This window comes from Heterodontus francisci, unplaced genomic scaffold, assembly GCF_036365525.1.
Source record: "Heterodontus francisci isolate sHetFra1 unplaced genomic scaffold, sHetFra1.hap1 HAP1_SCAFFOLD_237, whole genome shotgun sequence".
Taxonomy (NCBI): domain Eukaryota; kingdom Metazoa; phylum Chordata; class Chondrichthyes; order Heterodontiformes; family Heterodontidae; genus Heterodontus; species Heterodontus francisci.
This window is the reverse complement of record NW_027141318.1, coordinates 1,085,291-1,157,379: the sequence shown is the minus strand read 5'-3', so window position 1 is coordinate 1,157,379 and position 72,089 is coordinate 1,085,291.

Below are 72,089 nucleotides of genomic sequence, written 5' to 3'. Positions count from 1 at the left end.
TATTGTCCCAGAGACTGTTCATCCACGTCAACACCAGGGCTATTTTCCCTGAGACTGTTGATCCGCATGAACACCTGTGCTATTGTTCCTGAGACTGTTCATCTACATGAAACCCCCAGGCTATTGTCACTGAGACTGTTCATCCTCATCAACACCAGGGCTATTGTTTCTGAGACTGTTCATCCACATGAACACCTCTGCTGTTGTTCCTGAGACTTTTCATTCACATCAACACCAGGACTATTGTTCCAGAGACTGTTCATCTGCATCTATACCAGGGCTATTGTTCCTGAGACTGTTCATCCACATCAACACCAGGGCTATTGTTCCTGAAACTGTTCATCCACATCAACACCAGTGCTTTTGTTCCTGAGACTGTGCATCTGCATCAATACCAGGGCTATTTTTCCTGAGACTGTTCATTTAAATCAACACCAGTGCTATTTTTACTGAGAATGTTCATCCACATCGACACCCGGGCTAATGTTCCTGAGACAGTTCATCTACATCAATACCAGTGCTATTGTTGCTGAGACTGTTCATCCACATCAACACCAGTGCTATTGTTCCTGTGACTGTTCATCTGCATCAATACCAGTGCTATTGTTCCTGAGAGCTCATCCACATCAACACCAGGGCTATTGTTCCTGCGACTGTTCATCCGCATCAACACTCGGACTATTGATCCTGAGACTGTTCATCCACATCAACATCTGTGCTATTGTTTCTGAGACTGTTCATCCACATCAACACCAGTGCTATTGTTCCTGAGCCTGTTCATCCGCATCAACACTCGGACTATTGATCCTGAGACTGTTCATCCACATCAACATCTGTGCTATTGTTTCTGAGACTGTTCATCCACATCAACACCAGTGCTATTGTTCCTGAGCCTGTTCATCCACGTCAACCCCAGGACTATTGTTCCTGAGACTGTTCCTCCACATCAACACCAGGGCAATGCTCCCTGAGACTGTTAATCCACATCAACACCAGGACTAATGTTCCTGAGACTGTTCATCCACATCAACACCCGGGCTATTGTTCCTGAGACTGTTCATCCTCAACAACACCAGGGAGACTGTACCTAAGACTGTTCATCGACATCAATACCTGTGCTATTGTTCCTGATAATGTTCTTTCTCATCAACACCAGGGCTGTTGTTCCACAGACTGTTCATCCTCATTAAAACCAGGGCTATTTTTCCTGTGACTGTTCATCCACACCAACACCAGGACTATTGTTCCACAGACTGTGCACCCTCATCAACATTCGGGCTATTGTTCATGTGACTGTTCATCCACAGCAACACCAGGGCTATTGTTCCTGTGAGATCATCTACTTCAACACCAGGGCTATTGTTCCTGAGACTTTTCATCCGCATCCACAACAGGGCTATTGTTCCTGAGACTTTTCATCCACATCAACACCAGGGCTATTGTTCCTGAGACTTTTCATCCGCATCCTCAACAGGGCTTTTGTTCCTGAGACTTTTCATGCGCATCAACACCAGCGCTATTGTTCCTGAGACTGTTCATCCGCATCAACACCAGGGCTATTGTTCCTGAGACTGTTCATAAACATCAACACTGGTGCTATTTTCCCTGAGACTGTTCATCCACATCAACGCCAAGGCTATTGTTCCTGAGACTTTTCATCCGAATCAAGACTAGGGCTATTGTTCCTGTGACCTTTCATCCGTATCAACACCATGACTATTGTTCCTGAGACTGTTCATCCACATCAACACCCGGGCTCTTGTCCCTGAGACTGTTCATCCTCATCAACACCCGTGCTATTGTTCCTGAGACTGTTCAACTACATTGATACCAGGACTCTTGTTCCAGAGACTTTTCATCCGCATCAACACCAGGACTATTGTTCCTGAGACTGTTCATCCACATCAACACAAGGGCTTTTTTTCCTGCGACTGATCATCCGCATCAACACCAGGGCTATTGTTCCTGAGACTGTTCATCCACATCAACACTAGGGCTTTTTTTCCTGCGACTGATCATCCGCATCAACACCAGGGCTATTGTTCCTGAGACTTTTCATCCGCATTCACAACAGGGCAATTGTTACTGAGACTTTTCATCCACATCAACACCAGGGCTCTTGTTCCTGAGACGGTTCATCCACATCAACACCAGGGCTATTGTCCCTGTGACTGTTCATCCACATCAACACCAGGGCTATTTTTCCTGAGACTTTTCATCCGCATCAACACCAGGGCTATTGTTCCTGAGACTGTTCATCCACATCAACACCGGGGCTATTGACCCTGAGACAGTTCAACCGTATCAACCCCAGGACTATTTTTCCTGAGACTGTTCATCCACATCAACACCAGTGCTATTGTTCCTGAGACTGTTCATCCACATCAACACCAGTGCTATTGTTCCTTAGACTGTTCATCCTCATCAACACCAGGACTGTTATTCCTCAGACTGATCATTCACATCAACATCAGGCTTTTTGTTCCTGAGACTGTTCATCCACAGCAACATCAGGGAATTGTTCCTGAGAGAGATCATCCACATCAACACCAGAACTGTTGTTCCTGCGACTGTTCATCCGCATCAACACCAGGGCTATTGTTCCTGAGACTTTTCATCCGCATCCTCAACAGGGATTTTGTTCCTGAGACTTTTCATGCGCATCAACACCAGGGCTATTGTTCCTGAGACTGTTCATCCGCATCAACACCAGGGCTATTGTCCCTGAGACTGTTCATCCTCATCAACACCCTTGCTATTGTTCCTGAGCTTGTTCATAAACCTCAACACTGGTGCTATTTTCCCTGAGACTGTTCATCCACATCAACAGCAAGGCTATTGTTCCTGAGACTTTTCATCCGAATCAAGACCAGGGCTATTGTTCCTGTGACCTTTCATCCGCATCAACACCAGGGCTATTGTTCCTGAGACTGTTCATCCACATCAACACCAGGGCTATTGACCCTGAGACTGTTCGTCCGCATCAACACCATGACTATTGTTCCTGAGACTGTTCATCCACATCAACACCCGGGCTATTGTCCCTGAGACTGTTCATCCTCATCAACACCCTTGCTATTGTTCCTGAGACTGTTCAACTATATCAATACCAGGACTCTTGTTCCTGAGACTGTTCATCCGCATCAACACCAGGACTATTGTTCCTGAGATTGTTCATCCACATCAGCACCCGGGCTATTGTCCCTGAGACTGTTCATCCTCATCAACACCAGGGCGATTTTTCCTCAGACTGTTCATCTACATCAATACCAGTGCTATTGTTATTGAGAGTGTTCATCCACATCAACACAAGTGCTATTGTTCCTGAGACTGTTCATCCACATCAACACCAGTGCTATTTTTCCTGAGACCGTTCATTCACATCAGCACCAGCGTTATTGTTATTGAGAGTGTTCATCCACATCAACACAAGTGCTATTGTTCCTGAGATTGTTCTTCCACATCAACACCAGTGCTATTTTTCCTGAGACTGTTCATCCACATCAACACCAGTGCTATTTTTCCTGAGACTGTTCATTCACATCGAAACCAGGATTATTTTTCCTGACACTGTTCATCTACATCAATACCAGGGCTTTTGTTGCTGAGACTGTTCACCCACGTCAACACCTGTGCTATTGTTCCTGAGACTGTTCATCCTCATCAACAACAGGGCTATTGTTCCTAAGAATGTTCATCAACATCAATACCAGGGCTATTGATCCTGAGACTGTTCATCCATATGAACACCTGTGCTATTGTTCCTGAGACTGTTCATTCACATCAACACCAAGCTTTTTGTTCCTGAGACTGTTCATCTGCATCTATCCCAGGGCTGTTGTTCCTGAGACTGTTCATCCACATCAACACCAGGGCTATTGTTCCTGAAACTGTTCATCCACATCAACACCAGTGCTTTTGTTCCTGAGACTGTTCATCTGCATCAATACCAGGGCTATTTTTCCTGAGACTGTTCATTTAAATCAACACCACTGCTAGTTTTACTGAGAATGTTCATCCACATCGACACCCGGCCTATTGTTCCTGAGACTGTTCATCTACATCAATACCAGTGCTATTGTTGCTGAGACTGTTCATCCACATCAACACCAGTGTTATTGTTCCTGTGACTGTTCATCTGCATCAATACCAGGGCTATTGTTCCTGAGGGAGCTCATCCACGTCAACACCAGGGCTATTGTTCCTGCGACTGTTCATCCGCATCAGCACTCGGACTATTGTTCCTGAGACTGTTCATCCACATCAACATCTGTGCTATTGTTTCTGAGACTGTTCATCCACATCAACACCAGTGCTATTGTTCCTGAGCCTGTTCATCCACATCAACACCAGGACTATTGTTCCTGAGACTGTTAATACACATCAACACCCGGGCTATTGTTCCTGAGACTGTTAATCCACATCAACACCAGGGCTATTGACCCTGAGACTGTTCGTCCGTATCAACACCATGACTATTGTTCCTGAGACTGTTCATCCACATCAACACCCGGGCTATTGTCCCTGAGACTGTTCATCCTCATCAACACCCTTGCTATTGTTCCTGAGACTGTTCAACTATAACAATACCAGGACTCTTGTTCCTGAGACAGTTCATCCGCATCAACACCAGGACTATTGTTCCTGAGATTGTTCATCCACATCAGCACCCGGGCTATTGTCCCTGAGACTGTTCATCCTCATCAACACCAGGGCGATTTTTCCTCAGACTGTTCATCTACATCAATACCAGTGCTATTGTTATTGAGAGTGTTCATCCACATCAACACAAGTGCTATTGTTCCTGAGACTGTTCATCCACATCAACACCAGTGCTATTTTTCCTGAGACCGTTCATTCACATCAGCACCAGCGTTATTGTTATTGAGAGTGTTCATCCACATCAACACAAGTGCTATTGTTCCTGAGATTGTTCATCCACATCAACACCAGTGCTATTTTTCCTGAGACTGTTCATCCACATCAACACCAGTGCTATTTTTCCTGAGACTGTTCATTCACATCGAAACCAGGATTATTTTTCCTGACACTGTTCATCTACATCAATACCAGGGCTTTTGTTGCTGAGACTGTTCACCCACGTCAACACCAGGGCTATTTTCCCTGAGACTGTTGATCCGCATGAACACCTGTGCCATTGTTCCTGAGACTGTTCATCCACATCAACACCAGGGCTAGTGTTCCTGAAACTGTTCATCCACATCAACACCAGTGCTTTTGTTCCTGAGACTGTTCATCTGCATCAATACCAGGGCTATTTTTCCTGAGACTGTTCATTTAAATCAACACCACTGCTAGTTTTACTGAGAATGTTCATCCACATCGACACCCGGGCTATTGTTCCTGAGACTGTTCATCTACATCAATACCAGTGCTATTGTTGCTGAGACTGTTCATCCACATCAACACCAGTGCTATTGTTCCTGTGACTGTTCATCTGCATCAATACCAGGGCTATTGTTCCTGAGGGAGCTCATCCACGTCAACACCAGGGCTATTGTTCCTGCGACTGTTCATCCGCATCAGCACTCGGACTATTGTTCCTGAGACTGTTCATCCACATCAACATCTGTGCTATTGTTCCTGAGACTGTTCATCCACATCAACACCAGGACTATTGTTCCTGAGCCTGTTAATCCACATCAACACCAGGACTATTGTTCCTGAGACTGTTAATACACATCAACACCAGGACTATAGTTCCTGAGACTGTTCATCCACATCAACACCCGGGCTATTGTTCCTGAGACTGTTCATCCTCAACAACACCAGGGCGACTGTACCTAAGACTGTTCATCGACATCAATACCTGTGCCATTGTTCCTGATACTGTTCATTCTCATCAACACCAGGGCTGTTGTTCCACAGACTGTTCATCCTCATCAAAACCAGGGCTATTGTTCCTGAGACTGTTCATCCACACCAACACCAGGACTATTGTTCCTGAGAGATCATCTGCTTCAACACCAGGACTATTGTTCCTGAGACTGATCATTCACATCAACATCAGGCTTTTTGTTCCTGAGACTGTTCATCCACAGCAACATCAGGGAATTGTTCCTGAGAGAGATCATCCACATCAACACCAGAACTGTTGTTCCTGCGACTGTTCATCCGCATCAACACCAGGGCTATTGTTCCTGAGACTTTTCATCCGCATCCTCAACAGGGCTTTTGTTCCTGAGACTTTTCATGCGCCTCAACACCAGGGCTATTGTTCCTGAGACTGTCCATCCGCATCAACACCAGGGCTATTGTTCCTGAGACTGTTCATAAACATCAACACTGGTGCTATTTTCCCTGAGACTGTTCATCCACATAAACACCAAGGCTATTATTCCTGAGTATTTTCATCCGAATCAAGACCAGGGCTATTGTTCCTGTGACCTTTCATCCGCATCAACACCAGGGCTATTGTTCCTGAGACTGTTCATCCACATCAACACCAGGGCTATTGACCCTGAGACTGTTCATCCGTATCAACACCATGACTATTGTTCCTGAGACTGTTCATCCACATCAACACCCGGGCTATTGTCCCTGAGACTGTTCAACTACATCAATACCAGGACTCTTGTTCCTGAGACTGTTCATCCGCATCAACACCAGGACTATTGTTCCTGAGACTGTTCATCCACATCAACACCCGGGCTATTTTCCCTGAGACTGTTCATCCTCATCAACACCAGGGCGATTTTTCCTCAGACTGTTCATCTACATCAATACCAGTGCTGTTGTTCCTGAGACCGTTCATTCACATCAGCACCAGCGTTATTGTTACTGAGAGTGTTCATCCACATCAACACCAGTGCTATTTTTCCTGAGACTGTTTATCCACATCAACACCAGTGCTATTGTTCCTGAGACTGTTCATTCACTTAAAAAACGAGGATTATTTTTCTTGACACTGTTCATCTACATCAACACCAGGACTATTGTTCCTGAGACTGTTAATACACATCAACACCAGGACTATAGTTCCTGAGACTGTTCATCCACATCAACACCCGGGCTATTGTTCCTGAGACTGTTCATCCTCAACAACACCAGGGCGACTGTACCTAAGACTGTTCATCGACATCAATACCTGTGCCATTGTTCCTGATACTGTTCATTCTCATCAACACCAGGGCTGTTGTTCCACAGACTGTTCATCCTCATCAAAACCAGTGCTATTGTTCCTGAGACTGTTCATCCACACCAACACCAGGACTATTGTTCCTGAGAGATCATCTGCTTCAACACCAGGGCTACTGTTCCTGCGACTGTTCTTCCGCATCAACACCAGGACTATTGTTCCTGAGATTGTTCATCCACATCAACACCAGGGCTATTGTTCCTGAGACTTTTCATCCACATCAACACCAGGGCTATTGTTCCTGAGACTGTTCATCCACATCAACACCAGGGCTATTGTTCCTGAGACTGCTCATCGACATCAACAGCAGGGCTATTGTCCCTGTGACTGTTCATCCACATCAACACCAGGGCTATTGTTCCTGAGACTTTTCATCCGCATCAACACCAGGGCTATTGACACTGAGACAGTTCAACCGTATCAACCCGAGGACTATTTTTCCTGATACTGTTCATCCACATCAACACCCGGGCTATTGTCCCTGAGACAGTTCATCCACATCAACACAAGGGCTATTGTCCGTGAGACTGTTCATCTGCATCAACACCAGGACTATTGTTCCTGAGATTGTTCATCCACATCAACACAAGGGCTATTGTTCCTGAGACTGCTCATTCACATCAACACCAGGGTTATTGATCCTTAGACTGTTCATCCTCATCAACACCAGGACTATTGTTCCTGAGACTGATCATTCAAATCAACATCAGGCTTTTTGTTCCTGAGACTGTTCATCCACAGCAACATCAGGGAATTGTTCCTGAGAGAGATCATCCACATCAACACCAGAACTGTTGTTCCTGCGACTGTTCATCCGCATCAACACCAGGGCTATTGTTCCTGAGACTTTTCATCCGCATCCTCAACAGGGCTTTTGTTCCTGAGACTTTTCATGCGCATCAACACCAGCGCTATTGTTCCTGAGATTGTTCATCCGCATCAACACCAGGGCTATTGTTCCTGAGACTGTTCATAAACATCAACACTGGTGCTATTTTCCCTGAGACTGTTCATCCACATAAACACCATAACTATTGTTCCTGAGACTGTTCATCCACATCAACACCCGGGCTATTGTCCCTGAGACTGTTCATCCTCATCAACACCCGTGCTATTGTTCCTGAGACTGTTCAACTACATCAATACCAGGACTCTTGTTCCTGAGACTGTTCATCCGCATCAACACCAGGACTATTGTTCCTGAGACTGTTCATCCACATCAACACCCGGGCTATTGTCCCTGAGACTGTTCATCCTCATCAACACCAGGGCGATTTTTCCTCAGACTGTTCATCTACATCAATACCAGTGCTATTGTTCCTGAGACCGTTCATTCACATCAGCACCAGCGTTATTGTTACTGAGAGTGAACATCCACATCAACACCAGTGCTATTTTTCCTGAGACTGTTTATCCACATCAACACCAGTGCTATTGTTCCTGAGACTGTTCATTCACTTCAAAACCAGGATTATTTTTCTTGACACTGTTCATCTACATCAATACCAGGGCTTTTGTTCCTGAGACTGTTCATCCACATCACCACCAGGGCTGTTGTCCCTGAGACTGTTAATAGAACATAGAACATGACAGCGCAGTGCAGGCCCTTCAGCCCTCGATGTTGCGCCGACCTGTGAAACCATCTGACCTACACTATTCCATTTTCATCCATATGTCTATCCAATGACCATTTTAATGCCCTTAAAGTTGACGAGTCTACTACTGTTGCAGGCAGGGCATTCCACGCCCCTACTACTCTCTGTGTCAAGAAACTACCTCTTGCATCTGTCCTATATCTATCACCCCTCAACTTAAAGCTATGTCCCCTCGTGTTTGCCATCACCATCCGAGGAAAAAGGCTCTCACTATCCACCCTGTCCAGCCCTCTGATTACCTTATATGTCTCTATTAAGTCACCTCTTCTCCTCCTTCTCTCTAACGAAAACAACATCAAGTCCCTCAGACTTTCCTCGTGAGACCTTCCCTCCATACCAGGCACCATCCTAGCAAATCTCCTCTGCACCTTTTCCAAAGCTTCCACATCCTTCCTCTTATGCGGTGACCAGAACTGCACGCAATACTCCAGGTGCGTCCGCACCAGAGTTCTGTGCAGCTGCAGCATGACCTCGTGGCTCCTAAACTCGATCCCCCTACTAATAAAAGCTAACACACCATATGCCTTCTTAACAGCTCTATTAACCTGGGTGGCAACTTTCAGGGATTTATGTACCTGGACACCAAGATCTCCCTGCTCATCTGCACTACCAAGAATCTTCCCATTCGCCCAGTATTCTGCAATCCTGTTACTCCTTCCAAAGTGAATCACCTCACACTTTTCCGCATTAAACTCCATTTGCCATCTCTCAGCCCAGCTCTGCAGCCTATCTCTGTCCCTCTGTAACCTGCAACATCCTTTGGCACTATCCACAACTCCACCAACCTTCGTGTCATCCGCAAATTTACTAACCCACCCTTCTGCACACTCATCCAGGTCATTTATAAAAATGACAAACAGCAGTGGCCCCAAAACAGATCCTTGCGGTACACCACGAGAAACTATACTCCAGGATGAACATTTACCATCAACCACCACCCTCTGTCTTCTTTCAGCTAGACAAGTTCTGATCCAAAGCACTAATTCACCTTCAATCCCATGCTTCTGTATTTTCTGCAATCGCCTACCGTGGGGAAGTTTATCAAACGCTTTACTGAAATCCATATAGACCACGTCCACGGCTTTACCCTCATCCACCTGTTTGGTCACATTGTCAAAAAACTCAATAAGGTTTGTGAGGCACGACCTGCCCTTCACAAAACCGTGCTGACGATCTCTAATGAACTTATTCTTTTCAAGATGATTATAAATCCTATCTCTTATAACCTTTTCCAACATTTTACCCACAACCGACGGAAGGCTCACAGGTCTATAATTACCAGGGCTGTCTCTACTCCCCTTCTTGAACAAGGGGACAACATTTGCTATCCTCCAGTCTTCCGGCACTATTCCTGTCGACAATGACGACATAAAAATCAAGGACAAAGGCTCTGCAATCTCCTCCCTGGCTTCCCAGAGAATCCTAGGATAAATCCCATCTGGCCCAGGGGACTTATCTATTTTCACACTTTCCAAAATTGCTAACACCTCCTCCATGTGAACCTCAATCCCATCTAGCCTAGTCGTCTGTATCTCAGTATTCTCCTCGACAACATTTTCTTTCTCCACTGTAAATACTGACGAAAAATATTCATTTAACACTTCCCCTATCTCCTCCGATTCCACACACAACTTCCCAATCCTATCCTTGATTGGCCCTAACCTATCTCTGGTCATTCCTTTATTCCTGATATACCTATAGAAAGCCTTAGGGTTTTCTTTGATCCTATCCGCCAATGACTTTTTTTTTAGAGATACAGCACTGAAACAGGCCCTCCGGCCCAACGAGTCTGTACCGACAATCAACCACCCACTTATACTAATCCTACCCTAATTCCATATTCCGACCACATCCCCACCTGTTCCTATATTTCCCTACCACCTGCCTACACAAGGGGCAATTTATAATGGCCAATTAACCTGTCACCCTGCAAGTCTTTGGCATGTGGGAGGAAACCAGAGCACCTGGAGGAAACCCACACAGACACAGGGAGAACTTACAAACTCCACACAGGCAGTACCCAGATTTGAACCCGGGTCGCTGAAGCTGTGAGGCTACGGTGCTAACCACTGCGCCACTGTGCCGCCCTTCTCGTGTCCTCTCCTTGCTCTTCTTATCTCTCCCTTTAGATCCTTCCTGGCTAGCTTGTAACTCTCAAGCGCCCTAACTGAGCCTTCACGTCTCATCCTAACATAAGCCTTCTTCTTCCTCTTGACAAGCTCTTCAACTTCTTTAGTAAGCCACGGCTCCCTCGCTCGACAACTTCCTCCCTGCCTGACAGGTACATACTTATCAAGGACACGCAGTAGCTGCTCCTTGAATAAGCTCCACATTTCGATTGTGCCCATCCCCTGCAGTTTCCTTCCCCATCCTACGCATCCTAAATCTTGCCTAATCGCATCATAATTTCCTTTCCCCGAGCTATAATTCTTGCCCTGCTGTATATGCCTGTCCCTGCCCATCGCTAAGGTAAACCTAACCGAATTGTGATCACTATCACCAAAGTGCTCACCAACTTCCAAATCTAACACCTGGCCGGGTTCATTATCCAGTACTAAATCCAATGTGGCATCGCCCCTGGTTGGCCTGTCTACATACTGTGTCAGAAAACCCTCCTGCACACACTGGACGAAAACAGACCCATCTAAAGTAATCGAACTATAGTATTTCCAGTCAATATTTGGAAAGATGAAGTCCCCCATAACCACTACTCTGTTACTCTCGCTCCTGTCAAGAATCATCTTTGTTATCCTTTCCTCTGCATCTCTGGAACTATTTGGAGGTCGACAGAAAACTCCCAACAGGGTGACCTCTCCTCTCCTGTTTCTAACCTCGGCCCAGACTACCTCAGTAGACGAGTCCTCAAACGTCCTTTCTGCCGCTGTGATACTTTCCTTGATTAACAATGCTACACCCCACCCCACCCCCCCTCTTTTACCCTCTTCTCTGTTCTCAGTGAAACATCTAAATCCCGGAACCCGCAACATCCATTCCTGTCCCTGCTCTACCCATGTCTCTGAAATGGCCACAACATCGAGATCCCAGGGACCAATGCATGCTGCAAGCTCACCCACCTTATTCCGGATGTTCCAGGCGTTGGAGTAGACACATTTTAAACCAAGCTCTTGCTTGCCAGTGCCCTCTTGTGTCCTTATAACCTTATCTCTGCCCTCACTACTCTCAACATCCTGCACACTGGAACTACAATTGAGGTTCCCATCCCCCTGCTGAATTAGTTTAAACCCCCCACGAAGAGCACTAGCAAATCTCCCCCCAGGATATTGGTACCCCTCTGGTTCAGGTGAAGACCATCCTGTTTGTAGAGGTCCCATCTACCCCAGAAAGAGCCCCAATTATCCAGGAAACCAAAACCCTCCCTCCTACACCATCCATGCAGCCACGTGTTCAACTCCTCTCTCTCCCTATTCCTCACTTCGCTAGCACGTGGCACGGGCAACAACCCAGAGATAACAATTCTGATTGTGCTCGCTCTAAGCTTCCACCCTAGCTCCCTGAAGTTCTGCCTTAAGTCCCCATCTGTCTTCCTACCTATGTCGTTGGTGCCTATGTGTACCACGACTTGGGGCTGCACCCCCTCCCCCTTGAGGATCCCAAAAACACGATCCGAGAAATCACGTACCCTGGCACCTGGGAGGCAACACACCAACCGTGAGTCTCTCTCGTTCCCAAAAAACCTCCTATCTGTTCCCCTAAGTATGGAGTCCCCAATGACTAATGCTCTGCTCCTCTTACCCCTTCCCTTCTGAGCAACAGAGACAGACTCTGCGCCAGAGACCTGTATCCCATTGCCTCCCCCTGGCAAGTCGTCTCCCACAACAGTATCCAAAACGGTACACCTGTTGTTGAGGGAAACGGCCACAGGGGATCCCTGCACTGCCTGCTGGTTCCCTCTCCTTATCTTCATCCGCATCAACACAAGGACTATTGTTCCTGAGACTCTTCATCCACATCAACACCCGGGCTATTTTTCCTGAGACTGTTCATTCACATCAACACCAGTGCTATTGTTCCTGAGACTGTTCATTCACATCAACACCAGGGTTATTGTTCCTGAGACTGTTCATCTACATCAATACAAGGGCTATTGTTCATGAGACTGTTCATCCACATGAACACCAGTGCTATTGTTCCTGAGACTGTTCATTCACAACAACACCAGGGTTATTGTTCCTGAGACTGTTCATATACATCAATACCAGGGCTGTTGTTCCTGAGACTGTTCATCCACATCAAAACCAAGGCTATTGTTCCTGAGACTGTTCATCCACATCAACACCAGTGCTATTGTTCCTGAGACTGTTCATCCACAACAACACCAGGACTATTGTTCCGCAGACTGTTCATCCACACCTACACCAGGACTATTGTTCCACAGATTGTGCATCCTCATCAACACCAGTGCTATTGTTCCTGAGACTGTTCATCCACAACAACACCAGGACTATTGTTCCGCAGACAGTTCATCCACAGCAACACCACAGCTATTGTTCCTGAGAGATCATCCACATCAACACCAGGGCTATTGTTCCTGAGACTGTTCATCCACATCAACACCAGGTCTATTGTTCCTGAGACGTTTCATCCGCATCAACACCAGGGATATTGTTCCAGAGACCGTTCATCCACATCAACACCAGGGCTATTGACCCTGAGACGTTTCATCCGCATCAACACCAGGACTGTTGTTCCTGATACTGTTCATCCACATCAACACCAGGGCTATTGTCCCTGAGACTGTTCATCCGCATCAACACCAGGACTATTGTTCCTGAGACTGTTCATCCACATCACACACGGGCTTTTGTTCCTGAGACTGTTCATCCACATCAACACCAGTGCTATTGTTCCTGAGACTGTTCATTCACATCAACACCAGGGTTACTGTTCCTGAGACTGTTCATCCTCATCAACACCAGAACTGTTGTTCCTGAGACTCTTCATTTACATCAATACCAGAGCTATTGTTCCTGAGACTGTTCATCCACATCAACACCAGGGCAATTGTTCCTGAGAATTTTCATCCGCATCAACACCAGGTCTATTGTTCCTGAGACGTTCCATCCGCATCAACACCAGGGCTATTGTTCCAGAGACCGTTCATCCACATCAACACCAGGGCTATTGACCCTGAGACGTTTCATCCGCATCAACACCAGGACTGTTGTTCCTGATACTGTTCATCCACATCAGCACCAGTGCTACTGTTCCTGAGACTGTTCAACGACATCAATCCCTGGGCTATTGTTCCTGAGACATTTCATCTTCATCAACACCCGGACACTTGTTCCTGAGACTGTTCATCCACATCAACACCAGGGCTATTGTCCCTGAGACTGTTCATCCGCATCAACACCAGGACTATTGTTCCTGAGACTGTTCATCCACATCACACACGGGCTTTTGTTCCTGAGACTGTTCATCCACATCAACACCAGTGCTATTGTTCCTGAGACTGTTCATTCACATCAACACCAGGGTTACTGTTCCTGAGACTGTTCATCCTCATCAACACCAGAACTGTTGTTCCTGAGACTCTTCATTTACATCAATACCAGAGCTATTGTTCCTGAGACAGTTCATCCACATGAACACCAAAGCTATTGTTCCTGAGACTGTTCATTCACATCAACATCAGGCTTTTTGTTCCTGAGACTGTTCATTCACAGCAACACCAGGGAATTGTTCCTGAGAGAGCTCATCCACATCAACACCAGTGCTATTGTTGCTGTGGCTGTTCATCCGCATCAACACCAGGACTATTGTTCCTGAGACTGTTCATCCACAGCAACACCAGGGCTATTTTTCCACATACAGTTCATCCACATCAACACCAGGACTCTTGTTCCTGAGACTGTTCATCCACATCAACACCAGGGCTATTGTCCCGGAGACTGTTCATCCGCATCAACACCAGGACTATTGTTCCTGAGACTTTTTATTAACAGCAACACCCGGGCTTTTGTTCCCGAGACTGTTCATCCACATCAACACCCGTTCTATTGTTCCTGAGACTGTTCAACTCCATCAATACCAGGGCTATTGTTCCTGAGACAGTTCATCCTCATCAACACCAGGACTCTTCTTCCTGAGACTGTTCATCCACATCAACACCAGGGCTATTTTCCCTGAGACTGTTCATCCACATCAACACCAGGGCTATTTTCCCTGATACTGTTCAGCCAAGTCAACACCCGGGCTATTGTCCCCGAGACTGTTCATCCTCATCAGCAACAGGGCTACTGTTCCAGAGACTGTTCATCCGCATCAACACCAGGACTATTGTTCCTGAGACTGTTCATCCCGATCAACACCTGGGCTATTGTCCCTGAGACTGTTCATCCTCATCAACACCAGGGCGATTTTTCCTCAGACTGTTCATCCTCATCAAAACCAGGGCTATTTTTCCAGAGACTGTTGATTCACATCAACACCAGGGCTATTTTTCCACATACAGTTCATCCACATCAACACCAGGACTCTTGTTCCTCTGATTGTTCATCCACATCAACACCAGGGCTATTGTCCCTGAGACTGTTCATTACCATCAACACCAGGACTATTGTTCCTGAGACTCTTCATCTACGTCAATACCAGGGCTATTGTTCCTGAGACTGTTCATCCACATGAACACCAAAGCTATTGTTCCTGAGACTGTTCATTCACATCAACATCAGGCTTTTTGTTCCTGAGACTGTTCATTCACAGCAACACCAGGGAATTGTTCCTGAGAGAGCTCATCCACATCAACACCTTTGCTATTGTTCCTGTGGCTGTTCATCCGCATCAACACCAGGACTATTGTTCCTGAGACTGTTCATCCACAGCAACACCAGGGCTATTTTTCCACATACAGTTCATCCACATCAACACCAGGACTCTTGTTCCTGAGACTGTTCATCCACATCAACACCAGGGCTATTGTCCCGGAGACTGTTCATCCGCATCAACACCAGGGCTATTGTCCCGGAGACTGTTCATCCGCATCAACACCAGGACTATTGTCCCGGAGACTGTTCATCCGCATCAACACCAGGACTATTGTCCCGGAGACTGTTCATCCGCATCAACACCAGGACTATTGTTCCTGAGACTTTTTATTAACAGCAACACCCGGGCTTTTGTTCCTGAGACTGTTCATCCACATCAACACCAGGGCTGTTGTTCCTGAGACTGTTCATCCGCATCAACACCAGGACTATTGTTCCTGAGACTTTTTATTAACAGCAACACCCGGGCTTTTGTTCCTGAGACTGTTCATCCACATCAACACCAGGGCTGTTGTTCCTGAGACTGTTCATTCACATCAACAACAGGGTTACTGTTCCTGAGACTGTTCATCCTCATCAACACCAGGACTATTGTTCCTGAGACTCTTCATCTACGTCAATACCAGGACTATTGTTCCAGGGAGAGTTAATCCACATCAACACCAGTGCTATTGTTGCTAAGATCATTCATCAACATCAACACCAGGGCTATTTTTCCACATACAGTTCATCAACATCAACACCAGGGCTATTTTTCCACATACAGTTCATCCACATCAACAATAGGGCTATTGTTCTTGACACTGTTCATCCACATCAACACCGGGGCTATTGTTCCTGACACTGTTCATCTAAATCAACACCCGGGCTTTTGTTCCTGAGACTGTTCATCCACATCGACACCAGGGCTGTTGTTCCTGAGACTGTTCATCCACATCAACACCAATGCTATTGTTGCTAAGATCATTCATCAACATCAACATCAGGACAATTGTTCCAGAGACTGTTCATCCACATCAGCACCAGGGCTATTGTTCCACATACGGTTCATCCACATCAAGACCAGGGCTATTGTTCCAAATACTGTTCATCCACATCAACACCAGGGCAAATGTTCCTGAGATTGTTCATCTGCATCAATACCAGGGCTATCGTTCCTGCGACTATTCACCCACATCAACACCAGGGCTACTGTTCCTGAGACTGGTCCTCCACATCAACAACAGGGCTATTGTTCCTGACACTGTTCATCTACATCAACACCAGGGCTATTTTTCAACATACAGTTCATCCACATCAACACCAGGGCTATTGTTCCACAGACTGTCATTCACATCAACACCAGGTCTATTGTTCCACATACAGTTCATCCACATCAACACCAGGGCTATTGTTCCTGAGGCAGTTCATCCACAACAACACAAGGACTATTGTTCGTGAGACTGTTCATCCTCATCAAACACCAGGGCTATTGACCCTGAGACGTTTCATCCGCATCAAAACCAGGACTTTTGTTCCTGATACTGTTCATCCACATCAACACCAGTGCCACTGTTCGTGAGACTGTTCATCCTCATCAAACACCAGGGCTATTGTTCCTGAGACAGTTCATCCTCATCAACACCTGGACTCTTGTTCCTGAGACTGTTCATCCACATCAACACCAGGGCTATTGTTCCTGAGTCTGTTCATTCACAGCAACACCCGGGCTTTTGTTCCTGAGACTGTTCATCCACATCAACATCAGGCTTTTTGTTCCTGAGACTGTTCATTCGCAGCAACACCAGGGAATTGTTCCTGAGAGAGCTCATCCACATCAACACCTGGGCTATTGTTCCTGCGGCAGTTCATCCGCATCAACACCAGGACTATTGTTCCTGAGACTGTTCATCCACATCAACACAAGGGCTATTGTTCCTGAGACTTTTCATCCGCATCCTCAACAGTGCTTTTGTTCCTGAGACTTTCATCCGCATCAACACCAGGGCTATTGTTCCTGAGACTGTTCATCCTCAACAACACCAGGGATATAGTTCCTGAGACTGTCCATCCACATAAACACCAGGGCATTTGTTCTTGTTACTGTTCATCCACATCAACACCAAGGCTATTGTTCCTGAGACTTTTCATTCGAATCAACAACAGGGCTATTGTTCCCGAGACTGTTCATCCACATCAACACCCGTGCTATTGTTCCTGAGACTGTTCATCCACATCAACACCCGTGCTATTGTCCCTGAGACTGTTCATCCTCATCAGCAACAGGGCTATTGTTCCTGAGACTGTTCATCCGCATCAACACCAGGACTATTGTTCCTGAGACTGTTCATCCACATCAACACCCGGGCTATTGTCCCTGAGACTGTTGATCCTCATCAACACCAGGTCGATTTTTCCTCAGACTGTTCATCCACATCAAAACCAGGATTATTGTTGCTGACACTGTTCATCTACATCAATACCAGGGTTATTGTTCCTGAGACTGTTCATTCACATCAAAACCAGGGTTATTTTTCCATAGACTGTGCATCCTCATCACCACCAGGACTATTGTTCCTGAGACTGTTCATCCACGTCATCACCAGCGCTATTGCTCCTGAGACTGTTCACCCACATCAACACCAGGGCTAATGTTCCTGAGACTGTTCATTCAGATCGACACCAGTGCCAATTTTCCAGAGACTGTTCATCCAATTCAACACCGGGGCTATTGTTCCACAGACTGTATATTCTCATCAAAACCAGGATTATTGTTCCTGACACTGTTCATCTACATCAATACCAGGGTTATTGTTCCTGAGACTGTTCATTCACATCAAAACCAGGGTTATTTTTCCATAGACTGTGCATCCTCATCACCACCAGGACTATTGTTCCTGAGACTGTTCATCCACGTCATCACCAGCGCTATTGCTCCTGAGACTGTTCACCCACATCAACACCAGGGCTATTGTTCCTGAGACTGTTCATTCACATCAACACCAGGACTATTGTTCCAGGGAGAGTTAATCCACATCAACACCAGGGCTATTGTTCCTGAGGCTGTTCATCCATAACAACACAAGGGCTATTGTTCCTGAGACTGTTCACCCACATCAACACCAGTGCTATTGTTGCTAAGATCGTTCATCCACATCAACACCAGGGCTATTGTTCCACGTCCTGTTCATTCACATCAACACCAGGTCTATTGTCCCACATGCAGTTCATCCACATCAACACCAGGACTCTTGTTCCTGAGACTGTTCATCCACATCAACACCAGGGCTATTGTCCCGGAGACTGTTCATCCGCATCAACACCAGGACTATTGTTCCTGAGACTTTTTATTAACAGCAACACCCGGGCTTTTGTTCCCGAGACTGTTCATCCACATCAACACCCGTTCTATTGTTCCTGAGACTGTTCAACTCCATCAATACCAGGGCTATTGTTCCTGAGACAGTTCATCCTCATCAACACCAGGACTCTTCTTCCTGAGACTGTTCATCCACATCAACACCAGGGCTATTTTCCCTGAGACTGTTCATCCACATCAACACCAGGGCTATTTTCCCTGATACTGTTCAGCCAAGTCAACACCCGGGCTATTGTCCCCGAGACTGTTCATCCTCATCAGCAACAGGGCTACTGTTCCAGAGACTGTTCATCCGCATCAACACCAGGACTATTGTTCCTGAGACTGTTCATCCCGATCAACACCTGGGCTATTGTCCCTGAGACTGTTCATCCTCATCAACACCAGGGCGATTTTTCCTCAGACTGTTCATCCTCATCAAAACCAGGGCTATTTTTCCAGAGACTGTTGATTCACATCAACACCAGGGCTATTTTTCCACATACAGTTCATCCACATCAACACCAGGACTCTTGTTCCTCTGATTGTTCATCCACATCAACACCAGGGCTATTGTCCCTGAGACTGTTCATTACCATCAACACCAGGACTATTGTTCCTGAGACTCTTCATCTACGTCAATACCAGGGCTATTGTTCCTGAGACTGTTCATCCACATGAACACCAAAGCTATTGTTCCTGAGACTGTTCATTCACATCAACATCAGGCTTTTTGTTCCTGAGACTGTTCATTCACAGCAACACCAGGGAATTGTTCCTGAGAGAGCTCATCCACATCAACACCTTTGCTATTGTTCCTGTGGCTGTTCATCCGCATCAACACCAGGACTATTGTTCCTGAGACTGTTCATCCACAGCAACACCAGGGCTATTTTTCCACATACAGTTCATCCACATCAACACCAGGACTCTTGTTCCTGAGACTGTTCATCCACATCAACACCAGGGCTATTGTCCCGGAGACTGTTCATCCGCATCAACACCAGGGCTATTGTCCCGGAGACTGTTCATCCGCATCAACACCAGGACTATTGTCCCGGAGACTGTTCATCCGCATCAACACCAGGACTATTGTCCCGGAGACTGTTCATCCGCATCAACACCAGGACTATTGTTCCTGAGACTTTTTATTAACAGCAACACCCGGGCTTTTGTTCCTGAGACTGTTCATCCACATCAACACCAGGGCTGTTGTTCCTGAGACTGTTCATCCGCATCAACACCAGGACTATTGTTCCTGAGACTTTTTATTAACAGCAACACCCGGGCTTTTGTTCCTGAGACTGTTCATCCACATCAACACCAGGGCTGTTGTTCCTGAGACTGTTCATTCACATCAACAACAGGGTTACTGTTCCTGAGACTGTTCATCCTCATCAACACCAGGACTATTGTTCCTGAGACTCTTCATCTACGTCAATACCAGGACTATTGTTCCAGGGAGAGTTAATCCACATCAACACCAGTGCTATTGTTGCTAAGATCATTCATCAACATCAACACCAGGGCTATTTTTCCACATACAGTTCATCAACATCAACACCAGGGCTATTTTTCCACATACAGTTCATCCACATCAACAATAGGGCTATTGTTCTTGACACTGTTCATCCACATCAACACCGGGGCTATTGTTCCTGACACTGTTCATCTAAATCAACACCCGGGCTTTTGTTCCTGAGACTGTTCATCCACATCGACACCAGGGCTGTTGTTCCTGAGACTGTTCATCCACATCAACACCAATGCTATTGTTGCTAAGATCATTCATCAACATCAACATCAGGACAATTGTTCCAGAGACTGTTCATCCACATCAGCACCAGGGCTATTGTTCCACATACGGTTCATCCACATCAAGACCAGGGCTATTGTTCCAAATACTGTTCATCCACATCAACACCAGGGCAAATGTTCCTGAGATTGTTCATCTGCATCAATACCAGGGCTATCGTTCCTGCGACTATTCACCCACATCAACACCAGGGCTACTGTTCCTGAGACTGGTCCTCCACATCAACAACAGGGCTATTGTTCCTGACACTGTTCATCTACATCAACACCAGGGCTATTTTTCAACATACAGTTCATCCACATCAACACCAGGGCTATTGTTCCACAGACTGTCATTCACATCAACACCAGGTCTATTGTTCCACATACAGTTCATCCACATCAACACCAGGGCTATTGTTCCTGAGGCAGTTCATCCACAACAACACAAGGACTATTGTTCGTGAGACTGTTCATCCTCATCAAACACCAGGGCTATTGACCCTGAGACGTTTCATCCGCATCAAAACCAGGACTTTTGTTCCTGATACTGTTCATCCACATCAACACCAGTGCCACTGTTCGTGAGACTGTTCATCCTCATCAAACACCAGGGCTATTGTTCCTGAGACAGTTCATCCTCATCAACACCTGGACTCTTGTTCCTGAGACTGTTCATCCACATCAACACCAGGGCTATTGTTCCTGAGTCTGTTCATTCACAGCAACACCCGGGCTTTTGTTCCTGAGACTGTTCATCCACATCAACATCAGGCTTTTTGTTCCTGAGACTGTTCATTCGCAGCAACACCAGGGAATTGTTCCTGAGAGAGCTCATCCACATCAACACCTGGGCTATTGTTCCTGCGGCAGTTCATCCGCATCAACACCAGGACTATTGTTCCTGAGACTGTTCATCCACATCAACACAAGGGCTATTGTTCCTGAGACTTTTCATCCGCATCCTCAACAGTGCTTTTGTTCCTGAGACTTTCATCCGCATCAACACCAGGGCTATTGTTCCTGAGACTGTTCATCCTCAACAACACCAGGGATATAGTTCCTGAGACTGTCCATCCACATAAACACCAGGGCATTTGTTCTTGTTACTGTTCATCCACATCAACACCAAGGCTATTGTTCCTGAGACTTTTCATTCGAATCAACAACAGGGCTATTGTTCCCGAGACTGTTCATCCACATCAACACCCGTGCTATTGTTCCTGAGACTGTTCATCCACATCAACACCCGTGCTATTGTCCCTGAGACTGTTCATCCTCATCAGCAACAGGGCTATTGTTCCTGAGACTGTTCATCCGCATCAACACCAGGACTATTGTTCCTGAGACTGTTCATCCACATCAACACCCGGGCTATTGTCCCTGAGACTGTTGATCCTCATCAACACCAGGTCGATTTTTCCTCAGACTGTTCATCCACATCAAAACCAGGATTATTGTTGCTGACACTGTTCATCTACATCAATACCAGGGTTATTGTTCCTGAGACTGTTCATTCACATCAAAACCAGGGTTATTTTTCCATAGACTGTGCATCCTCATCACCACCAGGACTATTGTTCCTGAGACTGTTCATCCACGTCATCACCAGCGCTATTGCTCCTGAGACTGTTCACCCACATCAACACCAGGGCTAATGTTCCTGAGACTGTTCATTCAGATCGACACCAGTGCCAATTTTCCAGAGACTGTTCATCCAATTCAACACCGGGGCTATTGTTCCACAGACTGTATATTCTCATCAAAACCAGGATTATTGTTCCTGACACTGTTCATCTACATCAATACCAGGGTTATTGTTCCTGAGACTGTTCATTCACATCAAAACCAGGGTTATTTTTCCATAGACTGTGCATCCTCATCACCACCAGGACTATTGTTCCTGAGACTGTTCATCCACGTCATCACCAGCGCTATTGCTCCTGAGACTGTTCACCCACATCAACACCAGGGCTATTGTTCCTGAGACTGTTCATTCACATCAACACCAGGACTATTGTTCCAGGGAGAGTTAATCCACATCAACACCAGGGCTATTGTTCCTGAGGCTGTTCATCCATAACAACACAAGGGCTATTGTTCCTGAGACTGTTCACCCACATCAACACCAGTGCTATTGTTGCTAAGATCGTTCATCCACATCAACACCAGGGCTATTGTTCCACGTCCTGTTCATTCACATCAACACCAGGTCTATTGTCCCACATGCAGTTCATCCACATCAACACCAGGGCTATTGTTCCACGTCCTGTTCATTCACATCAACACCAGGTCTATTGTCCCACATACAGTTCATCCACATCAACACCAGGGCTATTGTTCCACGTCCTGTTCATTCACATCAACACCAGGTCTATTGTCCCACATGCAGTTCATCCACATCAACACCAGGGCTATTGTTCCTGAGATTGTTCATCTGCATCAATACCAGGGCTATCGTTCCTGCGACTGTTCACCCACATCATCACCAGGGCTATTGTTCCTGAGACTGTTCCTCCACATCAACAACAGGGCTATTGTTCTTGACACTGTTCATCCACATCAACACCGGGGCTATTGTTCCTGACACTGTTCATCTAAATCAACACCAGTGCTATTGTTCCTGACACTGTTCATCCACAAACACACCAAGGCTAATGTTCCACATACTGTTCATCCACATCAACACCAGGACTATTGTTCCTGAGGCTGTTCATCCATAACAACACAAGGGCTATTGTTCCTGAGACTGTTCACCCACATCAACACCAGTGCTATTGTTGCTAAGATCGTTCATCAACATCAACACAAGGGCTATTTTTCCACATACAGTTCATCCACATCAACACCAGGGCTATTGTTCCACGTCCTGTTCATTCACATCAACACCAGGTCTATTGTCCCACATGCAGTTCATCCACATCAACACCAGGGCTATTGTTCCTGAGATTGTTCATCTGCATCAATACCAGGGCTATCGTTCCTGCGACTGTTCACCCACATCATCACCAGGGCTATTGTTCCTGAGACTGTTCCTCCACATCAACAACAGGGCTATTGTTCTTGACACTGTTCATCCACATCAACACCGGGGCTATTGTTCCTGACACTGTTCATCTAAATCAACACCAGTGCTATTGTTCCTGACACTGTTCATCCACATAAACACCAAGGCTAATGTTCCACATACTGTTCATCCACATCAACACCAGGACTAGTATTCCAGGGACAGTTCAACCACATCAACACCTGGGCTATTGTTCCACACACTGTTCATCCTCATCAAAACCAGGGCTATTGTTCCAGAGACTGTTGATTCACATCAACACCAGGGCTATTGTTCCAGAGACTGTTGATTCACATCAACACCAGGGCTATTGTTCCAGAGACTGTTCATTCACATTAACACCAGGGCTATTGTTCCTGAAACTGTTCATCTACATCAACCCCAAGACTAGTATTACAGCGACTGATCATCCAGTTCAACACCGGGGCTATTGTTCCACAGACTGTATATCCTCATCAAAACCAGGGCTATTGTTCCTGAGACTGTTCATTCACATCAACACCAGGACTATTGTTCCAGGGAGAGTTAATCCACATCAACACCAGTGCTATTGTTGCTAAGATCATTCATCAACATCAACACCAGGGCTATTTTTCCACATACAGTTCATCAACATCAACACCAGGGCTATTTTTCCACATACAGTTCATCCACATCAACAACAGGGCTATTGTTCTTGACACTGTTCATCCACATAAACACCAAGGCTAAAGTTCCACATACTGTTCATCCACATCAACACCAGGACTAGTATTCCAGGGACAGTTCAACCACATCAACACCTGGGCTATTGTTCCACACAGTGTTCATCCTCATCAAAACCAGGGCTATTCTTCCAGAGACTGTTGATTCACATCAACACCAAGGCTATTGTTCCAGAGACTGTTCATTCACATTAACACCAGGGCTATTGTTCCTGAAACTGTTCATCTACATCAACCCCAAGACTAGTATTCCAGCGACTGTTCATCCAGTTCAACACCGGGGCTATTGTTCCACAGACTGTATATCCTCATCAAAACCAGGGCTATTGTTCCTGAGACTGTTCATTCACATCAACACCAGGACTATTGTTCCAGGGAGAGTTAATCCACATCAACACCAGGGCTATTGTTCCTGAGGCTGTTCATCCATAACAACACAAGGGCTATTGTTCCTGAGACTGTTCACCCACATCAACACCAGTGCTATTGTTGCTAAGATCATTCATCAACATCAACACCAGGGCTATTTTTCCACATACAATTCATCAACATCAACACCAGGGCTATTTTGCCACATACAGTTCATCCACATCAACAACAGGGCTATTGTTCCTGACACTGTTCATCCACATCAACAACAGGGCTATTGTTCCTGAAACTGTTCATCCACATCAACACCAGGACTATTGTTCCAGAGACTGTTCATCCACATAAACACCAGGGCTAATGTGCCACAGAATGTTCAACCACATCAACACCAGGACTATTTTTCCTGAGACTGTTCATCCACATCAACACCTGGGCTATTGTTCCTGAGGCTGATCATCCACATCAACACCAGGGCTATTGTTCCTGAGACTGTTCATCTACATCAACACCAGGGCTATTGTTCCTGAGGCTGATCATCCACATCAACACCAGGACTATTTTTCCTGAGACTGTTCATCCACATCAACACCTGGGCTATTGTTCCTGAGGCTGATCATCCACATCAACACCAGGGCTATTGTTCCTGAGACTGTTCATCTACATCAACACCAAGACTAGTATTCCAGAGACTGTTCATCCAGTTCAACACCGGGGCTATTGTTCCACAGACTGTATATCCTCATCAAAACCAGGGCTATTGTTCCTGAGACTGTTCATTCACATCAACACCAGGACTTTTGTTCCAGGGAGAGTTAATCCACATCAACACCAGGGCTATTGTTCCTGAGGCTGTTCATCCATAACAACACAAGGGCTATTGTTCCTGAGACTGTTCACCCACATCAACACCAGTGCTATTGTTGCTAAGATCATTCATCAACATCAACATCAGGGCTATTTTTCCACATACAGTTCATCCACATCAACACCAGGGCTATTGTTCCACATACTGTTCATTCACATCAACACCAGGTCAATTGTCCCACATGCAGTTCATCCACATGAACACCAGGGCTTTTGTTCCTGAGATTGTTCATCTGCATCAATACCAGGGCTATCGTTCCTGCGACTGTTCACCCACATCAACACTAGGGCTATTGTTCCTGAGACTGTTCCTCCACATCAACAACAGGGCTATTGTTCTTGACACTGTTCATCCACATCAACACCGGGGCTATTGTTCCTCACACTGTTCATCTAAATCAACACCAGTGCTATTGTTCCTGAGACTGTTCATCCAAATAAACACCAAGGCTAATGTTCCACATACTGTTCATCCACATCAACAACAGTGCAATTGTTCCAGAAACTGTTCATCCACATCAACACCAGGACTATTGTTCCTGAGACTGTTCATCCACATAAACACTGGGGCTAATGTTCTACATACTGTTCATCCACATCAAAACCTGTGCTATTGTTGCTGAGACTGTTCATCCACATCAACACCAGGGCTATTATTCCTGAGGTTGATCATCCACATCAACACCAGTGCCGTTGTTCCTGAGACTGTTCATCCAAATAAACAAGAGATCTATTTAACCTGATACTTTTCATCCGCATCAACACAAGGGCTATTGATCTACACACTGTTCATCCTCATCAAAACCAGGGCAATTTTTCCAGAGACTGTTGATTCACATCAACACCAGGTCTATTGTTCCTGAGACTGTTCATCTAATTCAACACCGGGGCTATTTTTCCACATACAATTCATTCACATTAACACCAGGGCTATTGATGCTGAGACTGTTCATCTACTTCAACAACAAGACTAGTATTCCAGATACTGTTCGTCCAGATCAACAACAGTGCTATTGTTCCACAGACCGTTCATCCTCATCAAAACCAGGGCTATTGTTCCTGAGACTGTTCATTCACAACAACTCCAGGACGATTATTCAAGAGAGAGTTCATCCACATCAACACCAGTGCTATTGTTCCTGAGGCTGTTCATCCACAACAACACAAGGGCAATTGTTCCTGAGACTGTTCATCCTCATCAACACCAGCGCTATTGACCCTGAGACTGTTCAACGACATCAATACCTGGGCTATTGTTCCTGAGACAGTTCATCCTCATCAACACCAGGACTCTTGTTCCTGAGACTGTTCATCCGCATCAACACCAGGACTATTATTCCTGAGACTGTTCATTCACAGCAACACCCGGGCTTTTGTTCCTGAGACTGTTCATCCACATCAACACCAATGCTGTTGTTCCTGAGACTGCTCATTCACATCAACACCAGGGTTACTGTTCCTTAGACTTTTCATCCTCATCAACAGCAGGACTATTGTTCCTGAGACTCTTCATCTACATCAATACAAGGGCTATTGTTCCTGAGACTGTTCATCCACACGAACACCAAAGCAATTGTTCCTGAGACAGTTCATTCACATCAACATCAGGCTTTTTGTTCCTGAGACTGTTCATTCACAGCAACACCAGGGAATTGTACCTGAGAGAGCTCATCCACATCAACACCTAGGCTATTGTTCCTGCGGCTGTTCATCCGCATCAACACCAGGACTATTGTTCCTGAGACTGTTCATCCACATCAACACCAGGGCTATTGTTCCTGAGACTTTTCATCCGCATCCTCAACAGTGCTTTTATTCCTGAGACTTTCATCCGCATCAACACCAGGGCGATTGTTCCTGAGATTGTTCATCCGCATCAACACCAGGGCTATTGTTCCTGAGACTGTTCATTCACATCAACACCAGTGCTATTGTTACTGAGATCATTCATCGACATCAACACCAGGACAATTGTTCCAGAGACTTTTCATCCACATCAACACCAGGGCTATTTTTTTCACAAACTTTTCATCCACAACTACACCAAGGCTATTGTTCCACATACTGTTCATTCACATCAACACCAGGCCTATTGTTCCTGAGACTGTTCATCCACATCAACACCAGGGCTATTTTTCCACATGCAGTTCATCCACATCAGCACCAGGGCTATTGTTCCTGAGATTGTTCATCTGCATCAATACCAGGGTTCTTGTTCCTGAGACTGTTCATCCACATCAACAACAGGGCTATTGTTCCTGAGACTATTCATCCGCATCAACAACAGGGCTATTGTTCCTGAAACTGTTCATCCACATCAACACCAGGACTATTGTTCCAGAGACTGTTCACCACATAAACACCAGGGCTAATGTGCCACAGAATGTTCAACCACATCAACACCAGGACTAAATTTCCTGAGACTGTTCATCCACGTCAACACCTGGGCTATTGTTCCTGAGGCTGATCATCCACATCAACACCAGTGCCATTGTTCCTGAGACTGTTCATCCACATCAACACCAGTTCTATTGATCCTGTGACTGTTCATCCAAATAAACAAGAGATCTATTGTTCCTGAGACTTTTCATCCACACCAACACCAGGGCTATTGTTCCTGAGACTGTTCATCCACATCAACACCAGGACTATTGTTCCAGAGACTGTTCATCCAAAGCATCACCAGGGCTATTGTTCCAGAGACTGTTCATCCACATCATCACCAGGGCTATTGTTCCACTGACTGCTCATCATCATCAAAACAAGGGCTATTTTTGCACAGACGTTTCATCATCAACACCAGGTTTATTGTTCTTGAGACTGTTCATCCACATCAACACCAGGGCCGTTGTTCCTGAGACACTTCATCTACATCAATACCAGGGCTATTGTTCGTGAGCCTGTTCATCCACATGAAAACCAGTGCTATTGTTCCTGAGACTGTTCATTCACATCAACATCAGGCTTTTTGTTCCTGAGACTGTTCATCCACAGCAACAGCAGGACTATTGTTCCTGAGACTGTTCATCCACATCAACACCAGGGCTATTGTTCCTGAGACTTTTCATCCGCATCCTCAACAGTGCTTTTGTTCCTGAGACATTCATCCGCATCAAGACCAGGGATATTGTTCCTGAGACTGTTCATCCGCATCAACACCAGGGCTTTGTTCCTGAGACTGTTCATCCGAATCAACACCAGGGCTATTGTCCCTGAGACTGTTCATCCACATCAACACCAAGGCTATTGTTCCTGAGACTTTTCATCCGAATCAACACCAAGGCTATTGTTCCTGTGACTTTTGAGCCGCATCAACACCAGGACTATTGTTCCTGAGACTGTTCATCCACATCAACACCCGGACTATTGTCCCTGAGACTGTTCATCCTCATCAACACCCGTGCTATTGTTCCAGAGACTGTTCAACTACATCAATACCAGAGCTATTTTTCCTGAAACTGTTCATCCTCATCAACACCAGGACTGTTGTTCCTGTGACTGTTCATCCACATCAACACCCGGTCTATTGTCCCTGAGACTGTTCATCCTCATCAGCAACAGGGCTATTGTTCCTGAGACAGTTTATCCGCATCAGTACCAGGACTATTGTTCCTGAGACTGTTCATTCACATCAATACCCGGGCTATTGTCCCTGAGACTGTTCATCCTCATCAACACCAGGGCGATTTTTCCTCAGACTGTTCATCCACATCAACACCAGCGCTATTGTTCCTGAGACTGTTCATCCACATCAACACCAGTGCTATTGTTCCTGAGAATGTTCATTCACATCAAAACCAGGATTATTGTTCCTGACACTGTTCATCTACATCCATACCAGGGCTATTGTTCCTGAGAGTTTTCATCCACATTAGCACCAGTGCTATTGTTCCTGAGACTGTTCATCCACATCAACACCAGTGCTATTGTTCCTGAGACTGTTCATTCACATCAACACCAGGGTTATTTTTCCAGTGACTGTGCATCCTCATCAACACCAGGACTATTGTTCCTGAGACTGTTCATTCACAGCAACACCCGGGCTTTTGTTCCTGAGACTGTTCATCCACATCAACACCGGTGCTGTTGTTCCTGAGACTGTTCATTCACATCAACACCAGGGTTACTGTTCCTGAGACTTTTCATCCTCATCAACACCAGGACTATTGTTCCTGAGACTCTTCATCTACATCAATACCAGGGCTATTGTTCCTGAGACTGTTCATCCACATGAACACCAAAGCAATTTTTCCTGAGACAGTTCATTCACATCAACATCAGGCTTTTTGTTCCTGAGACTGTTCATTCACAGCAACACCAGGTAATTGTCCCTGAGAGAGCTCATCCACATCAACACCTGGGCTATTGTTCCTGAGACTGTTCATCCACATCAACACCAAGGCTATTGTTCCTGTGACTTTTAATTCGAATCAACACCAGGGCTAATATTCCCGAGACTGTTCATCCACATCAACACCAGGGCTATTGTCCCTGATACTGTTCATCCACATCAACACCCAGGCTATTGTCCCTGAGACTGTTCATCCTCATCAGCAACAGGGCTATTGTTCCTAAGACTATTCATCCGCATCAACACCAGGACTATTGTTCCTGAGACTGTTCATCCACATCAACACCCGGGCTATTGTCCCTGAGACTGTTCATCCTCATCAACACGAGGGCGATTTTTCCTCAGACTGTTCATCTATATCAATACCAGTGCTATTGTTCCTGAGACTGTTCATTCAAATCAGCACCAGGGTTATTGTTTCTGAGAGTGTTCATCCACATCAACACCAGCGCTATTGTTCCTGAGACTGTTCATTCACATCAACACCAGTGCTATTGTTCCTGAGACTGTTGATTCACATCAAAACCAGTATTATTGTTCCTGACACTGTTCATCTACATCAATACCAGGGTTATTGTTCCTGAGACTGTTCATTCACATCAAAACCAGGGTTATTTTTCCATAGACTGTGCATCCTCATCACCACAAGGACTATTGTTCCTGAGACTGTTCATTCACGTTATCACCAGCGCTATTGCTCCTGAGACTGTTCACCCATATCAACACCAGGGCTAATGTTCCTGAGACTGTTCATTCAGATCGACACCAGTCCCAATTTTCCAGAGACTGTTCAGCCACATCAACACCAGGGCTATTGTTCCTGACACTGTTCATCCACATCAACACCAGGACTAGTATTCCAGGGGCAGATCATCCACATCAACACCTGGGCTATTGTTCCACACACTGTTCAACCTCATCAAAACCAGGGCTATTGTTCCAGAGACTGTTGATTCACATCAACACCAGGGCTATTGTTCCTGAGTCTGTTCATTCACATTAACACCAGGGCTATTGTTCCTGAGACTGTTCATCTACATCAACACCAAGACTAGTATTCCAGAGACTGTTCATCCAGTTCAACACCGGGGCTATTGTTCCACAGACTGTACATCCTCATCAAAACCAGGGCTTTTGTTCCTGAGACTGTTCATTCACATCAACACCAGGACTATTGTTCCAGGGAGAGTTAATCCACATCAACACCAGGGCTATTGTTCCTGAGGATGTTCATCCACAACAACACAAGGGCTATTGTTCCTGACACTGTTCATCAACATCAACACCAGTGCTATTGTTGCTAAGAGCATTCATCAACATCAACATCAGGACAATTGTTCCAGAGACTGTTCATCCACAACAACACCGGGGCTATTGTTCCACATACTGTTCATCCACTTCAAGACCAGGGCTATTGTTCCAAATACTGTTCATCCACATCATCACCAGGGCTAATGTTCCTGAGACTGTTCATCCACATCAACACCAGGGCTATTTTTCCACATACATTTAATCCACATCAACACCAGGGCTATTGTTCCACAGACTGTTCATTCACATCAACACCAGGGTTATTGTTTCACATGCAGTTCATCCACATCAACACCAGGGCTATTGTTCCTGAGACTGTTCCTCCACATCAACAACAGGGCTATTGTTCCTGACAATTTTCATCCACATCAACACCGGGGCTATTGTTCCTGACACTGTTCATCTACATCAACACCAGGGCTATTGTTCCTGAGACTGTTCATCCACATAAACACCAGGGCTATCGTTCCAGAAACTGTTCATCCACATCAACACCAGTGCCGTTGTTCCTGAGATTGTTCATCCAAATAAACAAGAGATCTAATGCACCTGAGACTTTTCATCCGCATCAACACAAGGGCTATTGTTCCACACACTGTTCATCCTCATCAAAACCAGGGCTATTGTTCCACAGACTGTTCATTCACTACAACTCCAGGACGATTATTCAAGAAAGAGTTCATTCACATCAACACCAGTGCTATTGTTACTGAGATCATTCATCGACATCAACACCAGGACAATTGTTCCAGAGACTTTTCATCCACATCAACACCAGGGCTATTTTTTCACAAACTTTTCATCCACAACTACACCAAGGCTATTGTTCCACATACTGTTCATTCACATCAACACCAGGCCTATTGTTCCTGAGACTGTTCATCCACATCAACACCAGGGCTATTTTTCCACATGCAGTTCATCCACATCAACACCAGGGCTATTGTTCCTGAGATTGTTCATCTGCATCAATACCAGGGTTCTTGTTCCTGAGACTGTTCATCCACATCAACAACAGGGCTATTGTTCCTGAGACTATTCATCCGCATCAACAACAGGGCTATTGTTCCTGAAACTGTTCATCCACATCAACACCAGGACTATTGTTCCAGAGACTGTTCATCCACATAAACACCAGGGCTAATGTGCCACAGAATGTTCAACCACATCAACACCAGGACTATTTTTCCTGAGACTGTTCATCCACGTCAACACCTGGGCTATTGTTCCTGAGGCTGATTATCCACATCAACACCAGTGCCATTGTTCCTGAGACTGTTCATCCACATCAACACCAGTTCTATTGTTCCTGTGACTGTTCATCCAAATAAACAAGAGATCCATTGTTCCTGAGACTTTTCATCCACACCAACACCAGGGCTATTGTTCCTGAGACTGTTCATCCACATCAAGACCAGGACTATTGTTCCAGAGACTGTTCATCCAAAGCATCACCAGGGCTATTGTTCCAGAGACTGTTCATCCACATTATCACCAGGGCTATTGTTCCACTGACTGCTCATCATCATCAAAACAAGGGCTATTTTTGCACAGACGTTTCATCATCAACACCAGGTTTATTGTTCTTGAGACTGTTCATTCACGTCAGCACCAGGGCCGTTGTTCCTGAGACACTTCATCTACATCAATACCAGGGCTATTGTTCGTGAGCCTGTTCATCCACATGAAAACCAGTGCTATTGTTCCTGAGACTGTTCATTCACATCAACATCAGGCTTTTTGTTCCTGACACTGTTCATCCACAGCAACACCAGGACTATTGTTCCTGAGACTGTTCATCCACATCAACACCAGGGCTATTGTTCCTGAGACTTTTCATCCGCATCCTCAACAGTGCTTTTGTTCCTGAGACATTCATCCGCATCAACACCAGGGATATTGTTCCTGAGACTGTTCATCCGCATCAATACCAGGGCTATTGTTCCTGAGACTGTTCATCCACATCAACACCAGGGCTATTGTCCCTGAGACTGTTCATCCACATCAACACCAAGGCTATTGTTCCTGAGACTTTTCATCCGAATCAACACCAAGGCTATTGTTCCTGTGACTTTTGAGCCGCATCAACACCAGGACTATTGTTCCTGAGACTGTTCATCCACATCAACACCCGGACTATTGTCCCTGAGACTGTTCATCCTCATCAACACTCGTGCTATTGTTCCAGAGACTGTTCAACTACATCAATACCAAAGCTATTTTTCCTGAAACTGTTCATCCTCATCAACACCAGGACTGTTGTTCCTGTGACTGTTCATCCACATCAACACCCGGTCTATTGTCCCTGAGACTGTTCATCCTCATCAGCAACAGGGCTATTGTTCCTGAGACAGTTCATCCGCATCAGTACCAGGACTATTGTTCCTGAAACTGTTCATCCTCATCAACACCAGGACTGTTGTTCCTGTGACTGTTCATCCACATCAACACCCGGTCTATTGTCCCTGAGACTGTTCAGCCTCATCAGCAACAGGGCTATTGTTCCTGAGACAGTTTATCCGCATCAGTACCAGGACTATTGTTCCTGAGACTGTTCATCCACATCAATACCCGGGCTATTGTCCCTGAGACTGTTCATCCTCATCAACACCAGGGCGATTTTTCCTCAGACTGTTCATCCACATCAACACCAGCGCTATTGTTCCTGAGACTGTTCATCCACATCAACACCAGTGCTATTGTTCCTGAGAATGTTCATTCACATCAAAACCAGGATTATTGTTCCTGACACTGTTCATCTACATCCATACCAGGGCTATTGTTCCTGAGAGTTTTCATCCACATTAGCACCAGTGCTATTGTTCCTGAGACTGTTCATCCACATCAACACCAGTGCTATTGTTCCTGAGACTGTTCATTCACATCAACACCAGGGTTATTTTTCCAGTGACTGTGCATCCTCATCAACACCAGGACTATTGTTCCTGAGACTGTTCATTCACAGCAACACCCGGGCTTTTGTTCCTGAGACTGTTCATCCACATCAACACCAGTGCTGTTGTTCCTGAGACTGTTCATTCACATCAACACCAGGACTATTGTTCCTGATACTCTTCATCTACAGCAATACCAGGGCTATTGTTCCTGAGACTGTTCATCCACATGAACACCAAAGCAATTTTTCCTGAGACAGTTCATTCACATCAACATCAGGTAATTGTCCCTGAGAGAGCTCATCCACATCAACACCTGGGCTATTGTTCCTGCGGCTGTTCATCCACATCAACACCAGGGCTATTGTTCCTGAGACTGTTCATCCACATCAACACCAAGGCTATTGTTCCTGTGACTTTTAATTCGAATCAACACCAGGGCTAATGTTCCCGAGACTGTTCATCCACATCAACACCAGGGCTATTGTCCCTGATACTGTTCATCCACATCAACACCCGGGCTATTGTCCCTGAGACTGTTCATCCTCATCAGCAACAGGGCTATTGTTCCTAAGACTGTTCATCCGCATCAACACCAGGACTATTGTTCCTGAGACTGTTCATCCACATCAACACCCGGGCTATTGTCCCTGAGACTGTTCATCCTCATCAACACGAGGGCGATTTTCCTCAGACTGTTCATCTATATCAATACCAGTGCTATTGTTCCTGAGACTGTTCATTCAAATCAGCACCAGGGTTATTGTTTCTGAGAGTGTTCATCCACATCAACACCAGTGCTATTGTTCCTGAGACTGTTGATTCACATCAAAACCAGTATTATTGTTCCTGACACTGTTCATCTACATCAATACCAGGGTTATTGTTCCTGAGACTGTTCATTCACATCAAAACCAGGGTTACTTTTCCATAGACTGTGCATCCTCATCACCACAAGGACTATTGTTCCTGAGACTGTTCATTCACGTTATCACCAGCGCTATTGCTCCTGAGACTGTTCACCCATATCAACACCAGGGCTAATGTTCCTGAGACTGTTCATTCAGATCGACACCAGTCCCAATTTTCCAGAGACTGTTCAGCCACATCAACACCAGGGCTATTGTTCCTGACACTGTTCATCCACATCAACACCAGGACTAGTATTCCAGGGGCAGATCATCCACATCAACACCTGGGCTATTGTTCCACACACTGTTCAACCTCATCAAAACCAGGGCTATTGTTCCAGAGACTGTTGATTCACATCAATACCAGGGCTATTGTTCCTTAGTCTGTTCATTCACATTAACACCAGGGTTATTGTTCCTGAGACTGTTCATCTACATCAACACCAAGACTAGTATTCCAGAGACTGTTCATCCAGTTCAACACCGGGGCTATTGTTCCACAGACTGAACATCCTCATCAAAACCAGGGCTTTTGTTCCTGAGACTGTTCATTCACATCAACACCAGGACTATTGTTCCAGGGAGAGTTAATCCACATCAACACCAGGGCTATTGTTCCTGAGGATGTTCATCCACAACAACACAAGGGCTATTGTTCCTGACACTGTTCATCAACATCAACACCAGTGCTATTGTTGCTAAGAGCATTCATCAACATCAACATCAGGACAATTGTTCCAGAGACTGTTCATCCACAACAACACCGGGGCTATTGTTCCACATACTGTTCATCCACTTCAAGACCAGGGCTATTGTTCCAAATACTGTTCATCCACATCATCACCAGGGCTAATGTTCCTGAGACTGTTCATCCACATCAACACCAGGGCTATTTTTCCACATACATTTAATCCACATCAGCACCAGGGCTATTGTTCCACAGACTGTTCATTCACATCAACACCAGGGTTATTGTTTCACATGCAGTTCATCCACATCAACACCAGGGCTATTGTTCCTGAGACTGTTCCTCCACATCAACAACAGGGCTATTGTTCCTGACAATTTTCATCCACATCAACACCGGGGCTATTGTTCCTGACACTGTTCATCTACATCAACACCAGGGCTATTGTTCCTGAGACTGTTCATCCACATAAACATCAGGGCTAATGTTCCACATACTGTTCATCCACATCAACAACAGGGCTATTGTTCCAGAAACTGTTCATCCGCATCAACACCAGGACTATTGTTCCAGAGACTGTTCATCCACATAAACACTAGGGCTAATGTTCCACATACTGTTCATCCACATCAACACCTGTGCTATTGTTGCTGAGACTGTTCATCCACATCAACACCAGTGCCGTTGTTCCTGAGAATGTTCATCCAAATAAACAAGAGATCTAATGCACCTGAGACTTTTCATCCGCATCAACACAAGGGCTATTGTTCCACACACTGTTCATCCTCATCAAAACCAGGGCTATTTTTCCAGAGACTGTTGATTCACATCAACACCAGGGCTATTGATCCGGAGACTGTTCATCTAATTCAACACCAAGACTAGTATTCCAGAGACTGTTCATCCAGATCAACACCAGTGCGATTGTTCCACAGACTGTTCATCCTCATCAAAACCAGGGCTATTGTTCCTGAGACTGTTCATTCACGACAACTCCAGGACGATTATTCAAGAAAGAGTTCATTCACATCAACACCAGTGCTATTGTTACTGAGATCATTCATCGACATCAACACCAGGACAATTGTTCCAGAGACTTTTCATCCACAACAACACCAAGGCTATTGTTCCACATACTGATCATTCACATCAACACCAGGCCTATTGTTCCTGAGACTGTTCATCCACATCAACACCAGGGCTATTTTTCCACATGCAGTTCATCCACATCAACACCAGGGCTATTGTTCCTGAGATTGTTCATCTGCATCAATACCAGGGTTCTTGTTCCTGAGACTGTTCATCCACATCAACAACAGGGCTATTGTTCCTGACACTGTTCATCCACATCAACACCGGGGCTATTGTTCCTGACACTGTTCATCCACATCAACAACAGGGCTATTGTTCCTGAAACTGTTCATCCACATCAACACCAGGACTATTGTTCCAGAGACTGTTCATCCACATAAACACCAGGGCTAATGTGCCACAGAATGTTCAACCACATCAACACCAGGACTATTTTTCCTGAGACTGTTCATCCACGTCAACACCTGGGCTATTGTTCCTGAGGTTGATCATCCACATCAACACCAGTGCCATTGTTCCTGAGACTGTTCATCCACATCAACACCAGTCCTATTGTTCCTGTGACTGTTCATCCAAATAAACAAGAGATCTATTGTTCCTGAGACTTTTCATCCACATCAACACCAGGGCTATTGTTCCTGAGACTGTTCATCCACATCAACACCAGGACTATTGTTCCAGAGACTGTTCATCCACATCATCACCAGGGCTATTGTTCCACTGACTGCTCATCATCATCAAAACAAGGGCTATTTTTCCACAGACGTTTCATCATCAACACCAGGTTTATTGTTCTTGAGACTGTTCATTCACGTCAGCACCAGGGCCGTTGTTCCTGAGACACTTCATCTACATCTATACCAGGGCTATTGTTCGTGAGCCTGTTCATCCACATCAACACCAGGGCTATTGTTCCTGAGACTTTTCATCCGCATCCTCAACAGTGCTTTTGTTCCTGAGACATTCATCCGCATCAACACCAGGGATATTGTTCCTGAGACTGTTCATCCGCATCAACACCAGGGCTATTGTTCCTGAGACTGTTCATCCACATCAACACCAGGGCTATTGTCCCTGAGACTGTTCATCCACATCAACACCAAGCCTCTTGTTCCTGAGACTTTTCATCCGAATCAACACCAAGGCTATTGTTCCTGTGACTTTTGAGCCGCATCAACACCAGGACTATTGTTCCTGAGACTGTTCATCCACATCAACACCCGGACTATTGTCCCTGAGACTGTTCATCCTCATCAACACCCATGCTATTGTTCCAGAGACTGTTCAACTACATCAATACCAGAGCTATTTTTCCTGAAACTCTTCATCCTCATCAACACCAGGACTGTTGTTCCTGTGACTGTTCATCCACATCAACACCCGGTCTATTGTCCCTGAGACTGTTCATCCACATCAACACCAGGGTTATTTTTCGAGTGACTGTGCATCCTCATCACCACCAGGACTACTGTTCCTGAGACTGTTCATTCACGTCATCACCAGTGCTATTGCTCCTGAGACTGTTCATTCAGATCGACGCCAGTGCCAATTTTCCAGAGAATTTTCATCCACATCAACACCAGGGCTATTGTTCCTGACACTGTTCATCCACATCAACACCAGGACTTGTATTCCAGGGACTTTTCATCCAGATCAACACCGGGGCTTTTGTTCCACTCGCTGTTCATCGTCATCAAAACCAGGGCTATTGTTCCAGAGACTGTTGATTCACATCAACACCAGGGCTATTGTTCCTGACACTGTTCATTCACAGTAACACCAGGGCTATTGTTCCTGAGACTGTTCATCTACATCAACACCAAGACTAGTATTCCAGAAACGGTTCATCCAGATCAACACCGGGGCTATTGTTCCACAGACTGTTCATCCTCATCAAAACCAGGGCTATTGTTCCTGAGACTGTTCATTCACATCAACACCAGGACTATTTTTCCAGGGAGAGTTAATCCACATCAACACCAGTGTTATTGGTCCTGAGACTGTTCACCCACATCAACACCAGGGCTATTGTTCCTGACACTGTTCATCCACATCAACACCAGGGCTATTGTTCCTGAAACTGTTCATCTACATCAGCACCAGTGCTATTGTAGCTGAGATCAATCATCAACATCAACATCAGGACAATTGTTCCAGAGACCGTTCATCCACATCAACACAAGGGCTATTGTTCCAAATACTGTTCATCATCATCAACACCAGGGCTATTGAACCTGAGACTGTTCATCCACATCACCACCAGGGCGATTTTGCCACATACAGTTCATCCACATCAACACCAGTGCTATTGTTCCTGAGATGGTTCATCTGCATCAAGACCAGGGCTATTGCACCTGAGACTGTTCACCCACATCAACACCAGGGCTATTGTTCCTGAGACTGCTCATCCAGATCAACAGCAGGGCTATTGTTCCTGACACTGTTCATCCACATCAACACCGGGGCTATTGTTCCTGACACTGTTCATCTACATCAACACCAGGGCTATTGTTCCTGAGACTGTTAATCCACATCAACAACACGGCTTTTGTTCCTGAAACTGTTCATCCACAACAACACCAGGACAATTGTTCCAGAGACTGTTCATCCACATTAACACCAGGGCTAATGTTCCACATACTGTTCATCCACATCAACACCAGGGCTATTGTTCCTGAGACTGTTCATACCACATCAACACCAGGGCTATTGTTCCAGGGAGAGTTCATCCACATCGACACCAGGGCTATTGCTCCTGAGGCTGTTCATCCACAACAAATCAAGGGCTATTGTTCCTGAGACTGTTCACCCACATCAACACCAGGGCTATTGTTCCTTATAATGTTCATCCACATCAACACCAGGGCTATTGTTCCTGAAACTGTTCATCTACATCAACACCAGTGCTATTGTTGCTGAGAACATTCAACGACATCAACACCAGGATAATTGTTCCTGAGGCTGTACATCCACGTCAACACCTGGGCTATTGTTCCACATACTGTTCATCCACATCAACATCAGGGCTATTGTTCCACATGCAGTTCATCCACAACAATAACAGGGATATTGTTCCTGAGATTGTTCATCTGCATCAATACCAGGGCTATCGTTCCTGCGACTGTTCACCCACATCAGCACCAGGGCTATTGTTCCTGAGACTGTTCATCTACATCAACATCAGGGCTATTGTTCCTGAGACTGTTCATCCACATCAACAACAGGGCTATTGTTCCAGAGACTCTTCATCCACATCAACACCAGGACTATTGTTCCAGAGACTGTTCATCCACACTATACAGTAAAGGGAAATGTCCTGGGGAAAATTGATGTCCAGAGAGATTTGGGTGTTCAGGTCCACTGTTCCCTGAAGGTGGCAACGCAGGTAAATAGAGTGGTCAAGAAGGCATACGGCATGCATTCCTTCATCGGACGGGGCATTGAGTACAAGAGTTGGCAGGTCATGTTACAGTTGTATAGGACTTTGGTTCGGCCACATTTGGAATACTGCGTACAGTTCTGGTCGCCACATTATCAAAAGGATGTGGATGCTTTGGAGAGGGTGCAGAGGAGGTTCACCAGGATGTTGCCTGGTATGGAGGGCGCTAGCTATGAAGAGAGGTTGAGCAGATTAGGATTATTTTCATTAGAAAGACGGAGGTTGAGGGGGGACCTGATTGAGGTGTACAAAATCATGAGAGGTATAGACAGGGTGGATAGCAAGAGGCTTTTTCCCAGAGTGGGGGTTTCAATTACTAGAGGACACGAGTTCAAAGTGAAAGGGGAAAAGTTTAGGGGGGATATGCGTGGAACGTTCTTTCCGCAGAGGGTGGTGGGCACCTGGAACGCATTGCCAGCGGAGGTGGTAGATGCGGGCACGATGGAGTCTTTTAAGATGTATCTAGACAGATACATGAATGGGCAGGAAGAAAAGAGATACAGAACCTTAGAAAATAGGCGACATGTTTAGAGAGAGGATCTGGATCGGCGCAGGCTTGGAGGGCCGAAGGGCCTGTTCCTGTGCTGTAATTATCTTTGTTCTTTGTTCTTTGTTCTTTGTTTTATAAACACCAGGTCTAATGTACCACATACTGTTCATCCACATCAACACCTGCGCTATTGTTGCTGAGACTGTTCATCCACATCAACACCAGGGCTATTGTTCCTGAGGTTGATCATCCACATCAACACCAGTGCCGTTGTTCCTGAGGCTGTTCATCCAAGTAAACAAGAGATCTATTGAACCTGAGGCTTTTCATCCACATCAACACCAGTGCTATTGTTCCACACACTGTTCATCCTCATCAAAACCAGGGCTATTTTTCCAGAGACTGTTGATTCACATCAACACCAGGGCTATTGTTCCTGAGACTCTTCATTCACATTAACACTAGGGCTATTGTTCCTGAGACTGTTCATCTACTTCATCACCAAAACTAGTATTCCAGAGACTGTTCATCCAGATCAACACCAGTGCTATTGTTCCACAGACTGTTCATCCTCATCAAAACCAGGACTATTTTTCCTGAGACTGTTCATCCACATCAACACCTGGGCTATTGTTCCTGAGGCTGATTATCCACATCAACACCAGTGCCATTGTTCCTGAGACTGTTCATCCACATCAACACCAGTTCTATTGTTCCTGTGACTGTTCATCCAAATAAACAAGAGATCTATTGTTCCTGAGACTTTTCATCCACATCAACCCCGTCGCTATTGTTCCTGAGACTGTTCATCCACATCAACACCAGGACTTTTTTTCCTGAGACTGTTCATCCAAAGCATCACCAGGGCTATTGTTCCAGAGACTGTTCATCCACATCAACACCAGGGCTATTGTTCCACAGACTGTTCATCATCATCAACACCAGGGCTATTTTTCCACAGACTGTTCATCATCAACACCAGGTTTATTGTTCTTGAGACTGTTCATTCACATCAACACCAGGACTAGTTTTCCTGAGACTGTTCATCCAAAGCATCACCAGGGCTATTGTTCCAGAGACTGTTCATCCACATCAACACCAGGACTATTTTTCCTGAGACTGTTCATCCAAAGCAACACCAGTGCTATTATATCTGTGTCTGTTCTTCCACATCAACAGCAGGGCTACTGTTCCTGAGTCTTTTCATCCACATAAACACTTGAGATCCTAACAAAAGGAGTTCCAAATCATGTTACGAAGAAGTTTCTGAGGAATATAACATTATTTTGTTTTCCATATCCTCCAATGACTCTATTGTATTATGTAAAATGAAAGAAAATATGTTCATTGAATCAGTTTATTCTTTGGACTGTAACTAATATCCCTGCTCACATTTCCCAGATGACTGACCCCGTGGAGGTTGGTCTTTGCTATTAATAAGGGATCCTCTGAAGAAGTCTCTACATTGGTGTTTCACCTCAGAAATGGGATCCCCAGTAATTTCCCAGATCGAACTCATTTACTACCCGATTCTTGCAGCCATCAGTATTCCTGGTAAGACAGCCAAATAGCAGAGTAAAAGTTAAATATCAATGTGTGATTCTTCATGTTAAATTTTCCTTGTTTAATGACATCTGTTAAGTGGCAAGTAACTCTCCTGTTATCTTGATATGATTTCTGAATTACAGTTATATTGTTTCTTGAATTTTCAACATAGAAAATGGTAAAATATCAATTCTGTTTATTGTTTACACGAGAAACTTTTCTGGAGTCTATATGAACATCAGATCAGAAATAAATAAGCAATTTTAAATCTGCTGATGTCAGTGGGTTGAATGTGTAGCCAAGGATTCTCAGAGTTACTGTATTGTAATTTTATTTCGTGTTGACATATCATGTAACTGCAGAATTTCTCTTGTTTGCATGGATTTGAATTCAGCTTTGATTTTGTTTCTCAATGGAAGTGGAAGGGAACTCCTGATAATGCCTGTTGTAGACTCGGTGGACCGAAGGGCCTGTATCAGTGCTGTATCGCTAAATCTAAAAAATCAATCCATGAGACATTTCCATTCTGCACTTTCACTGGCCAAAGTTTAAAAAGAAGAGAGTGTACTGTCAGTGATGTACAAACAATAACGTAACAGAGTGCGATTGTGCACTCCATGTGGGACAGACCGTTACCCAACAGGACGAGAGCGTGCTCTCCATGTTGTACAGACCGTAATACAACAGGTCGAGAGTGTGCTCTCCATGTTGCACAGACCGTAACCCAACAGAATGAGAGTGTGCTCTCCATGTTGTACAGACCATAACCCAACAGGAAGAGAGTGTGCTCTCCATGACGTACAGACCAGAACCCAACAGGACGAGAGTGTGCTCTCCATGTTGTCCAGAAAATAACCCCACAGGGTAAGATTGCACTCTCCATGTTGTGCAGACTATAACCAACACGACGAGAGTGTGCTCTCCATGTTGTACACACCGTAACACAACAGGTCGAGAGTGTGCTCTCCATGTTGCACAGACCGTAACCCAACAAAATGAGAGGGTGCTCTCAATGTTGTACAGACCGTAACCCAACAGTGTGAGAGTGCTCTCGCCATGTTGTACAGACTGCAACCAAACAGGGGGAGAGTGCACTCTCCATGTTGTACAGCCTATAACACAACAGGGTGAGAGTGCACTCTCCATGTTGTACAGATTATAACCAAACAGGAGGAGAGTGTGCTCTCCATGTTGTACAGACCATAACCCAACAGGACGAGAGTGTGCTCTGCATGTTGCACAGACCAGAAGCCAACAGGACGAGAGTGTGTTCTCCATGTAGTACAGAGCATAACCCAACAGGAAGAGAGTGTGCTCTCAATGTTGGACAGAAAATAACCCCACAGGGTAATATTGCACTCTCCATGTTGTGCAGAATATAACCAACAGGACGAGAGTGAGCTCTCCATGTTGTACAGACCGTAACACAACAGGTCGAGAGTGTGCACTCCATGTAGCACAGACCGTAACCCAACAGAATGAGAGTGCGCTCTCCATGTGGTACAGACCGTAAGCCAACAGGGTGAGAGCGCTCTCTCCATGTTGGACAGACAGCAACCAAACAGGGGGAGAGTGCACTCCCCATGTTGTACAGACCAAAAACCAACAGGACGAGAGTGTGCTCTCCATGTTGTACAGACCATAACCCAACAGGAAGAGCGTGTGCTATCCATGATGTGCAGAAAATAAACCCACAGGGTAAGATTGCACTCTCCATGTTGGACAGACTATAACCAACATAACGAGAGTGTGCTCTCCATGTTGTACAGACAAGAAGCCAACAGGACGAGAGTGCGCTCTCCATGTTCTACAGAGCATCACCCAACAGGACGAGAGTATGCTCTCCATGTTGTAGAGACCGGAACCCAACACGACGAGAGTGTGCTCTCCATGTTGTGCAGACCATAACCCAACAGGAAGAGATTGTGTTCTCCATGTTGTGCAGACCGCAGCACAGCATGATGAGAGTGTGCTCTTCATGTTGTACAGACCATCACCCAACAGGATGAGAGTGTGCTCTCCATGTTGTACGGACCATAACCTAACAGGACGAGATTGTGCTCTCCATGTTGTACAAACCATAACTCAACAGGATGAGAGAGTGCTCTCCATGTTGTACAGACCATCAACCAACAGGAGGAGAGTGTGCTCTCCAGGTTGTACAGACCATAACCCAGCAGGTCGAGAGTGTGCTCTCCATGTTGTACAGACCATAACACAACAGGACGAGAGTGTGCTCTCCATGTTGCTCAGACCATAACCCAACAGGGGGAGAGTGCACTCTCCATGTTGTACAGACTCTAACCCAACAGGGGGAAAGTGCACTCTCCATGCTTTGCAGACTTTAACCCAACAGGGTGAGAGTGCACCCTCCATGTTGTGCAGACTATAACCCAGCATGGGGAGAGTGTGCTCTCCATGTTGTGCAGACCATTACCCAAATGGATGAGAGAGCACTCTCTATGTTGTACAGAGCGTAACGCAACAGGATGAGAGTGCCCTCTCCATGTTGTACGGAACAGACTATACCCTAACAGGACGACAGTGTGCTCTCCATGTTGCACAGACTACAACCCAACAGGACGAGAGGGTGCTCTCCATGTTGTACAGACAATACCCTAATAGGACGACATTGTGCTCTCCATGTTGTACAGACTATACAATAACAGGACGAGAGTGTGCTCTCCATGTTGTACTGACTATAACCGAACAGGACGAGAGTGTGCTCTCCATGTTGTACAGACTATAACCCAATTGGACGAGACTGTGCTCTCCATGTTGTGCAGACCGCAGCAGAGCAGGATGAGAGTGTGCTCTCCATGTTGTGCAGACCATCACCTAACTGGATGATAGTGTGTTCTGCATGTTGTCCAGCCCATAACCCAGCAGGACGAGAGTGTGCTCTCCACGTTGTACAGACCATAACCCAACAGGACGAGAGTGTGCTCTCCATGTTGTGCAGAACATAACCAAAAAGGACAAGATTGTGCTCTCCATGTTGCACATAGCACAACCCAACAGGACGAGAGTGTGCTCTCCATGTTGTACAGACCATAACCTAACAGGACGAGAGTGTGCTCTCCATGTTGTGCAGAACATAACCCAACAGGATGAGAGAGTGCTCTCCATGTTGTACAGACCATCACCCAACAGGAGGAGAGTGTGCTCTCCAGGTTGTACAGACCATAACCCAGCAGGTCTAGAGTGTGCTCTCCATGTTGTACAGTCCATAACCCAACAGGGGGAGAGTGCTCTCGCCATGTTGTACAGACTCTAACCCAACAGGGGGAAAGTGCACTCTCCATGCTTTACAGACTGTAACCCAACAGGGGGAGAGTGCACTCTCCATGTTGTACAGACTATAACCTAACAGGGGGAGAGTGTGCTCTCCATGTTGTACAGACCATAACCCAACAGGATGACATTGCCCTCTCCATGTTGTACGGAACATAACAAAACAGAATGAGAGTGTGATCTCCACGTTGTCCAGACTGTGCCCTAACAGGACGACAGTGTGCTCTCCATGTTGTACAGACTACAACCCAACAGGACGAGAGTGCGCTCTCCATGTTGTGCAGACTATACCACAACAGGACGAGAGTGTGCTCTCCATGTTGTGTAGACTATAACCGAACAGGACGACAGTGTGCTTTCCATGTTGTACTGACTACAACCGAACAGGACGAGAGTGTGCTCTCCATGTTGTGCAGACGAACACCCAATTGGACGAGAGTGTGCTCTCCATGTTGTACAGACCATAACCCAACAGGACGCGAGTGTGCTCTCCTTGTTGCACAGACCATAACCCAACAGAATGAGAGTGTGCTCTCCATGTTGTACAGACTATACCCTAACAGGACGACAGTGTGCTCTCCATGTTGTACAGACTAGAAGCCAACAGGACGAGAGTGTGCTCTCCATGTTGTACAGACTATACCCTAACAGGACGACGAGACTGTGCTCTCCATGTTGTACAGACTATAACCTAAAAGGACTAGAGTGTGCTCTCCATGTTGTACTGACTGTAACCTTGCTGAACGTGAATGTGCTCTCCATGTTGTACAGACTATAACCCACAGGGGGAGAGTGTGCTCTCCATGTTCGACAGACAGTACCATAACAGGACGAGAGTGTGCTCTCCATGTTGTACAGACTATACCCTAACAGGATGACATTGTGCTCTCCATGGTGTACGCACTGCAACCCAACAGGACGAGAGTGTGCTCTCCATGTTGTACAGACTATACCCTAATAGGACGACATTGTGCTCTCCATGTTGTACAGACTATACCATAACAGGAGGAGAGTGTGCTCTCCATGTTGTACAGACTATAACCGAACAGGACGAGATTGCGCTCTCCATGTTGCACAGACTATAACCCAATAGGACGAGAGTGTGCTCTCCATGTTGTACTGACCATAACCGAACAGGACGAGAGTGTGCTCTCCATGTTGTACAGACCATAACCCAACAGGACGCGAGTGAGCTCTCCATGTTGTACAGACAGTAACACAACAGGTCGAGAGTTTGCTCTCCATGTTGTACAGACCATAACCCAACAGGAAGAGAATGTGCTATCCATGTTGGACAGACCGTAATCCAACAGGACGAGAGTGTGCTCTCCATGTTGTGCAGACCATAACCCAACAGGAAGAGAGTGTGCTCTCCATGTTGTACAGACCATAACCCAACAGGACAAGAGTGTGCTCTCCATGTTGTACATACCGTAACCCAACAGTACGAGAGTGTGCTCTCCATGTTGTCCAGACGATAACCCAATAGGCAGAGAGTGCAATCTCCACGTTGAACAGACTATAACCTAACAGGACGAGAGTGTGCTTTCCATGTTGCACTGACTAGAACCAACAAGACAAGAGCGTGCTCTCCATGTTGCACAGACCATAACCCAGCAGGACGATAATCCAACAGAATGAGAATGTGATCTCCATGTTGTACAGACTATACCCTGACAGGACGAGAGTGCGCTCTAGATCAACAACAAAAACAAGAAATGCTGGATTCACTCAGCAGGTCTGGCAGCATCTGTGGAAAGAGAAGCAGAGTTAACGTTTCGGGTCAGTGACCCTTCTTCGGAACTGAGTGCGCTCTCCATGTTGTACTGACTATAACCGAACAGGACAAGAGTGTGCTCTCCATGTTGTACAGACCGGAACCCAACACGACGAGAGTGTGCTCTCCACGTTGTGCAGACCGCAGCAGAGCAGGATGAGAGTGTGCTCTCCATGTTGTACAGACCATCACCCAACTGGATGATAGTGTGCTCTGAATGTTGTCCAGCCCATAACCCAGCAGGACGAGAGTGTGCTCTCCACGTTGTACAGACCATAACCCAACAGGACGAGAGTGTGCTCTCCATGTTGTGCAGAACATAACCAAAAAGGACAAGATTGTGCTCTCCATGTTGCACATAGCACAACCCAACAGGACGAGAGTGTGCTCTCCATGTTGTGCAGAACATAACCCAACAGGATGAGAGAGTGATCTCCATGTTGTACAGACCATCACCCAACAGGAGGAGAGTGTGCTCTCCAGGTTGTACAGACCATCACCCAACAGGAGGAGAGTGTGCTTTCCATGTTGAACAGACTATAACCTAACAGGACGAGAGTGTGCTCTTCATGTTGCACAGACTGTAACCTAACAGGACGAGAGTGTGCTTTCCATGTTGCTCTGACTATAACCAACAGGACAAGAGCGTGCTCTCCATGTTGCACGGACCGTAATCGAAGACGGGGAGAGTGTGCTCTCCATGTTGTACAGCCCATAACCCAACAGGGTGAGAGTGCACTTTGTATGTTGGACAGACTATAACCCAACAGGACGAGAGTGTGCTCTCCATATTGTAAAGAACATAACACAACAGGATGAGAGCTGGCTCTCCATGTTGTCCAGACAGTAATCAAACAGGTCGAGATTGTGCTCTCCATGTTGCACAGATCAAAACCCAACAGGGTGAGAGTGCACTCTCTATGTTGCACAGACTATAACACAACAGGATGAGAGTGTGCTCTCGATGTTGTGCAGACCGTAATCTAACAGGTCGAGAGCGTGCTCTCCATGTTGTATTGACTATCCCCCAACAGGGGGAGAGTACTCTCTCCATCTTGGACAGACTGTAACCCAACAGGACGGGCGTGCACTCTCCATGTTGTACAGACTGTAGCCAACAGGGTGAGAGTGTACTCTCCATGTTGACCAAACTATAACCGAACAGGGGGAGAGTTCACTCTCCACGTTGGACAGACGAGAACCCATTCGAGGTAAACTGCACTCTCCATGTTGTACAGACTATAACCCAGCAGGACGAGAGTGTTCTCTCTATGTTGTACAGATCATAACCCAACAGGACGAAAGTGTGCTCTCCAAGTTGTCCAGACAATAACACAACAGGACCAGATTGGTATCGCCATGCTGTACAGACCATAACACGACAGGGCGGAAGTGTGCTCTCCATGTTGTACAGACCATAACCCAACAGGACAAGAGTGTGCTCTCCATGTTGTACATACCGTAAAACAACAGTATGAGAGTGTGCTCTCCATGTTGTCCAGACGATAACCCAATAGGCAGAGAGTGCACTCTCCACGTTGAACAGACTATAACCTAACAGGACGAGAGTGTGCTTTCCATGTTGCACTGACTAGAACCAACAAGACAAGAGCGTGCTCTCCATGTTGCACAGACCATAACCCAGCAGGACGAGAGTGTTCTCTCTATGTTGTACAGATCATAACCCAACAGGACGAAAGTGTGCTCTCCAAGTTGTACAGACCATAACACAACAGGACGGGAGTGTGCTCTCCATGTTGTACAGACCATAACACAACAGGACGAGATTGGTATCTCCATGCTGTACAGACCATAACACCATAGGGCGGAAGTGTGCTCTCCATGTTGTACAGACAGCAACCCAACAGGACGTGACTGTGCTCTCCATGTTGTACAGACCATAACCCAACAGGACGAAAGTGTTATCTCCAATTTGTACAGACCATAACCCAACAGGACGATAGAGTGCTCTCCATGTTGTACAGACTTTAACGCAACAGGACGAGAGTCTGCTCTCCATGTTGTACGGACCATAACCCAACAAAACGAGAGTGTGCTCTCCATCTTGGAGAGACCATTACCCAACAGGACAAGAGTGTGCTTTCCATGTTTTACAGACCATAACCCAACAGGACGAACGTGTGCTCTCCATGTTGTACGTACCGTAACCCAACAGTACGAGAGTGTGCTCTCCATGTTGTGCAGGACATAACACAACAGGGTGAGACTGTGCTCTCCAAGTTGCACAGACCATTACCCAACAGGATGAGAGTGTGCTCTCCAGGTTGTACAGACCATAACCCAACAGAGGGAAAGTGCACTCTCCATGTTGTACAGACTATAACCCAACAGGACGAGAGTGTGCTCTCCTTGGTGTACAGACTATAACCCAACAGGATGCGAGTGCGCTCTCCATTTTGTACAGAAAAAAACCCAACAGGGGGTGAGAGCACTTCCCAATTTGTACAGACTACAACCTAACAGGACGAGAGTGCCCTCTCCATGTTGTACAGACCGTAATCCAACAGAATGAGAGTGCACTCTCCATGTTGTCCGGACCGTAACCCAACAGGTTGAGAGTGCACTCCCCATGTTGTCCAGACCGTAACCCAACTGGGCGAGAGTTCACTCTCCATGTTGTACAGACTATAACCTAACAGGACCACAGTGTGCTCTCCATGTTGTACAGAACTTAACCCAACAGGATGACAGTGTGCTCTCCATGTTGTGCAGACTATAACCTAACAGGGAGAGACTTTTCTCTCCATGTTGCACAGACCGTAACCCAACAGGATGAGAGTGTGCTCAACCATGTTGAACAGACAGTAACCCAAAAGGGGGAGAGTGTGCTCTCCATGTTGTGCAGACCGCAACCCAACAGGACGAGAGTTTGCTCTCAATGTTGTTCAGAACGTAACCCAACAGGTTGAGAATACAATCTCCATGTTGCACAGACGAAAGCCCAACAGGGGGAGATTGCAATCTCCATGTTTTGCAGCGTATCACCCAACAGGGTGCTCTCCATGTTGCACAGACCGTAACACAACAGGGGGAGAGCATGCTCCCAATGTTGCACAGAACGGAACCCAACAGCTCGAGAGTGTGCTGTCCATGTTGTACAGAATATAACCCAACAGGGGGAAAGTGCACTCTCCATGTTGTGCAGACGAAAACCCAACAGGGGGAGAGTGCACTCTCCATGTTGTGCAGACGAAAGCCCAACAGGGGGAGAGTGCAATCTGCATGTTGTACAGCCGATAACCCAACAGGGTGAGAGTGTGCTCTCCATGTTGTGCAGACCATCACCCAACAGGATGAGAGTGCACTCTCCATGTTGTCCAGACCATAACCCAACAGCGGGAGAGTGCATTCTCCATGCTGTACAAACTATAACCTAACAGGACGAGAGTGTGCTCTCCATGTTGTGCAGACCGTAACCTTACAGGGAGAGAGGGCACTCTCCATTTTCTACAGAATACAAGCCAACAGGGGGAGAGTACTCTCTCCATTTTGTACAGACAACAACCTGACAGTGAGAGAGTGTGCTCTCCATGTTGTACAGACCGTAATCCAACAGGATGAGAGTGCGCTCTCCATGTTGTACGGACCGTAACCCAACAGGATGAGAGTGCACTCTCCATGTTGCACAGACCGCAACACAACAGGGAGCCAGTGTACTCTCCATGTTGTACAGACGAAAGCCCAACAGGGGGAGCGTGCAATCTCCATGTTGCACAGACTATAACCAAACAGGACGAGAGTGTGCTCTCCATGCTGTGCAAACTATAACCTAACAGGACGGGTGTATGTTCTCCATGTTGTACAGACTATAACCTATCAGGGCGAGGGAGTGCTCTCCATGTTGTACAGACCGTAACCCAACATGATGAGACCGTGCTGTCCATGTTGTACAGCCTGTAACGTAACAGGGCGAGAGATTGCTTTCCATGTTGCATAGACCGTAACACAACAGTGTGAGAGTGCACTCTCCATGTTGTACAGACTATAACCAAACAGGACGAGAGTGTGCTCTCCATGCTGTGCAAACTATAACCTAACAGGACGGGTGTATGTTCTCCATGTTGTACAGACTATAACCTATCAGGGCGAGGGAGTGCTCTCCATGTTGTACAGACCGTAACCCAACATGATGAGACCGTGCTGTCCATGTTGTACAGCCTGTAACGTAACAGGGCGAGAGATTGCTTTCCATGTTGCATAGACCGTAACACAACAGTGTGAGAGTGCACTCTCCATGTTGTACAGACCGTTAACAAACAGGGGGTGAGAGTGTTCTCCATGTTGGACAGACCATAACCTAACAGGACGAGATTGTGCTTTCCATGTTGTACAGGCTATAACCCAACAGGACGAGAGTGTGCTCTGCCTGTTGTACAGACCATAACCTAACAGGAAGAGATTGTGCTCTCCATGTTGTGCAGTCTTTGACCCAACAGGATGTGAGTGTGTTCTCCATGTTGCACAGACCGCAACCCAACAGGACTAGAGTTTTCTCTCAATTTTGTTCAGACCGTAAACCAACAGGGGGAGAGTGCGCTCTCCATGTTGTACAGACGAATGCCCAACATGGGGAGAGTGCAATCTCCATGTTGTCCACCCTGGAACCCCACAGGGTGAGAGTGCGCTCTCCATGTTGTGCAGCCTATAACCCAACTGGATGATAGTGCACTCTCCATGTTGGACAGACTATAAGCTAACAGGACGAGAGTGTGCTCGCCATGTTGTACAGACTGTAACCTAACAGGACGAGAGTGTGCTCTCCATGTTGTACAGACTATAACCCAACATGATGAGAGTGTGCTCTCCATGTTGTACAGACTATAACCCAACATGATGAGAGTGTGCTCTCCATGTTGCACAGACAGTAACGTCACAGGGGGAGAGTGCACACTCCAATTTGGACAGAATATAACACAACAGGGGGAGAGACCCCTCTCCAATTTGTACAAACTACAATCTAACAGGACGAGAGTGTGATCTCCATGTTGTACAGAACGTAATCCAACAGGATGAGAGTGCGGTATCCATGTTGTGCGGGCTATAAACCAACAGGTTGAGAGTGCACTGTCCATGTTGCACAGACCGTAACCCAACAGGACGAGAGTGCACTCACCATGTTGTACAGACCGTAACCCAACTGGGCGAGAGTGCTCCCTCCATGTTGTACAGAACATAACCTTAAAGGACGACAGTGTGCTCTCCATGTTGTACAGACCATAACCCAACAGGATGAGAGTGTGCTCCCCATGTTGTACAGACTACAACCTAAAAGGGAGAGACTTTGCTCTCCATGTTGTACAGACCGTAACCCAAGAGGACGAGAGTGCACTCACCATGTTGTACAGACCGTAACCCAACTGGGCGAGAGTGCTCCCTCCATGTTGTACAGAACATAACCTTAAAGGACGACAGTGTGCTCTCCATGTTGTACAGACCGTAACCCAACAGGATGAGAGTGTGCTCCCCATGTTGTACAGACTACAACCTAAAAGGGAGAGACTTTGCTCTCCATGTTGTACAGACCGTAACCCAAGAGGGCGAGAGTGCACTCTCAATGTTGTGCAGACCGTTACCCAACAGGACGAGAGTGCACTCACCATGTTGCACAGACTGTAGCCCAACTGGGCGAGAGTGCTCCCTCCATGTTGTACAGACCATAACCTAAAAGGACGACAGTGTGCTCTCCATGTTGTACAGACCGTAACCCAACAGGATGAGAGTGTGCTCCCCATGTTGTACAGACTACAACCTAAAAGGGAGAGACTTTGCTCTCCATGTTGTACAGACCATAACCCAACAATATGAGAGTGTGCTCTCCATGTTGTGCAGACCGTAACCCAGCATGGGGAGAGTGTGCTCTCCATGCTGTGCAGATCGCAACCCAACAGGACGAGAGTTTGCTCTCAATGTTGTTCAGACCGTAACCCAACAGGGGGAGAGTGCGCTCTCCATGTTGTGCAGACGAAAACCCAACATGGGGAGACTGCACTCTCCATGTTGCACAGACGAAAGCCCAACAGGGGGAGAGTGCAATCTCCATGTTGTACAGCCAATAACCCAACAGGGTGAGAGTGTGCTCTCCATGTTGTGCAGACGATAACCCAGCAGGATGAGAATGCACTCACCATGTTGTACAGACCATCACCCAACAGGGGGAAAGTGCACTCTCCATATTGTGCAGACTATAACCGAACAGGACGAAAATGTGCTCTCCATGTTGTCCAGACTATAACCTAACAGGACGAGAGTGCGCTCTCCATGTTGTACAGACAATAACCCAACTGGATGAGAGTGTGCTCTCCATGTTGTACAGACCGTAACCTAACAGGGGGAGGGCGCAATCTTCATTTTGTACAGAATAGAACCCAACAGGGGGAAGAGTGCACTCTTCATTGTGTACAGACTGCAATCTAACAGGACTAGAGTGTGCTCTCCATGTTGTACAGACCGTAAGTCAACAGGATGAGAGTGCGCTCTTATTGTTGTACGTACCGTAACCCAACAGGTTGAGAGTGCTCTCTCCATGTTGGACATGCCGTAACTCAACAGGACGAGAGTGTGCTCTCCATGTTGTACAGATGGTAACCCAACAGGGGGAGAGTGTGCTCTCCATTTTGTACAGACCGCAACCCAACAGGACGAGAGTGTGCTCTCCATCCTGTACAGACTATAACCAACAGGACGAGAGTGTGCTCTGCTTGTTGTACAGACCGTAACCCAACAGGGGGAGAGTGTGCTCTCCATGTTGTACAGACCGCAACCCAACAGGACGAGAGTGTGCTCTCCATCCTGTACAGACTATAACCCAACAGGACGAGAGTGTGCTCTGCTTGTTGTACGGACCACAACCTAACAGGAAGAGAGTGTGCTCTCCATGTTGTGCAGACGATAACCCAACAGGATGTGAGTGTGCTCTCCATGTTGTACAGACCGTATCCCAACATGGGAGAGGGCACGCTCCATGTTGTGCAGACGAAATCCCAACAGGGGGAGAGTGCACTCTCCATGTTGTACAGACCATAAACTAACAGGACGCGAGTGTGCTCTCCATGCTGTCCAGACCGTAAGTCAACAGGATGAGAGTGCGCTCTCCACGTTGTGTTCCGCAACCCAACAGTTTGAGAGTGCATTCTCCATGTTGTACAGATCGTAAACCAAGAGGATGTGAGTGCAAACTCAATTTTGTACAGACCATAACCCTACAGGACGAGAGTAGAATCACCATGTTGTACAGAACACAACACAACTGGGCGAGAATGCACTCTCCACGTTGTACAGACCGTAATCCAACAGAATGAGAGTGCGCTCTCCATGTTGTCCGGACCGTAACCCAACAGGTTGAGAGTGCACTCCCCATGTTGTCCAGACCGTAACCCAACTGGGCGAGAGTTCACTCTCCATGTTGTACAGACTATAACCTAACAGGACCACAGTGTGCTCTCCATGTTGTACAGAACTTAACCCAACAGGATGACAGTGTGCTCTCCATGTTGTGCAGACTATAACCTAACAGGGAGAGACTTTTCTCTCCATGTTGTACAGACCGTAACCCAACAGGATGAGAGTGTGCTCAACCATGTTGAACAGACAGTAACCCAAAAGGGGGAGAGTGTGCTCTCCATGTTGTGCAGACCGCAACCCAACAGGACGAGAGTTTGCTCTCAATGTTGTTCAGAATGTAACCCAACAGGTTGAGAATGCAATCTCCATGTTGCACAGACGAAAGCCCAACAGGGGGAGATTGCAATCTCCATGTTTTGCAGCGTATCACCCAACAGGGTGCTCTCCATGTTGCACAGACCGTAACACAACAGGGGGAGAGCATGCTCCCAATGTTGCACAGAACGGAACCCAACAGCTCGAGAGTGTGCTGTACATGTTGTACAGAATATCACCCAACAGGGGGAAAGTGCACTCTCCATGTTGTGCAGACGAAAACCCAACAGGGGGAGAGTGCACTCTCCATGTTGTGCAGACGAAAGCCCAACAGGGGGAGAGTGCAATCTGCATGTTGTACAGCCGATAACCCAACAGGGTGAGAGTGTGCTCTCCATGTTGTGCAGACCATCACCCAACAGGATGAGAGTGCACTCTCCATGTTGTCCAGACCATAACCCAACAGCGGGAGAGTGCATTCTCCATGTTGCCCAGACTAAAACCTAAGAGGACGAGAGTGTGCTCTCCATGCTGTACAAACTATAACCTAACAGGACGAGAGTGTGCTCTCCATGTTGTGCAGACCGTAACCTTACAGGGAGAGAGTGCACTCTCCATTTTCGACAGAATACAAGCCAACAGGGGGAGAGTACTCTCTCCATTTTGTACAGACAACAACCTGACAGTGCGAGAGTGTGCTCTCCATGTTGTACACACCGTAGTCCAACAGGATGAGAGTGCGCTCTCCATGTTGTACGGACCGAAACCAACAGGATGAGAGTGCACTCTCCATGTTGCACAGACCGCAACACAACAGGGAGCCAGTGTACTCTCCATGTTGTACAGACGAAAGCCCAACAGGGGGAGCGTGCAATCTCCATGTTGCACAGACTATAACCAAACAGGACGAGAGTGTGCTCTCCATGCTGTGCAAACTATAACCTAACAGGACGGGTGTATGTTCTCCATGTTGTACAGACTATAACCTATCAGGGCGAGGGAGTGCTCTCCATGTTGTACAGACCGTAACCCAACATGATGAGACCGTGCTGTCCATGTTGTACAGCCTGTAACGTAACAGGGCGAGAGATTGCTTTCCATGTTGCATAGACCGTAACACAACAGTGTGAGAGTGCACTCTCCATGTTGTACAGACTATAACCAAACAGGCCGAGAGTGTGCTCTCCATGCTGTGCAAACTATAACCTAACAGGACGGGTGTATGTTCTCCATGTTGTACAGACTATAACCTATCAGGGCGAGGGAGTGCTCTCCATGTTGTACAGACCGTAACCCAACATGATGAGACCGTGCTGTCCATGTTGTACAGCCTGTAACGTAACAGGGCGAGAGATTGCTTTCCATGTTGCATAGACCGTAACACAACAGCGTGAGAGTGCACTCTCCATGTTGTACAGACCGTTAACAAACAGGGGGTGAGAGTGTTCTCCATGTTGGACAGACCATAACCTAACAGGACGAGATTGTGCTCTCCATGGTGTACAGGCTATAACCCAACAGGACGAGAGTGTGCTCTGCCTGTTGTACAGACCATAACCTAACAGGAAGAGATTGTGCTCTCCATGTTGTGCAGTCTTTGACCCAACAGGATGTGAGTGTGTTCTCCATGTTGCACAGACCGCAACCCAACAGGACTAGAGTTTTCTCTCAATTTTGTTCAGACCGTAAACCAACAGGGGGAGAGTGCGCTCTCCATGTTGTACAGACGAATGCCCAACATGGGGAGAGTGCAATCTCCATGTTGTCCACCCTGGAACCCCACAGGGTGAGAGTGCGCTCTCCATGTTGTGCAGCCTATAACCCAACTGGATGATAGTGCACTCTCCATGTTGGACAGACTATAAGCTAACAGGACGAGAGTGTGCTCGCCATGTTGTACAGACTGTAACCTAACAGGACGAGAGTGTGCTCTCCATGTTGTACAGACTATAACCCAACATGATGAGAGTGTGCTCTCCATGTTGTACAGACTATAACCCAACATGATGAGAGTGTGCTCTCCATGTTGCACAGACAGTAACGTCACAGGGGGAGAGTTCACACTCCAATTTGGACAGAATATAACACAACAGGGGGAGAGACCCCTCTCCAATTTGTACAAACTACAATCTAACAGGACGAGAGTGTGATCTCCATGTTGTACAGAACGTAATCCAACAGGATGAGAGTGCGGTATCCATGTTGTGCGGGCTATAAACCAACAGGTTGAGAGTGCACTGTCCATGTTGCACAGACCGTAACCCAACAGGACGAGAGTGCACTCACCATGTTGTACAGACCGTAACCCAACTGGGCGAGAGTGCTCCCTCCATGTTGTACAGAACATAACCTTAAAGGACGACAGTGTGCTCTCCATGTTGTACAGACCATAACCCAACAGGATGAGAGTGCGCTCCCCATGTTGTACAGACTACAACCTAAAAGGGAGAGACTTTGCTCTCCATGTTGTACAGACCGTAACCCAAGAGGACGAGAGTGCACTCACCATGTTGTACAGACCGTAACCCAACTGGGCGAGAGTGCTCCCTCCATGTTGTACAGAACATAACCTTAAAGGACGACAGTGTGCTCTCCATGTTGTACAGACCGTAACCCAACAGGATGAGAGTGCGCTCCCCATGTTGTACAGACTACAACCTAAAAGGGAGAGACTTTGCTCTCCATGTTGTATGGACCATAACCCAACAATATGAGAGTGTGCTCTCCATGTTGTGCAGACCGTAACCCAGCATGGGGAGAGTGTGCTCTCCATGCTGTGCAGATCGCAACCCAACAGGACGAGAGTTTGCTCTCAATGTTGTTCAGACCGTAACCCAACAGGGGGAGAGTGCGCTCTCCATGTTGTGCAGACGAAAACCCAACATGGGGAGACTGCACTCTCCATGTTGCACAGACGAAAGCCCAACAGGGGGAGAGTGCAATCTCCATGTTGTACAGCCAATAACCCAACAGGGTGAGAGTGTGCTCTCCATGTTGTGCAGACGATAACCCAGCTGGATGAGAATGCACTCACCATGTTGTACAGACCATCACCCAACAGGGGGAAAGTGCACTCTCCATATTGTGCAGACTATAACCGAACAGGACGAGAATGTGCTCTCCATGTTGTCCAGACTATAACCTAACAGGACGAGAGTGCGCTCTCCATGTTGTACAGACAATAACCCAACTGGATGAGAGTGTGCTCTCCATGTTGTACAGACCGTAACCTAACAGGGGGAGGGCGCAATCTTCATTTTGTACAGAATAGAACCCAACAGGGGGAAGAGTGCACTCTTCATTGTGTACAGACTGCAATCTAACAGGACTAGAGTGTGCTCTCCATGTTGTACAGACCGTAAGTCAACAGGATGAGAGTGCGCTCTTATTGTTGTACGTACCGTAACCCAACAGGTTGAGAGTGCTCTCTCCATGTTGTACAGACCTTAACCCAACTGGGCGAGTGTGCACACTCCATGTTGGACATGCCGTAACTCAACAGGACGAGAGTGTGCTCTCCATGTTGTACAGATGGTAACCCAACAGGGGGAGAGTGTGCTCTCCATTTTGTACAGACCGCAACCCAACAGGACGAGAGTGTGCTCTCCATCCTGTACAGACTATAACCAACAGGACGAGAGTGTGCTCTGCTTGTTGTACAGACCGTAACCCAACAGGGGGAGAGTGTGCTCTCCATGTTGTACAGACCGCAACCCAACAGGACGAGAGTGTGCTCTCCATCCTGTACAGACTATAACCCAACAGGACGAGAGTGTGCTCTGCTTGTTGTACGGACCACAACCTAACAGGAAGAGAGTGTGCTCTCCATGTTGTGCAGACGATAACCCAACAGGATGTGAGTGTGCTCTCCATGTTGTACAGACCGTATCCCAACATGGGAGAGGGCACTCTCCATGTTGTGCCGACGAAATCCCAACAGGGGGAGAGTGCACTCTGCATGTTGTCCAGACGAATTCCCAATCGGAGGAGAGTGCAATCTCCATGTTGCACAGCCAATAACAAAACAGAATGAGAGTGCATTCTCCATGTTGAACAGACCATAACCCAACAAGGGGAGAGTGCACTCTCCATGTTGTACAGACCATAAACTAACAGGACGCGAGTGTGCTCTCCATGCTGTCCAGACCGTAAGTCAACAGGATGAGAGTGCGCTCTCCACGTTGTGTTCCGCAACCCAACAGTTTGAGAGTGCATTCTCCATGTTGTACAGATCGTAAACCAAGAGGATGTGAGTGCAAACTCAATTTTGTACAGACCGTAACCCTACAGGACGAGAGTAGAATCACCATGTTGTACAGAACACAACACAACTGGGCGAGAATGCACTCTCCACGTTGTACAGACCGTAATCCAACAGAATGAGAGTGCGCTCTCCATGTTGTCCGGACCGTAACCCAACAGGTTGAGAGTGCACTCCCCATGTTGTCCAGACCGTAACCCAACTGGGCGAGAGTTCACTCTCCATGTTGTACAGACTATAACCTAACAGGACCACAGTGTGCTCTCCATGTTGTACAGAACTTAACCCAACAGGATGACAGTGTGCTCTCCATGTTGTGCAGACTATAACCTAACAGGGAGAGACTTTTCTCTCCATGTTGTACAGACCGTAACCCAACAGGATGAGAGTGTGCTCAACCATGTTGAACAGACAGTAACCCAAAAGGGGGAGAGTGTGCTCTCCATGTTGTGCAGACCGCAACCCAACAGGACGAGAGTTTGCTCTCAATGTTGTTCAGAATGTAACCCAACAGGTTGAGAATGCAATCTCCATGTTGCACACACGAAAGCCCAACAGGGGGAGATTGCAATCTCCATGTTTTGCAGCGTATCACCCAACAGGGTGCTCTCCATGTTGCACAGACCGTAACACAACAGGGGGAGAGCATGCTCCCAATGTTGCACAGAACGGAACCCAACAGCTCGAGAGTGTGCTGTCCATGTTGTACAGAATATCACCCAACAGGGGGAAAGTGCACTCTCCATGTTGTGCAGACGAAAACCCAACAGGGGGAGAGTGCACTCTCCATGTTGTGCAGACGAAAGCCCAACAGGGGGAGAGTGCAATATGCATGTTGTACAGCCGATAACCCAACAGGGTGAGAGTGTGCTCTCCATGTTGTGCAGACCATCACCCAACAGGATGAGAGTGCACTCTCCATGTTGTCCAGACCATAACCCAACAGCGGGAGAGTGCATTCTCCATGTTGCCCAGACTAAAACCTAAGAGGACGAGAGTGTGCTCTCCATGCTGTACAAACTATAACCTAACAGGACGAGAGTGTGCTCTCCATGTTGTGCAGACCGTAACCTTACAGGGAGAGAGTGCACTCTCCATTTTCGACAGAATACAAGCCAATAGGAGGAGAGTACTCTCTCCATTTTGTACAGACAACAACCTGACAGTGCGAGAGTGTGCTCTCCATGTTGTACAGACCGTAGTCCAACAGGATGAGAGTGCGCTCTCCATGTTGTACGGACCGTAACCCAACAGGATGAGAGTGCACTCTCCATGTTGCACAGACCGCAACACAACAGGGAGCCAGTGTACTCTCCATGTTGTACAGACGAAAGCCCAACAGGGGGAGCGTGCAATCTCCATGTTGCACAGACTATAACCAAACAGGACGAGAGTGTGCTCTCCATGCTGAGCAAACTATAACCTAACAGGACGGGTGTATGTTCTCCATGTTGTACAGACTATAACCTATCAGGGCGAGGGAGTGCTCTCCATGTTGTACAGACCGTAACCCAACATAATGAGACCGTGCTGTCCATGTTGTACAGCCTGTAACGTAACAGGGCGAGAGATTGCTTTCCATGTTGCATGGACCGTAACACAACAGTGTGAGAGTGCACTCTCCATGTTGTACAGACTATAACCAAACAGGACGAGAGTGTGCTCTCCATGCTGTGCAAACTATAACCTAACAGGACGGGTGTATGTTCTCCATGTTGTACAGACTATAACCTATCAGGGCGAGGGAGTGCTCTCCATGTTGTACAGACCGTAACCCAACATGATGAGACCGTGCTGTCCATGTTGTACAGCCTGTAACGTAACAGGGCGAGAGATTGCTTTCCATGTTGCATAGACCGTAACACAACAGTGTGAGAGTGCACTCTCCATGTTGTACAGACCGTTAACAAACAGGGGGTGAGAGTGTTCTCCATGTTGGACTGACCATAACCTAACAGGACGAGATTGTGCTCTCCATGTTGTACAGGATATAACCCAACAGGACGAGAGTGTGCTCTGCCTGTTGTACAGACCATAACCTAACAGGAAGAGATTGTGCTCTCCATGTTGTGCAGTCTTTGACCCAACAGGATGTGAGTGTGTTCTCCATGTTGCACAGACCGCAACCCAACAGGACTAGAGTTTTCTCTCAATTTTGTTCAGACCGTAAACCAACAGGGGGAGAGTGCGCTCTCCATGTTGTACAGACGAATGCCCAACATGGGGAGAGTGCAATCTCCATGTTGTCCACCCTGGAACCCCACAGGGTGAGAGTGCGCTCTCCATGTTGTGCAGCCTATAACCCAACTGGATGATAGTGCACTCTCCATGTTGGACAGACTATAAGCTAACAGGACGAGAGTGTGCTCGCCATGTTGTACAGACTGTAACCTAACAGGACGAGAGTGTGCTCTCCATGTTGTACAGACTATAACCCAACATGATGAGAGTGTGCTCTCCATGTTGTACAGACTATAACCCAACATGATGAGAGTGTGCTCTCCATGTTGCACAGACAGTAACGTCACAGGGGGAGAGTGCACACTCCAATTTGGACAGAATATAACACAACAGGGGGAGAGACCCCTCTCCAATTTGTACAAACTACAATCTAACAGGACGAGAGTGTGATCTCCATGTTGTACAGAACGTAATCCAACAGGATGAGAGTGCGGTATCCATGTTGTGCGGGCTATAAACCAACAGGTTGAGAGTGCACTGTCCATGTTGCACAGACCGTAACCCAACAGGACGAGAGTGCACTCACCATGTTGTACAGACCGTAACCCAACTGGGCGAGAGTGCGCCCTCCATGTTGTACAGAACATAACCTTAAAGGACGACAGTGTGCTCTCCATGTTGTACAGACCATAACCCAACAGGATGAGAGTGCGCTCCCCATGTTGTACAGACTACAACCTAAAAGGGAGAGACTTTGCTCTCCATGTTGTACAGACCGTAACCCAAGAGGGCGAGAGTGCACTCACCATGTTGTACAGACCGTAACCCAACTGGGCGAGAGTGCTCCCTCCATGTTGTACAGAACATAACCTTAAAGGACGACAGTGTGCTCTCCATGTTGTACAGACCGTAACCCAACAGGATGAGAGTGCGCTCCCCATGTTGTACAGACTACAACCTAAAAGGGAGAGACTTTGCTCTCCATGTTGTACAGACCATAACCCAACAATATGAGAGTGTGCTCTCCATGTTGTGCAGACCGTAACCCAGCATGGGGAGAGTGTGCTCTCCATGCTGTGCAGATCGCAACCCAACAGGACGAGAGTTTGCTCTCAATGTTGTTCAGACCGTAACCCAACAGGGGGAGAGTGCGCTCTCCATGTTGTGCAGACGAAAACCCAACATGGGGAGACTGCACTCTCCATGTTGCACAGACGAAAGCCCAACAGGGGGAGAGTGCAATCTCCATGTTGTACAGCCAACAACCCAACAGGGTGAGAGTGTGCTCTCCATGTTGTGCAGACGATAACCCAGCAGGATGAGAATGCACTCACCATGTTGTACAGACCATCACCCAACAGGGGGAAAGTGCACTCTCCATGTTGTGCAGACTATAACCGAACAGGACGAGAATGTGCTCTCCATGTTGTCCAGACTATAACCTAACAGGACGAGAGTGCGCTCTCCATGTTGTACAGACAATAACCCAACTGGATGAGAGTGTGCTCTCCATGTTGTACAGACCGTAACCTAACAGGGGGAGGGCGCAATCTTCATTTTGTACAGAATAGAACCCAACAGGGGGAAGAGTGCACTCTTCATTGTGTACAGACTGCAATCTAACAGGACTAGAGTGTGCTCTCCATGTTGTACAGACCGTAAGTCAACAGGATGAGAGTGCGCTCTTATTGTTGTACGTACCGTAACCCAACAGGTTGAGAGTGCTCTCTCCATGTTGTGCAGACCGTAACCCAAGAGAATGAGAGAGCACTCGCCATGTTGTACAGACCTTAACCCAACTGGGCGAGTGTGCACTCTCCATGTTGGACATGCCGTAACTCAACAGGACGAGAGTGTGCTCTCCATGTTGTACAGATGGTAACCCAACAGGGGGAGAGTGTGCTCTCCATTTTGTACAGACCGCAACCCAACAGGACGAGAGTGTGCTCTCCATCCTGTACAGACTATAACCCAACAGGACGAGAGTGTGCTCTGCTTGTTGTACGGACCACAACCTAACAGGAAGAGAGTGTGCTCTCCATGTTGTGCAGACTATAACCGAACAGGACGAGAATGTGCTCTCCATGTTGTCCAGACTATAACCTAACAGGACGAGAGTGCGCTCTCCATGTTGTACAGACAATAACCCAACTGGATGAGAGTGTGCTCTCCATGTTGTACAGACCGTAACCTAACAGGGGGAGGGCGCAATCTTCATTTTGTACAGAATAGAACCCAACAGGGGGAAGAGTGCACTCTTCATTGTGTACAGACTGCAATCTAACAGGACTAGAGTGTGCTCTCCATGTTGTACAGACCGTAAGTCAACAGGATGAGAGTGCGCTCTTATTGTTGTACGTACCGTAACCCAACAGGTTGAGAGTGCTCTCTCCATGTTGTGCAGACCGTAACCCAAGAGAATGAGAGAGCACTCGCCATGTTGTACAGACCTTAACCCAACTGGGCGAGTGTGCACTCTCCATGTTGGACATGCCGTAACTCAACAGGACGAGAGTGTGCTCTGCTTGTTGTACGGACCACAACCTAACAGGAAGAGAGTGTGCTCTCCATGTTGTGCAGACGATAACCCAACAGGATGTGAGTGTGCTCTCCATGTTGTACAGACCGTATCCCAACATGGGAGAGGGCACTCTCCATGTTGTGCAGACGAAATCCCAATCGGAGGAGAGTGCAATCTCCATGTTGCACAGCCAATAACAAAACAGAATGAGAGTGCATTCTCCATGTTGAACAGACCATAACCCAACAAGGGGAGAGTGCACTCTCCATGTTGTACAGACCATAAACTAACAGGACGCGAGTGTGCTCTCCATGCTGTCCAGACCGTAAGTCAATAGGATGAGAGTGCGCTCTCCACGTTGTGTTCCGCAACCCAACTTATTGAGAGTGCATTCTCCATGTTGTACAGATCGTAAACCAAGAGGATGTGAGTGCAAACTCAATTTTGTACAGACCGTAACCCTACAGGACGAGAGTAGAATCACCATGTTGTACAGAACACAACACAACTGGGCGAGAATGCACTCTCCACGTTGTACAGACCGTAATCCAACAGAATGAGAGTGCGCTCTCCATGTTGTCCGGACCATAACCCAACAGGTTGAGAGTGCACTCCCCATGTTGTCCAGACCGTAACCCAACTGGGCGAGAGTTCACTCTCCATGTTGTACAGACTATAACCTAACAGGACCACAGTGTGCTCTCCATGTTGTACAGAACTTAACCCAACAGGATGACAGTGTGCTCTCCATGTTGTGCAGACTATAACCTAACAGGGAGAGACTTTTCTCTCCATGTTGTACAGACCGTAACCCAACAGGATGAGAGTGTGCTCAACCATGTTGAACAGACAGTAACCCAAAAGGGGGAGAGTGTGCTCTCCATGTTGTGCAGACCGCAACCCAACAGGACGAGAGTTTTTTCTCAATGTTGTTCAGAATGTAACCCAACAGGTTGAGAATGCAATCTCCATGTTGCACAGACGAAAGCCCAACAGGGGGAGATTGCAATCTCCATGTTTTGCAGCGTATCACCCAACAGGGTACTCTCCATGTTGCACAGACCGTAACACAACAGGGGGAGAGCATGCTCCCAATGTTGCACAGAACGGAACCCAACAGCTCGAGAGTGTGCTGTCCATGTTGTACAGAATATCACCCTACAGGGGGAAAGTGCACTCTCCATGTTGTGCAGACGAAAACCCAACAGGGGGAGAGTGCACTCTCCATGTTGTGCAGACGAAAGCCCAACAGGGGGAGAGTGCAATCTGCATGTTGCACAGCCGATAACCCAACAGGGTGAGAGTGTGCTCTCCATGTTGTGCAGACCATCACCCAACAGGATGAGAGTGCACTCTCCATGTTGTCCAGACCATAACCCAACAGCAGGAGAGTGCATTCTCCATGTTGCCCAGACTAAAACCTAAGAGGACGAGAGTGTGCTCTCCATGCTGTACAAACTATAACCTAACAGGACGAGAGTGTGCTCTCCATGTTGTGCAGACCGTAACCTTACAGGGAGAGAGTGCACTCTCCATTTTCTACAGAATACAAGCCAACAGGGGGAGAGTACTCTCTCCATTTTGTACAGACAACAACCTGACAGTGCGAGAGTGTGCTCTCCATGTTGTACAGACCGTAATCCAACAGGATGAGAGTGCGCTCTCCATGTTGTACGGACCGTAACCCAACAGGATGAGAGTGCACTCTCCATGTTGCACAGACCGCAACACAACAGGGAGCCAGTGTACTCTCCATGTTGTACAGACGAAAGCCCAACAGGGGGAGCGTGCAATCTCCATGTTGCACAGACTATAACCAAACAGGACGAGAGTGTGCTCTCCATGCTGTGCAAACTATAACCTAACAGGACGGGTGTATGTTCTCCATGTTGTACAGACTATAACCTATCAGGGCGAGGGAGTGCTCTCCATGTTGTACAGACCGTAACCCAACATGATGAGACCGTGCTGTCCATGTTGTACAGCCTGTAACGTAACAGGGCGAGAGATTGCTTTCCATGTTGCATAGACCGTAACACAACAGTGTGAGAGTGCACTCTCCATGTTGTACAGACTATAACCAAACAGGACGAGAGTGTGCTCTCCATGCTGTGCAAACTATAACCTAACAGGACGGGTGTATGTTCTCCATGTTGTACAGACTATAACCTATCAGGGCGAGGGAGTGCTCTCCATGTTGTACAGACCGTAACCCAACATGATGAGACCGTGCTGTCCATGTTGTACAGCCTGTAACGTAACAGGGCGAGAGATTGCTTTCCATGTTGCATAGACCGTAACACAACAGTGTGAGAGTGCACTCTCCATGTTGTACAGACCGTTAACAAACAGGGGGTGAGAGTGTTCTCCATGTTGGACAGACCATAACCTAACAGGACGAGATTGTGCTCTCCATGTTGTACAGGCTATAACCCAACAGGACGAGAGTGTGCTCTGCCTGTTGTACAGACCATAACCTAACAGGAAGAGATTGTGCTCTCCATGTTGTGCAGTCTTTGACCCAACAGGATGTGAGTGTGTTCTCCATGTTGCACAGACCGCAACCCAACAGGACTAGAGTTTTCTCTCAATTTTGTTCAGACCGTAAACCAACAGGGGGAGAGTGCGCTCTCCATGTTGTACAGACGAATGCCCAACATGGGGAGAGTGCAATCTCCATGTTGTCCACCCTGGAACCCCACAGGGTGAGAGTGCGCTCTCCATGTTGTGCAGCCTATAACTCAACTGGATGATAGTGCACTCTCCATGTTGGACAGACTATAAGCTAACAGGACGAGAGTGTGCTCGCCATGTTGTACAGACTGTAACCTAACAGGACGAGAGTGTGCTCTCCATGTTGTACAGACTATAACCCAACATGATGAGAGTGTGCTCTCCATGTTGCACAGACCGTAACGTCACAGGGGGAGAGTGCACACTCCAATTTGGACAGAATATAACACAACAGGGGGAGAGACCCCTCTCCAATTTGTACAAACTACAATCTAACAGGACGAGAGTGTGATCTCCATGTTGTACAGAACGTAATCCAACAGGATGAGAGTGCGGTATCCATGTTGTGCGGGCTATAAACCAACAGGTTGAGAGTGCACTGTCCATGTTGCACAGACCGTAACCCAACAGGACGAGAGTGCACTCACCATGTTGTACAGACCGTAACCCAACTGGGCGAGAGTGCTCCCTCCATGTTGTACAGAACATAACCTTAAAGGACGACAGTGTGCTCTCCATGTTGTACAGACCATAACCCAACAGGATGAGAGTGCGCTCCCCATGTTGTACAGACTACAACCTAAAAGGGAGAGACTTTGCTCTCCATGTTGTACAGACCGTAACCCAAGAGGGCGAGAGTGCACTCACCATGTTGTACAGACCGTAACCCAACTGGGCGAGAGTGCTCCCTCCATGTTGTACAGAACATAACCTTAAAGGACGACAGTGTGCTCTCCATGTTGTACAGACCGTAACCCAACAGGATGAGAGAGCGCTCCCCATGTTGTAAAGACTACAACCTAAAAGGGAGAGACTTTGCTCTCCATGTTGTACAGACCGTAACCCAAGAGGGCGAGAGTGCACTCTCAATGTTGTGCAGACCGTTACCCAACAGGACGAGAGTGCACTCACCATGTTGCACAGACCGTAGCCCAACTGGGCGAGAGTGCTCCCTCCATGTTGTACAGACCATAACCTAAAAGGACGACAGTGTGCTCTCCATGTTATACAGACCGTAACCCAACAGGATGAGAGTGTGCTCCCCATGTTGTACAGACTACAACCTAAAAGGGAGAGACTTTGCTCTCCATGTTGTACAGACCATAACCCAACAATATGAGAGTGTGCTCTCCATGTTGTGCAGACCGTAACCCAGCATGGGGAGAGTGTGCTCTCCATGCTGTGCAGATCGCAACCCAACAGGACGAGAGTTTGCTCTCAATGTTGTTCAGACCGTAACCCAACAGGGGGAGAGTGCGCTCTCCATGTTGTGCAGACGAAAACCCAACATGGGGAGACTGCACTCTCCATGTTGCACAGACGAAAGCCCAACAGGGGGAGAGTGCAATCTCCATGTTGTACAGCCAATAACCCAACAGGGTGAGAGTGTGCTCTCCATGTTGTGCAGACGATAACCCAGCAGGATGAGAATGCACTCACCATGTTGTACAGACCATCACCCAACAGGGGGAAAGTGCACTCTCCATATTGTACAGACTATAACCGAACAGGACGAGAATGTGCTCTCCATGTTGTCCAGACTATAACCTAACAGGACGAGAGTGCGCTCTCCATGTTGCACAGACAATAACCCAACTGGATCAGAGTGTGCTCTCCATGTTGTACAGACCGTAACCTAACAGGGGGAGGGCGCAATCTTCATTTTGTACAGAATAGAACCCAACAGGGGGAAGAGTGCACTCTTCATTGTGTACAGACTGCAATCTAACAGGACTAGAGTGTGCTCTCCATGTTGTACAGACCGTAAGTCAACAGGATGAGAGTGCGCTCTTATTGTTGTACGTACCGTAACCCAACAGGTTGAGAGTGCTCTCTCCATGTTGTGCAGACCGTAACCCAAGAGAATGAGAGAGCACTCGCCATGTTGTACAGACCTGAACCCAACTGGGCGAGTGTGCACTCTCCATGTTGGACATGCCGTAACTCAACAGGACGAGAGTGTGCTCTCCATGTTGTACAGATGGTAACCCAACAGGGGGAGAGTGTGCTCTCCATTTTGTACAGACCGCAACCCAACAGGACGAGAGTGTGCTCTCCATCCTGTACAGACTATAACCCAACAGGACGAGAGTGTGCTCTGCTTGTTGTACGGACCACAACCTAACAGGAAGAGAGTGTGCTCTCCATGTTGTACAGACGATAACCCAACAGGATGTGAGTGTGCTCTCCATGTTGTACAGACCGTATCCCAACATGGGAGAGGGCACTCTCCATGTTGTCCAGACGAATTCCCAATCGGAGGAGAGTGCAATCTCCATTTTGCACAGCCAATAACAAAACAGAATGAGAGTGCATTCTCCATGTTAAACAGACCATAACCCAACAAGGGGAGAGTGCACTCTCCATGTTGTACAGACCATAAACTAACAGGACGCGAGTGTGCTCTCCATGCTGTCCAGACCGTAAGTCAACAGGATGAGAGTGCGCTCTCCACGTTGTGTTCCGCAACCCAACAGTTTGAGAGTGCATTCTCCATGTTGTACAGACCATAAACTAACAGGACGTGAGTGTGCTCTCCATGCTGTCCAGACCGTAAGTCAACAGGATGAGAGTGCGCTCTCCACGTTGTGTTCCGCAACCCAACAGTTTGAGAGTGCATTCTCCATGTTGTACAGATCGTAAACCAAGAGGATGTGAGTGCAAACTCAATTTTGTACAGACCGTAACCCTACAGGACGAGAGTAGAATCACCATGTTGTACAGACCACAACACAACTGGGCGAGAATGCACTCTCCACGTTGTACAGACCAAAACCCAGCTGGGCGAGAGTGCACTCTCCATGTTGTACTGACCATAACCTAACAGGACGAGAGTGTGCTCTCCATGTTGCACAGACCGTAATCCAACAGGATGAGAATGCACTCTCCATGTTGTGCAGACCAAAACCCAGCTGGGCGAGAGTGCACTCTCCATGTTGTACTGACCATAACCTAACAGGACGAGAGTGTGCTCTCCATGTTGTACAGACAGTAACCCAACAGCATGAGAGTGTGCTCTCCCTGTTGTACAGACTATAACCTAAGAGGGAGAGACTTTGCTCACCATGTCGTGAAGACCGTAACTCGACAGGTTGAGAGTGTGCTCTCCATGTTGTACAGACCGTAACCCAACAGGGGGAGAGTGTGCTCTCCATGTTGTGCCGACCGCAACCCAACAGGACGAGACTTTGCTCTCAATGTTGTTCAGACTGTAACCCAACAGGATGAGAGTGTGCTCTCCATGTTGTACAGACTATAATCTAACAGGGAGAGACTTTGCTCTCCATGTTGTATAGACCGTAACACAACAGGGGGAGAGTGCCCTCTCCATATTGGACAGATGAAAACCCAACATGTGGAGAGTGCACTCTCCATGTTGCACAGACAAAAGCCCAACAGGGGCAGAGTGCAATCTCCATGTTGTACAGACTATAACCCAACAGGGTGAGTGTGTGCTCTCCATGTTGGACAGACGATAACCCAACAGGATGAGAATGCGCTCTCCATGTTGTACAGACCATCACCCAACAGGTGGAGAGTGCGCTCTCCATGTTGTACAGACTACAACCTAAAAGGGAGAGACTTTGCTCTCCATGTTGTACAGACCGTAACCCAAGAGGGCGAGATTGCACTCACCATGTTGTACAGACCGTAACCCAACTGGGCGAGAGTGCTCCCTCCATGTTGTACAGAACATAACCTTAAAGGACGACAGTGTGCTCTCCATGTTGTACAGACCGTAACCCAACAGGATGAGAGTGCGCTCCCCATGTTGTACAGACTACAACCTAAAAGGGAGAGACTTTGCTCTCCATGTTGTACAGACCGTAACCCAAGAGGGCGAGAGTGCACTCTCAATGTTGTGCAGACCGTTACCCAACAGGACGAGAGTGCTCTCACCATGTTGCACAGACCGTAACCCAACTGGGCGAGAGTGCTCCCTCCATGTTGTACAGACCATAACCTAAAAGGACGACAGTGTGCTCTCCATGTTGTACAGACCGTAACCCAACAGGATGAGAGTGTGCTCCCCATGTTGTACAGACTACAACCTAAAAGGGAGAGACTTTGCTCTCCATGTTGTACAGACCATAACCCAACAATATGAGAGTGTGCTCTCCATGTTGTACAGACTATAATCTAACAGGGAGAGACTTTGCTCTCCATGTTGTATAGACCGCAACACAACAGGGGGAGAGTGCGCTCTCCATATTGGACAGATGAAAACCCAACATGTGGAGAGTGCACTCTCCATGTTGCACAGACAAAAGCCCAACAGGGGCAGAGTGCAATCTCCATGTTGTACAGACTATAACCCAACAGGGTGAGTGTGTGCTCTCCATGTTGGACAGACGATAACCCAACAGGATGAGAATGCGCTCTCCATGTTGTACAGACCATCACCCAACAGGTGGAGAGTGCGCTCTCCATGTTGTACAGACTACAACCTAAAAGGGAGAGACTTTGCTCTCCATGTTGTACAGACCGTAACCCAAGAGGGCGAGATTGCACTCACCATGTTGTACAGACCGTAACCCAAGAGGGCGAGAGTGCACTCTCAATGTTGTGCAGACCGTTACCCAACAGGACGAGAGTGCACTCACCATGTTGCACAGACCGTAGCCCAACTGGGCGAGAGTGCTCCCTCCATGTTGTACAGACCATAACCTAAAAGGACGACAGTGTGCTCTCCATGTTGTACAGACCGTAACCCAACAGGATGAGAGTGTGCTCCCCATGTTGTACAGACTACAACCTAAAAGGGAGAGACTTTGCTCTCCATGTTGTACAGACCATAACCCAACAATATGAGAGTGTGCTCTCCATGTTGTGCAGACCGTAACCCAGCATGGGGAGAGTGTGCTCTCCATGCTGTGCAGATCGCAACCCAACAGGACGAGAATTTGCTCTCAATGTTGTTCAGACCGTAACCCAACAGGGGGAGAGTGCGCTCTCCATGTTGTGCAGACGAAAACCCAACATGGGGAGACTGCACTCTCCATGTTGCACAGACGAAAGCCCAACAGGGGGAGAGTGCAATCTCCATGTTGTACAGCCAATAACCCAACAGGGTGAGAGTGTGCTCTCCATGTTGTGCAGACGATAACCCAGCAGGATGAGAATGCACTCACCATGTTGTACAGACCATCACCCAACAGGGGGAAAGTGCACTCTCCATATTGTACA